The following is a 72,089-nucleotide window of genomic DNA, read 5'->3' on the forward strand; positions in this document are numbered from 1 at the left end:
AGGCGTTCCATCAACCCGGTTCATTATTTTTCTCGGTCCATCTATGAATATAAAAAGATTAATTAAGAGAGTGAGTGAATTCACTTCATCAGGTGTTCGGTAATCAGTGTATATTAATGAGGGCGATCTTGTAGTCTTCCTTCTCCCTGTCTCTCTCTCTCCCTCACACACACACACACACACACACACACACACACACACACACACACACACAGCCGAGCGGACAGCCTTCTGCGGTCATATTCCTAAGGACCTGGGTTAGATTACCGGACGAGACGGAAACATATGGGCAGTTTCTTTCACCTGATGCCTCCTTTTCACCTAGCAGTAAATAGGTACCGGGGAGATAAACGGCTTCTATGGGCTGTTTCCTGTGGATGTGTGTGTGTGTGTTAGAGAGAAGTATATGTAGTAGACATAAAGGAAAAACAATTCAGTTAGAAAGGCTGGATTCAAGACTTAATAGTTCGATTACACAGCCTCAAATAGCAAAATCACACAAATTCAATCAAATCGACATCACTTGACTCAAGTGATGTCGACTGACGAAAGTGTGTTGATTGTTGACGAAAGCGTATTTACCGTCCAGATCCAGTCCTCAGGATAACATTGCAAAATACTTGTTTAAAAAACACACAAAATAAACACCACACCACGACAAGCAATCCGTTTTTCCGATGCCTTAATTGCGAGTAGCAGCTTTGCCCAGATGGAAAGTTATGCAAATGATAATTAAGTGGTTATAATGGGTCCATCGTTCATATTATTATCTTTGGAATGAACGTCTATATCACCGTCAGCAACATGGCATGCAATAATCGCCGAAATTATGCATTATCCTCGGTGAATACTTACTAATGGCACACTGCTATTGAAAGTAATGCAACGTTTTCTTCCTCTCAGATTGTTAATTACTATCAGAATTTTATTCAGGAAAAGTGTATAACGAAACTGGCATCATCTTGTTGTGAAAAGCATAACGAACTTGAAAAATCAAGTTACAGTGCAGAAATATATTTGTTATATATTCGCTTGTGTGAGTATAGGTCAATATGTATAATGTTTTCACTTTTGCCATTATCTTGCTATGATATTATTATCCATCTTTATTTCTTATATTTTTGTATAAATATGTATTTAGCTACATACAGGTACAAGTGTGTGGGTGTATAAATGCATATTATCACCTTTGTGATAACATACATTTATACACAGATCGAAAGAGAATTATATTTACTTATTGATACTAAACATTAATACTATTCAAAATTTAAGTAATAGATGTAAAATATCAGTTGTAAGACTTTAATAAGAGTCGCATGTGCTTTGCAAAATAAGCTTAGTTTAGTGATATTGACATCTGCTAAATCTGTATTGTTAGGTTAAAATGTTGCTCGTTGTTACAAACTAGAAATATAAATTAAAATTTTAGCGGATGTCATAGAAACATACTACAGCTCAAATTTATTATTATTTTATCTGTTTTGTCTGTTTTATTTCCTAAAGCTGTGAAGATATTCCACATTATAAATTGTTAAACAGTTACAAATTCTGTTGCACTATATTATAATATTCTTTATCTATCTTAGATAATGTTAGCAAACATTAGGAAGAAGAACACATTACGATAGTGTTGAAACCTTCTATTTCTTTTAATAAATCGTTCTAAAATGTGATTTTTAGTAAGATTATAATTTAGTATATCTGTTTCTAACAATCAGCCTTCATATCTCACAGCTCTCTTCTCAATCTTATCTCTCTCACTCTTGCATCTTTTCTGTTTGCTCCTCCGAAGCTTCTTGTTTCTGTTGGACCCATTTTTATATGTTCTGGTAAATATACAAACCTAGCAATGTGTAATTAGGAAACATTCAATAAGTAGCAATGAAAATTAGCAGTTATTTATGCATTTTAACATTAAAACAGAAAATGGCTTTGAAAGAACCGTGATTACAAATGAGTTTGGAGCTTGTTAGAAGTTCTGTTTGAAATGTTCAGTTGTATACCCACTCAGGTACATATTTGTGTGTGTGTGTGTATGTGTGTGTGTGTGTGTGTGTGTGTGTGTGTGTGTGTGTGTGTGTGTGTGTGTGTGTGTGTGTGTGTGTGTACTCACCTAGTTGTACTCACCTAGTTGTGTTTGCGGGGGTTGAGCTCTGGCTCTTTGGTCCCGCCTCTCAACCGTCAATCAACAGGTGTACAGATTCCTGAGCCTATCGGGCTCTGTCATATCTACACTTGAAACTGTGTATGGAGTCAGCCTCCACCACATCACCCCCTAATGCATTCCATTTGTCAACCACTCTGACACTAAAAAAGTTCTTTCTAATATCTCTGTGGCTCATTTGGGCACTCAGTTTCCACCTGTGTCCCCTTGTGCGTGTTCCCCTTGTGTTAAATAGACTGTCTTTATCTACCCTATCAATCCCCTTCAGAATCTTGAATGTGGTGATCATGTCCCCCCTAACTCTTCTGTCTTCCAGCGAAGTGAGGTTTAATTCCCGTAGTCTCTCCTCGTAGCTCATACCTCTCAGCTCGGGTACTAGTCTGGTGGCAAACCTTTGAACCTTTTCCAGTTTAGTCTTATCCTTGACTAGATATGGACTCCATGCTGGGGCTGCATACTCCAGGATTGGCCTGACATATGTGGTATACAAAGTTCTGAATGATTCTTTACACAAGTTTCTGAATGCCGTTCGTATGTTGGCCAGCCTGGCATATGCCGCTGATGTTATCCGCTTGATATGTGCTGCAGGAGACAGGTCTGGCGTGATATCAACCCCCAAGTCTTTTTCCTTCTCTGACTCCTGAAGAATTTCCTCTCCCAGATGATACCTTGTATCTGGCCTCCTGCTCCCTACACCTATCTTCATTACATTACATTTGGTTGGGTTAAACTCTAACAACCATTTGTTCGACCATTCCTTCAGCTTGTCTAAGTCTTCTTGAAGCCTCAAACAGTCCTCTTCTGTTTTAATCCTTCTCATAATATTAGCATCGTCCGCAAACATTGAGAGAAATGAATCGATACCCTCCGGGAGATCATTTACATATATCAGAAACAAGATAGGACCGAGTACAGAGCCCTGTGGGACTCCACTGGTGACTTCACGCCAATCGGAGGTCTCACCCCTCACCGTAACTCTCTGCTTCCTATTGCTTAGATACTCCCTTATCCACTGGAGCACCTTACCAGCTACACCTGCCTGTCTCTCCAGCTTATGTACCAGCCTCTTATGCGGTACTGTGTCAAAGGCTTTCCGACAATCCAAGAAAATGCAGTCCGCCCAGCCCTCTCTTTCTTGCTTAATCTGTGTCACCTGATCGTAGAATTCTATCAAGCCTGTAAGGCAAGATTTACCCTCCCTGAATCCATGTTGGCGATTTGTCACGAAGTCCCTTCTCTCCAGATGTGTTACCAGGTTTTTTCTCACGATCTTCTTCATCACCTTGCATGGTATACAAGTCAAGGACACTGGCCTGTAGTTCAGTGCCTCTTGTCTGTCGCCCTTTTTGTATATTGGGACCACATTCGCCGTCTTCCATATTTCTGGTAGGTCTCCCGTCTCTAGTGATTTACTATACACTATGGAGAGTGGCAAGCAAAGTGCCTCTGCACACTCTTTCAGTACCCATGGTGAGATCCCATCTGGACCAACCGCCTTTCTAACATCCAGATCCAGCAGGTGTCTCTTGACCTCCTCTCTCGTAATTTCGAACTCCTCCAAGGCCGCCTGGTTTACCTCCCTTTCTCCTAGCACAGTGACCTCACCCTGTTCCATTGTGAAGACCTCCTGGAACCTCTTGTTGAGTTCCTCACACACCTCTCTGTCATTCTCTGTATACCTGTCCTCGCCTGTTCTAAGTTTCAATACCTGTTCTTTCACTGTTGTTTTCCTTCTGATGTGACTGTGGAGTAGCTTTGGTTCGGTCTTGGCTTTGTTTGCTATATCATTTTCAAAAATTTTCTCTGCTTCTCTTCTCACCCTGACGTACTCATTCCTGGTTCTCTGGTATCTCTCCCTGCTTTCTGGTGTTCTGTTATTCCGGAAGTTCCTCCACGCCTTCTTGTTCAGTTTCTTCGCTTCCATACACGCCCTATTATACCATGGATTCTTTTGTTGCTTCTCGGATTTTTCCCTTTGGGCCGGGATGTGTGTGTGTGTGTGTGTGTGTGTGTGTGTGTGTGTGTGTGTGTGTGTGTGTGTGTGTGTGTGTGTGTGTGTGTGTGTGTGTGTGTGTGTGTGTGTGTGTGTGTGTGTGTGTGTGTGTGTGTGTGTGTGTGTGTGTGTGTTTGTGGTTTGAGTGCTAACCTTCAAATGCTGGGGATGATTTTGATAACGTTTCTTAACCTATAAATCAACTTGAATTGTGTGTTTGCTGTCTCCTGGTCATGCTTCTGACTTCTAAGAAGCTGACAGTGTTCATCATTTTTGCAACGTAAGTCATATATGTTTGTGGTACGTAATGCATATTTAATTTGTATCATAATTACAGCTGAAGTCGTGTGAAATAAGAGATTCACCAGATCAGACAATAAGTTAGAGGTTTCCTTAAGCAGTATCCGAGCAAGATGGTAAGTAGGTTGGGTGGTTCTTGAAATGCATTAACGTTGCTCTAATACTGTAATTTTTCCCATCTGATGCGTGAGATGCTCGCTCAGGAAGATGAGGCCGGCCGCGGACATCCCTGCGGATGATTTGTAATGGCGGATGATTATGAGATGGCAACATATAAAATATACTCAAAACAAAAATATCACAATAAATTTATCTACCTCGCAGTTTAAAGATACAGTTCAAATTTCCAAAAACATTATCATGTGAAAAATGCAAAAGACTGGATTGCCAGTAATGATTCATATCTCATAATATATATATATATATATATATATATATATATATATATATATATATATATATATATATATATATATATATATATATATATATATATATATATATATATATATATTATGAGATGTGAATCATAGTAGGCTTGCATAGTAGGCTGAGAAGTGCGTTCTGGCTACTAGGTACGACATATATATATATATATTATATATATATATATATATATATATATATATATATATATATATATATATATTATATATATATATATATATATATATATATATATATATATATATATATATATATATATATATATATATATATATATATATATATATATACCTCTGGCTGGAAGAAGGGGGACCCATAGCCTCGGAGGAAACCACACATAACGCATTGGAGGGAATGTAGGTCCCCTCCAATACAGTTTCTGTGTGCTTTTCTCCTACCACCCCCTTCCCCCTTTTTTTTTTTCCTTTATTGTGTATTTAAAGGTTACAAAACATACAAGACAAATGCCTAAAGGTTATGGATCTATATATATATATATATATATATATATATATATATATATATATATATATATATATATATATATATAAATACATATATATATACATATATATATATATATATATATATATATATATATATATATATATATATATATATATATATATATATATATATATATATATATATATATGTAGAACCAACTTAACAAACAAATACTTCAAGCATAATACATAATTTGTAAGCCGAAAATATTATATGGAATTCTGGAAGCATTATACCAGAAACCATTAAATAAAACTTGGAGTGAAAAATAAATATTACAGGACACCTAAAACGAAATATGTAAATAAAAGCATCTAAAGGACCATATAATCACAATCGAGAAAAGGAAAATACTAATATATATAAATTCCTCGCCTGCAGCCAGGAGGATGAAGGGACCAGAAAAGGCCTGGATGCTGAGGGGTGAGATTCCACCTACACCATCGGCGCTGGGGGGCCGGAGACACACCGTAGTGTTAGTGTACTGCTCCGCCAACCACTTGTCGAACAGCCCCGCCTCCTTCAGGTGTTGGATTCTACCTCGGGAGAAGGTAAATGTAGTATTAGTGCTCCATTTAAGGTAAATAGAGGTAAATGTTTAACAGTACAAACAGAGATCGCAGTATTATTATTTGATAATTGTCCAAGATGGACCGAAGCGTCGCTAATACCTTCATTTTCATATTGGTATGTTGGGTGTCTAACTTTCAGCCACGTTATTGTGTTTTTTTGTATTTCTATTTCTATTGCAATTGTGTTTTATTGTATTTTTATTTCTACTGTTATTATTATTATTATTATTATTATTAACATTATTATTGCATTATTATTAAAGTTAATTTTATTTTATTATTATTATTGAAATAGCAATTTCAATTGTATACCTGCAAGACGTGTGATGTCGTACTCTTGATTTTCAAAAAATTTAAAGAAGTTCTTTCATGAAATTTAAAGAATAACATTTGGAGTCATTAACCAATCTTTTAAAATGTGTTTGAATTATGGGATTTACAGTATGTATGATTGTCAGCCTCTTACCAAACCAAGTACAGTGAGTTTGCATATTTCGGATGATCCAAATGTCTCAACATACAAAACATCAAAAAATGGTATTATTATTATTATTAATATTCTCATTATTATTTGTTCTTCGTGATACCATTTTAATATAATTATACAGAGAGTATTTGTTATCCAATTTAATTAATATATTCCTGCTCATGAATTGTGATCTATAAGTTTTTACAGCTGCAAAATCACTATTGCAGTGAATTGTATAAATCACTCAGTAATAGAGTTTATAAATTTAAATTTAAAGTCTCTACTGACTCGAACAATCTACATGTCACATACTGAAACTCGACAGCAGTCAATACAAATATTTTCCACCGACTAACTTTTTATTTTTTTTATTTTTTTTATTTTTACATGCAAGCATGCAAGTGAAATACAATAAATACAATAAAAGAACATAGGAAACAAAACAAACAAAACAAGAAACCACCGGCCAGAAGGACCAGCAGCACAGGACAACAATTAGCAAAACTGGATAAACGCATGAGAAACACAGCATACATCAAGACACAATAATAACAAACAAGCAATCCATGCAATCTAGAAAATAAAACATAGTAACATATAAAACACACAAACAAGCACCGGCCGGAAGTACCGAGAACAAAACACATCACAAGGGACAACATGAAATAAAACAAGAAAATTGCACAGCACACAACAAGCTAGCAATAACAACAAAGGAAAACAAAATAAAAATAAAAAACAAAATAAAAACAAAAAACAACACAACATAGCAATGCATAAGTAGAACACACAGGGCAAAGTAACAACACAAAAGCAAATACAGGAATAAAAACACTGTCACCAAAACACCGGTCCCACAACAAATAAGGGAGGGGCACGGGCACATAATACATTAGGGCAAACAAAACGCCATAGGGACACACAACACTACATTTAGCAAAAAAACATGAAATCAGCTGACATATTTGCCCGGGAACAAGACCCGGGGGAACCGCACATTGAATGCCTCCCAACGCAGCCAACTCCAAGGGTCTTGACCACCCACCGGGGACGCCATTTCATCCAGAACCCTGGCAACAAAAACCCGCAAACAGGGGACCCAGATGGTATCACTCCGGAGGCGAGTAACTGCCACTCTACCCCTCACGCAGGGAACCTGCCCACTATGAAAGTCCTCCGGCCTTTCTGACAGAATGAACTCGGCAATCACTGCCCAGTGACCCGGTGGCATCACAGACGCCGGCAACACGTTCTGCAGGTCCCCAACGCGCATCCTCACAAGAGGGGGCCGGGCATAGGGCACCACCACAGGGGCACCAGCGCCCACGGGCACACCACCAGACGACTGCAGGGAACCAGGGCGGCGAGTATCCTTTCTCAAAGTCACTACAAAGCCACGCCCAGCACCAGCATCCACACTATCCCTGGCAGCGAAGCCACCACACCACACTGCGGAGAGTCCCCTGGCGGTGAAGGAACAGAAGGCACTCCCAAGACACGGGCACCAGCACCAGCAGGCACATGGACCTCCGCCACCACCAGCCGTGGAGACATCGACGCATCCGGATCCACACCGTCAACACCCAAAGACCCACAGTCACTGAAGTCCCCAACATCGGCCCAGGCAGAAGACGAAAGCCGGGAACGTTTGGGCTCCGACCAGATATCGTCAGAGCCGGAAGCTGACCCAGAAACACGGGCACCACTAGCCGGACGAACAGACGCCCGACACAGAACTGCAGCAGCATCTACCACAGGGGGAACCGGGCCACACACAGCAGGATGCTCCGCAGCCATCCTAATACCCAGCACATCTGGGACCTGAGGCGAGGACACAGGGCCAGGCACGACGAGGGAGAAGACTGCGACGCCCCACAGGGAGCACCAGGAAGGCCCACGGGAGCATCGGGTACATCGACAGGAGCAGGTAGATCATCCGACGGCACCGCAATACCCGGAGGAGGGTCAGCAACAACCGGAGGAACGTCAGGCGACGCAGAGGGAGCCGCATCAGCTAACCGGATGCTCACCTTCTCATCTCCGGATACTTCCTCTCGAGGGAGCGGCCGGAAATCCTCTTCACGGAATAAATTTACGGAAGCAACTGGATCAGCAGTGCACCCGGCAGCCTGATGCCCCAACATGCCACACCGGAAACAAGTACGGTGTTGCTGGGCATAAAACACCCGCACGTAGTACCCTAAAAGTCGGACAGAGGATGGAATGTCCGACCTCAGTCGCATCCCGAGGGTACGAATGTTGGTCTTCACACCCGAATATTTCCCAGAAGACAGCGAGTGCATCCACACACTGACGACGGGGCCATACCTCTGGAAGAAACGCCGGAGGAGGGTGTCAGGAAACTCCATGGGGGCGCCATGGACACTCACATACGTCACTGCACCGCTGCGGTCCAAAATGGTCACAGACCCATTGCCGTCCTGCAGCTGCAAAGTATGCCCCTCGTACCGTCGGAGAAAGTCACGGTACAATGCCTCTCCCACAAACTTGATGATCACACGGCGAGCAGTGACCAGCTCAACACCGTAGACGTCCACGACCGGGACCTTGAGCATGTCACTCATGACCAACTCCACGAGAGGGTATCCCGCACAGCCAGTAAACTCCAAACCTATGGAGTTGACCCTCATGACAGGGGGAAGATGGCCGCTCATCGCAAAAGCGCCACGTTCACACCACCAGGAACAGCAGAGAGGGTAGAGACACCCACACCCCCTGCCGACGAAAACGGCAAACACCCCAAACTACCGGAGCGGTCAGGCGACACCACCTCACCGCACGGCAGCTCAGGTGAGACCCCCACCGACTAACTTGATACATAGTGATGAATACATATTTCTTCACAAGCAAATTTATGAAAACACAAAAGAACTGAGGAAATTCTGGTTTGGAAAATAGACGTGTTGATTTATGAATGAAATTAGAGGTTAAAAAAATAGGTATGGGACTGCAAGATTGCTTGAATCACAGGTTAAAAATATATGAGTGATTTAATTTGAATTTCAACAGGAGCTGCCTCTCATGGATCAGTATTTTTCAATCTACTATTTTCCTGCTTTTCCTAAATACGAACAGCTAGAAAAAATAAATAACAACAAATCTAAAGTGAGTCAAATTAATTGGAGAGAATGATATCACTACGAGAATAATCAGTAACAAATCAACTGTCATACAGCTGATTGGCTCCCGGCAAGTAAGTAGAGTTGGTCTTGAAGGCTAAAGTGAGGACCCCGCTGCTGTACACCTTCTCCCGCGAGATGTAGTAGTGACACTGGCCGCTCTTGCTGTGCCCAAAAGGATAATTATGGTATAACAGTAATAACAATAATAATATTGATAATAATATCAATAATCGCAATAAAATTATATCAACAAGCACAATAAAAATGATGAAATTATATCAACAATCACAATAAAAATGATAAAATTATATCAATAAGCACAATAAAAATTATATCATTAATCACAAAAATTATAAAATTATATCAATAATCACAATAAGAAATATAAAATTATATCAATAATGCCTAACAATAATAGCCTCAAATATCAATACAAATTAATATTATCACTAAATAAATATAAATTACTCTCACAATAAAACATTACCAAAAATAATAATGATGATAACCATAATGCTACTACCACTATAATAATATAATGCAATCTAGGGGTAGAAATGTCCTAAGCTACTTTATCTCTTTGAGATGTATTTTCTTGTCTCAATAAACGTACTTAAACTTGAACTTGAATACAATCGTAGCATCGCCTCACCTGAAGTCCCAGGACATGATCTTGGTCATAGAGGCGATGTCGCACACGGCAGCGAACTTCCCATCAGCGATGTCCTGGCGGGACCTCCAGCAACTGAGGAAGGTGCCAGCGATCCCAGCGAAGATCTTCCGTTTCACTTCGTCCTCCGACTCCTGCGGGAAAGAGGAAGCCCAGTGGGTAATATACGCACTTGTAACGTTAATTCGACGTTGAATGAGCGTTACTTAGGCGTATTTTGCCTCCTTCGGGGCTGCTCAGAACTGCACCTCATTGCGTCACACTGAGTTACAATTCTCAATTTTGAAATTAAATACTTTTTTGCTATCAAATATATTAATATTTAAGAAAAATACTATACCAGATCAGCCTCAGGGTCGTATATATATTTTTTTGTTACGTCAGTAACTCTTTGCTTCATTCAATAAATCAGTTATACATGTTAATTATAGACAAACTTTGTTACTTTTAGATAATTTTGTAGCAGTGTTCCGGTCTCAATCTTCCAGGGTAGAGCAGACTGTGCCAGAAGGTCTGCAAGAGTGTCGATAGGAATGTATACCCGAGGCACCGTCAGCATGGCCGTGAGGATGCCACTGTAGCAGGACATGAACACAAAGGACGCCAGAAGCCACGTGGTCGCTATCAGGCGACCGGCGTCCTTCCTGGGCAGCCACCTAGGGCCTGTGGTAAGAACAGAGCAGCGATCATCATAACACTGAAAATATATAAATATATATATATATATATATATATATATATATATATATATATATATATAATATATATATATATATATATATATATATTGATACATCACAATGGCATGATGAATCAATGAGAAAATAATTTTGAGGCAAAGGAGTGACTCGAGCCGGCGTCCTGATGATTCCCAGACACCTTTCTTAACCCACTCGCCCACAACAGGACAAAAACCGACCAACCCGGTACTCTTCTGAATTAACTAGGAGGTTCAGGAGGCTCTAAACTGGAACCAAACATGGATTTTTATAGTCGGCCGACCTACACTCTGGCCTGCAAGCAGTGCTGTTCACATCCTTCAGAACACAAAGAAATCACAATGGCTTGATATGTCAATGAGAAGTGAGCTAAGCGGGGCTAAGTGAAAATATATAGTGTGAATTATAAAACAACACATAGAAGATAACCCAGAGGTTTACTCACCCTGTTGGGATAAGGTCTGAACAACCCACACGCTGGCTCTAGACCAGTAGCCGTTCTCAGTTTCCAACTTAAAGACCTTATCCTCGGTGAACCCCATAAATCCCGTGACCATCCACACACACACCACACTCGCCAGGATCAGTAACCACACCTGCGAGGGAAGACAACCCAGGAGTTTGACAGCTGTGTTATTATATACTCTCGTCACTGTAACTGGGAAAGTGTCTGATTAGTGGTATCGTGAAAAACGAATTTGTGCTTGAAAATGGGCTATTTTCATGTATAATAATAATAATATTAATAATAATAATAATAATTATTATTATTATTATTATTATTATTATAATGTTACAAATACAAATATAAACAGAGCTAATGGTAAGAGTACTATAATTATTATTAATAGTAGAATCAGAATTTATTATTATTATTATTAATACTATCATTATTTACACTATTTGTATTATTCATTATTAATAATACAATATTGCTGACCAGAGGGGTGAAGGGCTTGATGAAGCCTGAGACGTCGCTAGACAACTTAGGTCTTATCATGAAGATAGAGTAGTAGGCGTCGTAGAAGGGAACGGTCAGGTCTACCACCGACTCCCTCTCATCTGTGGCGAAGAACGGTCCCAGAGAGAACTCCACTTCCTGATGGGTTGAGGCGATGGTGGCGTATTTCACGGTTGTGGTGAAGCAACGATGCAACCAAGCACATGAACAGGATAAAATTGATAACAGTAAAAGTCATACTCCTATAAAAGTATATATTAAGAAAAGATTATTTGAGATTCAATCATTCGGTGGAGGACGAGAGAGTAAAAGATACTCATCTCCTATTCCAGCATCCGTATTAAGTGTGTAATTACGAGAGAATCTCACCTCTCTCATCAGCATCCCAACCATCCCCATGTAGGATCCGTTGGGGAAGCGGTCAGACCAGATGCCGTCGGGAGGTCGTACAATCAGGTAGCTGTATGAGGAAATAGATGAGATTTAATAATATTATTAATCAAAACAAAATGACATAGGCTCGAAATATTTTAAGCTATTTCATCATCTGTGTGTGGATCACAAGAAGGAAAATTATTTAGATTGGAGTCCAAGAACGTCTAAAAATATTATTTTGTTCAAAATCAAAACAGCAAAGAAACTCATGAATCAAAGAAGGAACTTGAAATCTTCAGTTTTTAAAATGAATGACAGTGTTCTCATTATGACCGATATTTATGAAAAGATTTGTATAGCTTTTTACTGATTTCTCTGACTAATTTTATATATTAATAACATGTATAAAAATACGAATACTAGAAAAAAAAATTGCATAAACCAACTTCAACTTACTCGAAGCCCATCATTTTGGAAAACAGGTGAAGAAAGATTCCCATGGGCCCTTCAATAATAATGGTGTTGTTCTCGCCAATCCGTAGGTTTGTGTAGGGCACCCACTGAGAGAATGAGGGAGAGTGATAATAGAATAAAGAAGCAAGTCTTGATATTTTGTTTTTAATCCTGAAGTAAAAATATCTAGTGTAATAGAGACACATAATATGTTAATAAATGTATTTATTCTTTATTATCTTTAGTGATCAGAAAGTCTAAGTTCTTATACTGATACAAACACAAAACCTACCTCTTCAGCAGCAATCTTGATGAAGGGTTTAGAAGAATTCATCGCTGCTGCCGATAACAGATAGTTTTGCAGACGTCCCAAAAGTAGTGGACGAACTAAACAGGCTTCCAGCAAGAGGAAAACGTTTGAACTCCTCACAGTGTTCCTGAAACTTTAACACAGGTCCTTCATATATGTCTGAATGAGGAGTTTGTTAATTTGATTGGAAAATTTTTGAATGCATTTCCTTTTATCTATGTTTTCAAGTACCTTAGTTAACACACTCCTGGCCTAACCAATCGGCATCTGAAACTCTAGTGAGGAACAAAATGTCACAGAAGACGTTATATATACACATACTGGTACTCTCCTTCCTCTTGAAATAATATTTTATTTATGTTGGCAGCAAGCACGCCAATTAAAGTAGATAAGCTATTGACCCCTGGCCAGCCAGCTGCATGTTGCTCTTTGTTTGGACGTGCATGGCTGAGTATTTACCACGACGGACCTGAGATGGTTCAGAAGACATGGCCTGAGTCTTCCTAATAGCGTTTACATCAATGAATATTTCATACTGTGTAGTTATTTCTTGACCTCCAACCAATGATTATCTGCTAAAAAATTTTGTAAATATATATATATATATATATATATATATATATATATATATATATATATATATATATATATATATATATATATATATATATATATATATATATGTCGTACCTAGTAGCCAGAACGCACTTTTCAGCCTACTATGCTAGGCCCAATTTGCCTAATAAGCCAAGCTTTCATGAATTAATTGTTTTTCGACTACCTAACCTAACCTAACCTAATTTTTTCGGCTACCTAACCTAACCTAACCTATAAAGATAGGTTAGGTAAGGTTGGTTAGGTTTGGTCATATATCTACGTTAATTTTAACTCCAATAAAAAAAATTGACCTCATACATAATGAAATAGGTAGCTGTATCATTTCATAAGAAAAAAATTAGAGAAAATATATTAATTCAGGAAAACTTGGCTTATCAGGCAAATCGGGCCTTGCATAGTATATCGAGTACGATGTTCTGGCTACTAGGTACAACATATATAAATAAATAAATATATATATATATATATATAGAGAGAGAGAGAGAGAGAGAGAGAGAGAGAGAGAGAGAGAGAGAGAGAGAGAGAGAGAGAGAGAGAGAGAGAGAGAGAGAGAGAGAGAGAGAGAGAGAGAGAGAGAGAGAGAGAGAGAGGGAGAGAGAGAGAGAGAGAGAGACTTACATAAGTTAATATATGATAGTTCCCATTGTGTTAGTTTCAAAGTATACTCTTATGTAATAAATCAGTTTCTAGGTGTAGGCTTCAGATGAGCTGAGGTAGGATAACAGCTCTTGCTTGCAGTTTCACTAGGTATGTTATTAGGCATCCCTTATGAATCCTAGTCTTAGTTTAAAAAAAAAAAAAAAAAAAAAAAAAAAAAAAAAAAAAAAAGAGAGAGAGAGAGAGAGAGAGAGAGAGAGAGAGAGAGAGAGAGAGAGAGAGAGAGAGAGAGAGGGGGGGGAGAGAGAGAGAGAGAGAGAGAGAGAGAGAGAGAGAGAGAGAGAGAGAGAGAGAGAGAGAGAGAGAGAGAGAGAGAGAGAGAGAGAGAGAGAGAGAGAGAGAGAGAGGGGGAGAGAGAGAGAGAGAGAGAGAGAGAGAGAGAGAGAGAGAGAGAGAGAGAGAGAGAGAGAGAGAGAGAGAGGGGGGGGGGGGAGAGAGAGAGAGAGAGAGAGAGAGAGAGAGAGAGAGAGAGAGAGAGAGAGAGAGAGAGAGAGAGAGAGAGAGAGAGAGAGAGAGAGAGAGAGAGAGAGAGAGAGAGAGAGGATGGGGAGAGAGAGAGAGAGAGAGAGAGAGAGAGAGAGAGAGAGAGAGGGGGGGGAGAGAGAGAGAGAGAGAGGGGGGGGAGAGAGAGAGAGAGAGAGAGAGAGAGAGAGAGAGAGAGAGAGAGAGGGAGAGAGAGAGAGAGAGAGAGAGAGAGAGAGAGAGAGAGAGAGAGAGAGAGAGAGAGAGAGAGAGAGAGAGAGAGAGAGAGAGAGAGAGAGAGAGAGAGAGAGAGAGAGAGAGAGAGAGGGGGGGGAGAGAGAGAGAGAGAGAGAGAGAGAGAGAGAGAGAGAGAGAGAGAGAGAGAGAGAGAGAGAGAGAGAGAGAGAGAGAGAGAGAGAGAGAGAGAGAGAGAGAGAGAGAGAGAGAGAGAGAGAGAGAGAGAGGATGGGGAGAGAGAGAGAGAGAGAGAGAGAGAGAGAGAGATAGAGGGGGGAGAGAGAGAGAGAGAGAGAGAGAGAGAGAGAGAGAGAGAGAGAGAGAGAGAGAGAGAGAGAGAGAGAGAGAGAGAGAGAGAGAGAGAGAGAGAGAGAGAAACTCTATTCACGTGGCTTCATTCAAAGCAGTGGGTAAGCGCTCGACGAATATAAGCATTGAGAACACTGGCTTTGTATCTTATGGGGGCACTCACTTCTACCGTTCTGGCATAATCCTATGTTGGTGGGCTTAGTGTATACGTTGATGCTTAAAGAGGGTTCCTATTTTTGTTATTAGTACATTCAAGAATGACAGACTTTTATTTTCACTATTTTCATGTTTAAATCGGAGTACTGACTCTCTCTAGATGGCTTTTTAGATCAATTAGTTCATCTGAGTCTTTTACTATTACGAATATGTCATCTACATAACTGCAATATACAGTTGGTTTTTGTCTGCTACTGAAGACTCTCTCCTCGATGGTTCCCATATAAAAATTAGCAAATAAAACTCCTAAGGGGGAGCCCAATGCTACTCCGTCTATTTGTAGATACATGTCTCCTTGTGGACTGATGAAAGGAGCTTCCTTTGTACATGCTTCGAGAAGCTTCGAGAAGTGTGGCTCAGGTATGTCTAATTTGGGAGTGCTCTCGTCTCTGTATACTTTGTCCAGTATCATTCCTATGGTTGAGTCGACTGGGACGTTGGTAGATAGGGATTCGACGTCAGGGGAAACAATGATTCCATCGGGCTGAGTAGATTTTATTAATTCTAGGAAAATCTGCTCATGATTGTAGACTATACTTGCTTGGAATGTGTGGAGTTAGGAGTTCGGACCAACTCCAACCTATCACCTGGCAAAAAAACTTAACGAACTCCTAACTCCATACACTCCAAGCAAGTATACCAACGACGTATACGACGACGTATATAACGACGACGTATTACCAGGTGTAATACCAATTACACCTGATTAATCTTTGAATGTAGATAGGAGCTGCCTCGTATGGGCCAATAGGCCTTCCGCAGTTACCTTTATTCTTATGTTCATATGTGTTTCATCCCCCATTTATCCCTTATGTATCCCCCATGTTTTTACCTTTATTGTCTTATCACCTGACTCAGTGCGGGTATAAATCAACCTGTTCTGTAAATTCTTTTCACTTGAGAATAAACCATGGAGGTTCGAAACGTTGTGCAAATTGTATAAATAAGTGTAATACATTCTATAGTAATTCACTTTTTTCTTCACCTTGAAATTACGAAAATGAGTTTTGGAGAACTTCTCTTTCAGCTAAGCCCTGATGCTAAGAAAATAGTTTGAGGGATAGAAGCCCTAAATCAGAAGATAGTAAATACAGAATATGCGGTCATATTCAATGAGACATATATATATATATATATATATATATATATATATATATATATATATATATATATATATATATATATATATATATATATATATATATATATATATATATGTCGTACCTAGTAGCCAGAACGCACTTCTCAGCCTACTATGCAAGGCCCAATTTGCCTAATAAGCCAAGTTTTCATGAATTAATTGTTTTTCGACTACCTAACCTAACTTAACCTAACTTTTTCGGCTACCTAACCTAACCTAACCTATAAAGATAGGTTAGGTTAGGTTAGGTAGGGTTGGTTAGGTTCGGTCATATATCTATGTTAATTCTAACTCCAATAAAAAAAATTGACCTCATACATAATGAAATGGGTAGCTTTATCATTTCATAAGAAAATAATTAGAGAAAATATATTAATTCAGGAAAACTTGGCTTATTAGGCAAATCGGGCCTTGCATAGTAGGCTGAGAAGTGCGTTCTGGCTACTAGGTACGACATATATATATATATATATATATATATATATATATATATATATATATATATATATATATATATATATATATATATATATTAGTTGAATCATATCTTGAGATGATTTCGGGGCTTTTTTTTTTAAGTGTCCCCGCGGCCCGGTCCTCGACCAGGCCTCCACACCCAGGAAGCAGCCCGTGACAGCTGACTAACATCCAGGTACCTATTTTACTGCTAGGTAACAGGGGCATAGGGTGAAAGAAACTCTGCCCATTGTTTCTCGCCGGCGCCTGGGATCGAACCCAGGACCACAGGATCACAAGTCCAGCGTGCTGTCCGCTCGGCCGACCGGCTCCCGTTCATTTTAACAGGAATTTTTCTTGTAGTCATCAAGGTTAAAAAATTATAGATATTTTGCTATGGGTAGCCAGTTAAAGTTATATATTTATTTTTGTAAAGTAATGATATAGGTTTAAACTAGCAATTTTGTAATATGCTTATACACATACAGCTTTGTAATTATTTATGCTTACACTGTTCAATGATATATATATATCTATGCGTGGTTAAATATATATAAATAAGTATATTCAATATATATGCAACTAAGTATATATGTAAGTTAACAGATAAATACACACACACACACACGCTCTTATATTTTTAAGATTGATTACATATAATGCAATAAGTTTTGGAGCCAGATTGAATACACAGGTTCAAATGGTAATATAATTAGAACGCAATTTACACGAGAATCTAGTCGATTGTAAGTTGAAAAATAGAATACAAAACTGAAGCTCATTCCCCTGAACCTCAGGTAAGTGAGTGAAAATTAGGCGAGTACCCAGGGAAAAAAACACACTTCAATTGCCACTACGACTGTCAAGATGTTGGGTGATTGGCCGGAGGAAGGGATGCTGGCCGTTCACTGGGTCATCCACGTTATGCGCCAGATGAAATGTTCTCCTACGAATGTCAACGCACCAAGAATCATTCCTGTAAGAAATTGTTATATCGTATTCACTAAGGAGGGATCTTCATCATATCTTACATATATTTAATTGTACGTCACCACTAGACTTTTAGCATTATTTAATGGAATTCTACATGAGGGATTCAACATACCTCTAGTTTAAATGGTTTATGTATTTACTGATGGTACCAGAAATACTAAAGATTCCCCATGTATACTTGATACAAGACTCCACAGCCATCTTGAAAATTTCCACATGTCTTACTTTTCAGTGGCTCAAAATATCCTGATTAGATCAAACCTAGAATCTCCACCTCTCTCTTTCATCGATTCCCAACCTATCTCCGTGGGCTTCCTTATATTCTAATATTTCCCTAATAAATTTTTCCCCTGTCTACCCCTCCCCCGTCTTATCCCAAATCCTGATCACTTCCAAGTGCTATATAGTCGAAATGCCTAGGCTCTTTTCCCTGATAATTCCCTCCCTCCCTCCCTCATCTGTTTATAAAAGTCTGTAAATCATCCTAATATTATCAAAGGCTTCCTTTATGCAGGCTTCATTAATGTCTGCAGACAACATCTCCGAAGTTTCCTGCAAACATTAAAGAATACCCAGACGCTTAAGTTTCCAGTCTCTCTAACATATGCACTCATGTTATCCTTCACACTGTTTACAGCTATATGCCAACTCTTAACGCACCGTGGAAAGTTTTAAACTTGTCTGCATACACTTTAATACTTCTGACAAACATTCCATTGCTTCCTGAGGCTACTTGCGTGGACTTCGGTTTAGACACCCAGCCAACAAATCTGAATCTAAAGGAACTTTACTTGATAATGGTCCGGGAAAGACCGAAAAATCGCCAGCTCATTTATTTTCAGATTTGTAAGTTGGGTGTCTAATTTTCAGCCATGTTACTAGGACTAATTGTCTGTACTTCGTTTTACCTCCGAAGAGGACAAGGAGCGGCCCGACGAAGGCATCAAGGTTGAGAGGAGAGATGCCGTCACGTCTGTCAGCAGAGGGAGGTCGAAGACACTGTGAGGTGTTGGTGATCTGCTCTCCCAGCCACTTAGCCACCAGCCCCGCCTCTTTCACTACCAGGAGACTGTGTGATAGTTTAGTTAGTTAAATATGTGTTCCATACCAATCCTGTGAGTTGTAGAGTAGACAGGCACATAATGGAATCAGAAATTGAGTCCTAATATTCATTTAGCTAATCAAGTTAAAGCACAATCAGCTAGTTACTGAGATTATTAACATATACATCAAAGGACTAATAATAGGTGCATGAGAAAACCATTTACAGATAAATTGGGTCGTACTGAAGAGTTATAAACCAAAGAAAAGTTTTCTCATTATTTTCACCACTTATTGTTTTTTTCTGCTGTAAATAATTTTGGCTACACTTTATCTCCATAAAGTTTGTTTTATCATGGAGGCAATTTACGTATTCTTAACGTTCTAGTAATTTTTAAGATGTAGTAGAGGCACTCACATCTTGTTGACCCCAGACAGGAAAGTAGAGTTCTTCTTGAACGCCAAGGCCATCATGAGGTTTGTGAGTACCTTGTCTCTGGCGATGTATAGATGACACTTACCGCTTGTACTGTCGGTAGGAGACGATACTCATACATTCACAATATCATTACATAAGAAATTTATAATGTATATATATAGCCAGTTAAGATATTGACAATGACCTGAGAAGGACGAAAATGCCTCAGCTATTCTATTTTCTATTTCAATTGTGGTTATACATGACCCTATATATATATATATATATATATATATATATATATATATATATATATATATATATATATATATATATATATATATACATATATATATATATATATATCTATATATATATATATATATATATATATATATATATATATATATATATATATATATATATATATATATATATATATATATATATATATACACCTTCTGAAGATGTATTTAATATACGAAAGTACTTAAGGAAATTTCCTGTTTCATTTTTCCTTCGTGGTCTGACATTGTCATATATATATAAATCACCTAAAATCCCAGGACATGGTTTTCTTCATGGTAGTCTCGTCGCAGATGGCAGCATAGTGACCTTGGACAAGCGCCTGACGCGCCGCCCAGCAGTCAGAGATGGAGCCTGACATGGCGGTCACCGCCTTCTGACGCACAGGATCTCCGGACTCCTACAAGTTAAAAAAAAATACCCAAATATTTTAATTGTTCTACAGGTTATCAATGGCAGAATAAATATATGTATTGATTCTTATATGTGAAGAATGGACAACAGTAAAAAAAAATCTTTGCGACTAACAGTTCAGATAATTTCTAAAGAAAGATATTTTGTATTTATGTTTTATATTTGAACCGAAAATGCATACCATAAGGAATGCCGTTATCATTGAGCCAGCCTCCAGTCGCCAAGGCAGTTTAGACTGGGCCACCAGGTCCGCCAGGGAGTCTATGGGGGTAGAGACCCGAGGCACAGTCATCATGGCCGTAAGGATACCGCTGTAGCAAGACATAAAGACTATGGCAGCCAGGAGCCATGTGGTCGCTATGAGACGACCACCGTCCCGTTTAGGCAGCCACTTTGGACCTGTAGGGATATTGGTAGTAACGAAGTCACTGTAAACTGAACACTATGGACGCTAGGAGTCTGATAGTCAACAAGAAACGATACTCCTGGTAAGTTATTCAAAATCTTTTTTTAATTTCATTCCTAACAATGCTCTTACTGTTAAGCAGCGGTAACAGGTGCAAGGAAACGTGCTCAAACGTCTCTGTCCAGCTGCGGGAATCAAACACGGTACCTTATGGCTGCGTACCAGCTGCACTGATCATTGAACTACATGACCCTATTAACCGCTATTAAAAACACTGGCCTGAAGCTGCCACCACTTAGTTGTGTTGTTATTCATGTTAAATACACAAAAAGATAAACGAGAGCTGATTTACAAAATAAAATAACCAAAAGAGGAACGTTTAGCAACACATCTACCAATCAGACTTACTTTGCTCAGTGACCGTTTGAAAAACCCAGGCGGAGATTTTAGATGGCGTGTTTCTAGTGCGTAAGTCAAATAATTTCTCCTCAGTGGTCACCAGCCACACCATGACTCTCTCCACACACACTACACTGGCAAGAAATAACAGCCACACCTGGGGACAAGAACCTACAAATAATTACTTAGCCCTAATGAATAATGAGTGAGGTATATCTTCATGATATAAGCTGATAATGTTTGTTTAAAGTTTAAAGTGTTATACTTTCTTGGCTCAGAGAACATATTGAAAAAGTTTCCAAATTATGCCTTATTTATATATTTTAGTTTGTTTAGGAATTCAGGGAAAAAAGTTTAGTGATTACCAAATTCACTATTCTTAAGTATGTAAACAAGAATTCAAAGGTATAAGATTGTATTCTAAAACATATCACCATTTTCTCTCTCTAACTATCTTTGTGAGGACTTACCTCTAAGGTGAAGGGCTTGAGAAATCCTGTGATGTCGTTCTGGAGGCCGGGTCTGACCGTAATGATGGCCTTGTTGTCGTTGTGTAGTGGGTGAGATAATTGGGTGACTGATCCTCTCTCTGGTGTCATGGTAAAGGGACCTAGGGCAAATTCCACCTCCTGAATGACAAAATAGTAAACGGACAAAATTCATTATTGAGCATACATACATACATATATATGTATGTATGTTCATACATATATATATATATATATGTCGTACCTAGTAGCCAGAACTCACTTCTCAGCCTACTATTCAAGGCCCGATTTGCCTAATAAGCCAAGTTTTCCTGAATTAATATATTTACTATAATTTTTTTCTTATGAAATGATAAAGCAACCCTTTTCTCTATGTATGAGGTCAATTTTTTTTTATTGGAGTTAAAATTAACGTAGATATATGACCGAACCTAACCAACCCTACCTAACCTAACCTAACCTATATTTATAGGTAAGGTTAGGTTAGGTAGCCAAAAAAAGCTAGGTTAGGTTAGGTTAGGTAGGTTAGGTAGACGAAAAAACATTAATTCATGAAAACTTGGCTTATTAGGCAAATCGGGCCTTGAATAGTAGGCTGAGAAGTGCGTTCTGGCTATTAGGTACGACATATATATATATATATATATATATATATATATATATATATATATATATATATATATATATATATACATATATATATATATATATATATATATATATATATATATATATATATATATATATATATATATATATATATATATATATATGCAATTGACGATCACAAAACACTGATCATTTTATGCGGAAAATCCACAGAGAAATATGAAATGAGGTGAACGTTTCGGCTTTGTTAAAGCCTTTGTCAACACCAGACTAAGGAGAAGGGAGAAGGGGGATTGGACATCCCTAGGGTTGGACACCTGACCAACCCTAGGGATGGGTTGGTCAGGTGTCGGCCTATATATCCTCCCCCTTCTCCCTTCTCCTTAGTCAGTCTGGTGTTGACAAAGGCTTTAACAAAGCCGAAACGTTCACCTCATTTCATATTTCTCTGTGGATTTTCCGCATATATATATATATATATATATATATAGTATAATCAAAAGCTCTTCTTCATCTTGAGGTTGTCACCTTAACATCATCTCCTCACCAGCGAATATCTTTATTATCTTGAAAGTTTCAGATCGTTATGTATTTTTGCTAAAGAATTCGTTAGGCAGTGAGAACAAGTTCCCAACTATAAATATTTGACTGCAACATATACATATAGAACACTCCGGACAACAGTCCACTTACCCCTCTATGAACCATGCCAATCATGCCATTCCAGGAACCGTTCTGTGTCTCACTGCCCCAGTACCCATCAGGTGGCCGAACTAATTCGTAACTAAGAGAGAGAGAGAGAGAGAGAGAGAGAGAGAGAGAGAGAGAGAGAGAGAGAGAGAGAGAGAGAGAGAGAGAGAGAGAGAGAGAGAGAGAGAGAGAGAGAGAGAGAGAGAGAGAGAGAGAGAGAGAGAGAGAGGGAGAGAGGGAGAGAGAGAGAGAGAGAAAGAGAGAGAGAGAGAGATAGATTATAGTAGCTAAGTTAACAATTAATAAATTTCATATAAAATAAATACATATTTTAGTGTACTTAATAGCAAACTTGCATCGCACTCTTTCAAAAATACTGTACATGATTTCCACACAATATAAAATATCTCTAGTAATTCAATGTATACATTCTAATGGTAACATGAATATATATATATAATCAATTCGCCATATATATATATATATATATATATATATATATATATATATATATATATATATATATATATACTAGCTTCGTAGCCATATGTACAACTGATTAACAAACGCATTTAGAGCCAAAGAAAAATCACTATAAGATGCGAAGTTGCTCACTCAAAGTGAAGGCAATGAGCTAGGATATGGAGGAGGTTGGCTGTGGGCCCGGTGATGGTGATGGGTCCACCCAGGTCATCCTTCACCTTGGTCCAGGGCACCCACTATTCTGCCGCCACCGTCACCATACACCACAATAAGAGAGACGGAGAAATCATTATATATATAAATAGTGACATAGATGCAAATGGCAAAGAAGTACCATTTATCTCGGATTTTATCACATACTCCCACACATGAACATTATGAGTTACTTTAGAACATATCTTATATCTTTGTACTAACTTGGTTTTGCAGTTACGACAATGTGACAGTTTGGTTGATATATATTCATTTATACCAATACTCACTTCTTCAGCGGCAATTTTGATAAATGGTCTGTTGGTGGACATGTTGGTGGTGGCAAAATTGGTAGTGGGGAGTATTCTCTTGTGACTGCGAGTCAGTTGATGTTTAAAACATAGAACCACATTACAATTTTAAAAGGCAAGCGTACAAATATTATTCAGTGGCAATCATATCATTAATTATATTTCATTATTTTTAATCTGTATCCAAATTTTTTTTTATTTTCAGAAGGTCTTATTAGTGATGGAAAAGCATATCTATAGACAATTTGAAACTCTGAAGAATCAGCTTTGTATTAGTGTGGGTTATAAAATCATAAAACAAAGATCGACAAATGCAGCAATAGAACAATGAAAAAGTACATTGAGAACAATAGTTGACTCCTAAGGTCTTGATCACCGTGATTACCAACCATACAATCTTCAGGTCTTCCCAGGATCCCAAACACATGCCTCTCAGGTCATAGGTCAACCCCAGCCACACAACCTTCAGGTCTTCCCAGGATCCCAAACACATGCCTCTCAGGTCATAGCTCAACCCCAGCAACACAACCTTCAGGTCTTCCCAGGATCCCAAACACGTGCCTCTCAGGTCATAGGTCAACCCCAGCCACACAACCTTCAGGTCTTCCCAGGATCCCAAACACATGCCTCTCAGGTCATAGCTCAACCCCAGCAACACAACCTTCAGGTCTTCCCAGGATCCCAAACACGTGCCTCTCAGGTCATAGGTCAACCCCAGCCACACAACCTTCAGGTCTTCCTCTAACATTCATATCATGAAGCGAGTGAGATAAAGTGGAGATTTGTACTACTTTCAATCCCAAATATGAGATTTCCCTTCATTCCCATTGATCATCTGTCACATGAGGCACGACGAATTTGTAAATCCATTGAAAAAAACAAGTGAATAACTTCCTCACTTGGAGTTGAAGGCTCGTATCGCCAACTCTCACCTTCTTGCGTCTGTCACTGTTGCAACACTAGTGGAACTCTGAAAGTCTGCTGGTACATATACTGTGTATATCTTAAAATTTCATTTTAAAATTAATTTTAATAAATAAGGAGCTTCTTGTCTCTTAAGCTTGCTGCAGAGACGAGCTATTTCATGAATTTTGCAGTCAGGTGCAAATGAATATTTGCAAATCAGTAAATAGGTAATCAGAGAGTATCCCTGATATTTTATTGTTGTGTATTTTGCTTTAAAGTTAGCGCAAAGTATTATATATTAATTTTGAGCCACATTTTATATACTTAAACGTACACACACACACATACACACGAGAAACTAGAAAAGGTCCAAAAATATACAACGAAATTCGTTCGGGAGCTGAGGGGACTGAGGTATGAGAAAAGATGAAGATCATGGTACACATCCAAGCTGGATAAAATATATTTCCTCCAGCGTGAGGAAATATAAGACAAAACTCGAATAAGACCAAACTCACTGATCATTAGCCGTGGCAAGGTAGGGCGAAGTCATCTTGCAGGTGAGACGCTTCATATCGTGATCAATATCGTCTCCTTCGTCATGTACAGTTGGCACTCAACACTTTCTTGTAGACGTGTGTTATTCAATATGACAGAAAGGGGAAAATTAATGATTCTAGCACGAATCTTCTCTGTTTTTTCAAATGTTTTCCTTTACTTGAAAAAGAAGTTGAGAAGCTAACTCTACAAAGTTCATTTTACAGTCTTATTTTACATTGCCTGACGCAGTGAGAAGTGTTTCGTTAACCCTTGTTTACATTTTCAAAGTACTAGTGAATACAATATGGTTGGAGCAGCCGAATAAGTAACGTAAAGTGAGATGAACCGCCTCCTTAAGGACCATGAGGCTCATTACAAGTTACATGTCTTCGATATGATGGTTGGGGTTGAATAATGGGTGTTTCGTCTTGGTCTCGAAGATGGCCAAGTGTAACTAGGTGTTAGGTAGCTATTGATTATTGGCTGGGTTTATATGATGTGAAGTGCCTCGGCAATGTTCAATAGTCTATTGTCAATGTATGTGTCGATTATTTAAGTGTTGTTTTTCATGATATTGCCTGTGACTATCTGGTCGTGTGAAGAGACCATACGATCCTTGAGACTTACAGTCTTCAAGTGGGTATATGAAGGCAAAGACGACATTCGTCTTTGTCAAGGCTTTACGTTTGGTGTCAGGAGAGTGTTGCTTGAGGAAGTTATCGGTCTTTTAGCTCTTTTGGTAAAGTATTAATTCAATCTTGTGGTTGGTGTCAGTTGGGAAAAGGGTTACGTTTCTATCAATAATGTCTTTCAGGACTCTTTCTTCTGTTTTGTGATCCGTGGAAAATATATCCTATTAAAATATTCTAGAGGAACTTCTTTTCCACATAGACAAAACGGAGGAAGCAGTCCTGAAAGATATTACAGATAGAAATGTGACCCCCTACCGACACCAACTATAAGGTATTATATATATAATATTACATATATATATATACACACACACATATATATATATATATATATATATATATATATATATATATATATATATTTATATATATATATATATATATATATATATATATATATATTTATATATATATGTATATATTTATAAATATATATATATATATATATATGTATATATTTATAAATATATATATATATATATATATATAGAGAGAGAGAGAGAGAGAGAGAGAGAGAGAGAGAGAGAGAGAGAGAGAGAGAGAGAGAGAGAGAGAGAGAGAGAGAGAGAGAGAGAGAGAGAGAGAGAGAGAGAGAGAGAGAGAGAGAGAGAGAGAGAGAGAGGGGGGGGGGGAGAGGGGGGGAGAGTGTGTGTGTGTGTGTGTGTGTGAGTATAACATTGAGTCATACACGAACTAGTCACCAGTAATTGGTGCCTGGACTCCTCCCTAGCCTCATCCCTGGCGTGTGGAGACCGGAGTGCTAAAGTGCCACAGTCTGTGATACATCAGTTCGCTCACCAGCGACACCAGCCCAACACTCACACCTGTAACGTAACCAAAATTTCACCAAACACGTTAGTAACAATAAGGAAATGAGTTTAAGCTTTTGCAAATCTTCAAATTAAACTATTTTTTTAAGCCATTCAATATAAATATATTGAACTGTTTCCATAATAATAATTAGCAAACACAGCTTTACTTATATCTCTTTCTTTACTTCTATCTTACTTCTAAGAGAGAAGTAAGGAAAAACTAAAATCATTCATATATCCGAAATGTTTTCACTACTTCTTGAAAATGTGATGTAAACAGTACAAATTTTAAAAATAATAATAATAAAGACAGACAGCAAAATGATAGTGGTAAATACTAATAATAAAGGACTAACCAAAGCCGAGGACGATGAAGGGACCTGAAAGCGCCTGCAGACTGAAGGCTGAGAAGCCGTCCCTCTTGTCTGAGGTGGGCGGCCGCAGGCACTGGCTGGTGTTGGTGATCTCTGTCCCCATCCACCGCTCCAGCAGCCCAGCCTCTTTAACCATCATGATACTGGAGGCCAGAGATGGGGTTAAGGGTCAGAAAATCAAATTGAGTTCTCTGGTAACAGTCTTCGTTCCGGGGTCCTGATGGTGAAGAAGGTCGAGGTGATGAGTGAGTGGTGGGCCCTTATGGTGAAGATTATTTGCGGTGATGAGCAAGTACTGAGTACTGATGATGGAGGTCAGGTTAATGAAGGATGCAGTGACCTGACATGCAATTGTTTGTCATGACATGCTCTTTACTGATACTGAGGATTGCTCTTTTCTTATAGACATGTAGCTGCATTCTAATGTATACTCGTAATGTATTATTCCTCTGTCCTTCTACATATGTTTTTCTATATTTCGTCTGGTTACGAGTCCTAGCTAGAAAGAATTGGCTGGATTCCAGTTCTTAACTGTTCATCACAGCAGCAGCTGAGTACTTGTTTTTAACGGATTACCGGGTCGTGTCCCAGGGAAATTAGTAGAGTGCGGTTTACCGTGAGGTAGGAGAAAATAGAGCTCTGAGCCTGCCTACAGGTGTCAGAAGTCCTGTTAAACTGGTGTTAAAAAAAATAGTGCATAATTAGAACTTATTGCTAAACTCTTCTTACACATCTGCAACCGGCACATTGGCCTAACTCTACATATTCGTGGATATATCAGTTCAGGATATGTTAGGATAATCTTGAACGTTGGATATTTACTATCATCAATATCATCGTTAAAAATATGGCAAAAACTATAATAATAATAATTAATGTATTTTCTATGCTTGACTACATATAGTCAGACCAGAATATAATAAAACTTGGAGAGGTTTCTTAATAAGAAATTACCTAAATACCTAAGTTCATAAAACTGAACAAATATGTGAAAATACAATTTACATTTCGTCAGCTCTGGAGCGGAAGGTGGAATTGTTCTTGAAAGCCATCGCCATCATGGCGTTTGAATACACCTTCTGACGGGCGATGTACAAGTGACACTTCCCAGTTGTGCTGCAGGAGTAAAGAAGGCTCCGTATTGATATTTGTTACAAACATAATGCTACTTCAAGATTTTCATAAGAATAACTCAGTAACACATCTCAAACACGATATAAACCTTTGAATAAAACACCAGCCAAGATGCGTGGCTTTTCATAACTGTGTTGAGTACTGAACCTAAAGTCCCAGGACATGGATTTCTTCATAGAGGTTACGTCGCACAGTGCAGCGTATTCGCCATTGGCGACCGCTTGACGCGCCGTCCAACAGTCAGGAAACGTGCCGGATACCTTGCTAGCCACCTTCTGTCGCACAGGATCTCCAGACTCCTGATGAGAGCGGGTTCATCTTTACAGCTCGCGTGTACTATAATGCACTCCTGATAATCAAGGTCTGGTGTCTCTTTACACATATGAGGAGAATGCTTTTAGTTAACATATGTATAAAAGAGGAAATATAAGAAACTGCTATATATTTAGAGATTAAACAAGCAGACTCCTAAATAATGCCCTCTTTATTTTTTACACATTCAGAAAGAGGCTACCAGACCACGTATTAGAGCAAAACTGTAGGAATAAATATTTTTTACTTAGTAAAAATTCAGAACACTATTGGAACTCTTTTAAGGAAATATATATGAAACGGGAATAAATGTCTTACCATCAGGAATGGAATCATCATGGAGCCGGCCTCCAGCCGCCAGGGCAGGTGAGTCTGGGCCACCAGGTCTTCCAGGGAGTCTATGGGGATGGTGACCCGAGGCACCGTGAGCATGGCCGTGAGGATGCCACTGTAGCAGGACGTGAACACAAAGGACGCCAGAAGCCACGTGGTCGCTATAAGGCGGCCGGCGTCTTTCTTGGGCATCCATTTAGAGCCTGTGGAGAAAATGGATATAAATATCAGAATTTCCCTAATGCTTGAATAACTGCCTATTTGCTGGCCCATTGAGCGCATTTTCTCTCCTTATAAAAAACGTAAAATATCCCCCCTGCTCTCATTGACTAAAAAAATAATTATAAATGCAACACTACTATTGTAGAAAACAAAATTGTAAAGTTTTTTGGTGTTTTTGATTACTTACGATCGATTTAAGTATTCATTCCCGATAAACAGCTTAAATAAAGATTTATTTTTAAATTATAGTAAATAGCAATATAATTGCAACCAGTCATCAATCATCACACAGTCATCAATAACGAGATAATCACCCATTACAGATATAATCATCAAAGTAAAGCATTCCAGGTTGCCTGAGTGGGCTGCGTTGTGCTGGTGTCAGACATTATAGTGGATTTATTGCCTTGGGAATACATTCATGTCTCGTTAAGACCTGTTCAATACCGCCTGGTGATTACCGTCCAGCTCCTCAGTCACTCAACCAGAATGATTCACTAATATTTGTTCCATTACAAAAATAAAATGTGAGAGTTGAGTAAGTGAGAGTGTTAGGTATATGAAAGAGATAGTTTATGCGAGTACTAATATAAAATACTGTCAATAATTATGTGTCATTTTTAATATCTGGATTTTTTTCCAATACCACTACACTCCTATACTTATACTCATCATATCTAGTGAAAGTGGGAAACAGTGTAGTGACGATAGCGATGAATGTCCAATATATTATTTTCGTGTATATAACATTAATTCTTACCTTCAGTAGCAGCACCATTATATATCAGTAAGACATAAGAACATCAACTCCAAATACTAAGACTTTTTAACTATTACTATAATAATTCAAGCTTTCTAAAATGACTTTCTGCAACACTCACCCTGTTGCATGATCGTCTGGATGATGTTAATGGACACTTTGTCAATGAGTTTGTTGATAGATGTGCCAAACACATTTCCCTCCGCCCACACTACCCCAGCCAAGACTGCTGCAACACTTACTATGCTGCACAGAACCAACAGCCACACCTGCAGGAAAGTTACCAGGTGTGTCACGTGTCATACTTTCCACCATAGTCAGGTTGGCAACATTAAACGAAATTTAAGGAATATTAAACTCGTCATGACTGGGGATATTTGCAATAAAATATTGCATGTGACATCAGAGGATGAGCTGTTCAACATTACTTGTTCTGTATTAGTATATGGTTTCTATATATCACTATACATATATTGTATATGGATTCGAATTCTATTGTGAATTTATATTTTTAGCACCGTCTATCTATTTTCCATTATTATCTGATATGTTCACCTTAACCATATCCGCTATTAAAATACGATTTGTTAGAAAATTTCAGTAATTTTCCCTAAATTGCTCTTCATAATGAAGTATCCAAATGCTGTAACAACTGTAACGTGTCTCACTAGCCAATAAGTGTGTGGCCTCACCAGAGGGTTGAAGGGCTTGAGGAAGCCGCTGATGTCGTTGGTGAGTCCCGGTCTGATCACCAGGAGGGCCAGGTCGTCGGTGTGAACGGCCGCTGAGAAGTCACACACAGTCTCCCTCTCAGGCGTGATGGTGAACGGACCCACGGCGAACTCCACCTCCTGCTGGTGCATACAGGAAGTCACTGTATCTTTGGTGTTGTAATGTAGAGCATGCACGTAAAACACGTACAAATGTGCATTTACATTAAGCAAGAAACAATCGACTTGAGAATTGTCCAGGACGGACCGAAACGTCGTCGTCCCTTCACATTCTAGTGTGTGGTTTGGTCAACATATTTCAGCCACGTTATTGTGGCTCCTCGCCTGCACAAGCAAGAAACAGATATACAAGAACAGGGAAATATTTGTTTACAAAGTAACCCCTCCAGGACCCACCTTCCTGTCAACCATTCCCATCATCCCTGACCAAGATCCATTCGGTAGCTTGTTTCCCCAGAGTCCATCTGGAGGCCGAACTAATTCGAAACTGTAAAAACAAAAAAATAAATAAAAGAATTAACAGAATTGTTGAACAACTTTTTTTTATCACAATGATCAATATTATTATTATGATTATAATGCTCAGTATTGTTATTATCTATAATGATGCTATTATGCTCGTAAATATCAGAGTTGTCTTAGACGGACAAACAACCGAGATCAGACTTACTCGAAGCCAATAGTGTCGGATAAGACTTGAACCAGGTTGCCTATAGGACCCTCCACCCCAAGGCGGCCGTCTGACATGGTGTAGACTCGAATGTATGGCACCCACTGATGAGGCAGAGCAGGCAACGTCGAGAGAGAGAGAGACAGTTATACCAGGGTAAAGTGAAAAGACAAGGAGAAGGAAAAACGAAAAAAGGCAATAGATAGAAAGATAATTATATATAGATGAATATATATATATATATATATATATATATATATATATATATATATATATATATATATATATATATATTCATACATACTCACGGTTTCAGCAGCGATTCTCAAGAACGGGCGATATAAGGTCATGTTTATCTCTCTTGTTTTCGGGTTTTTATTTGTAGTCCTCATCTGTCTTCATTTCTTGTCTTCATTTGTCTTGATCACTTTACAATTTATATATTAGTTCCGCTTGTACTTTGATTACTTTTCTTGACATTTCTGTTTAATTGGGAGACATTTTACTTAATGCTGTTGTGTTTTTTCAGACATGAATATAAAAAATCTTATATATTGTATTCACTATATCTTCGCTGCAATTGGCGAGTGGAGAGGTCGAGATAACGACAGAAACAAGAAGCACGTGGCTTAACCACCAATGATCCTGTTGAAGAAATAAAAGATATAAAGTTATAAGAAGTATCAATACAATGTTCGAAAGTCATTCGTCGGTATACAAGTTAAATAATGGTTAAATGGTTAATATATGGACCAAAAAGAATTTGTGCGTTGTATATTATTTATAAAAACAAACACTTAAATTCTGTTGAACGATAATCTGTAAAACATTAGTTATGAAAAGGATAATTTGCCAAGTGCAAAATTTTTTGTATAATAATTAACAAAGCACAAATTACAGGAAAGGTAATTGATAGAACTCTATGTAAACGATAATGCACTTAGCACTAATTATTTAGAAGATAATCTGCAGCTCACTAAGTGGAAGAATACTCTGAAAAACCTTCGTTTATGTAAAATGACAAAAAAAGTATATAATTCTGTGTCATTGTCTCAGCATAATGAATACTTCAGCGTTTATCGTGTCTTTGTCCCAGCATCCAGCATGCTTGTTTGTTTGTTTGGTCTTTGTCTCAGCATCCACCATCTTTAATACTCCCGCTGTTGTATTTGCAAAACTGGCTCTCGATATGAGAAAAGAACAATGTAGATATCTCAGTCTAAGTAAATTCATTCTTTTTTAATTGAGAAAAGAAACTTAGGATGTTTGGAAGTACCATAATATCAAGAAGTGACAACGGGCTCTGTGAGAAAGTGTTCTACCAAGATTGTTTTGCAAATTCATATGAAAAACTCTTTCGAGAAATTTAAATACGCTAAAAAAATATTTCGAAAGAATGGAAAATAAAAAATATCAAATTAAAACGAGATCATATTATGAACGCTGAATGATTAAATGGTAAAGTATAAGAAACATTTGGTAACATACGTTGTTTTTAATAAATGTATTGAAATATGATTACCTGAGGAAGGAGAGCATGTGTGAAGTGAGGTTGAGAGCCACTGTAGGGGTGATGCCGCTCCGTACCGACGCCTCAGCCTGACTGGACCCTACTGGCATCCTGGGCTCTGGTGTGGCTGTGTAACCCTGTGTCTTCCCAGTCTTCTCTACACTTCTCCTTCTCTCCCTACATATCACACACACACACACACACACACACACACACACACACACACACACACACACACACACACACACACACACACACACACACACACACACACACACACACACACACACATACACACACACACACACACACACACACACACACACACACACACACACACACACACACACACACACACACACACACACGCACAGGCACACAATGACAGGGTAGATAATGACGGATTATTTAACACGTACCACACACAAGGGGACACAGGTGGAAACTGAGTACCCAAATGAGCCACAGAGACATTATAAAAAAACTTTTTCAGTGTCAGTTGTTAATAAGTGGAATGCATTAGGCAGTGATATGGTGAAGGCTGACTCCATACACAGTTTCAAGTGTAGATATGAAACCCCAATAGGTTCAGGAATCTGTACACCTATAGATTGAAAGTTGAGTGTTTGGACCAAAGAGCCGAAGCTCAACACCCGGAAGCACAACTAGATGAGTACAACTAGGTGAGTATACACTTAAATATTCTCTTAGTACGTGAAGGAATGTTCCTACATTTAATAATTCATCATTCTTTGTTGATGAACAGCAGTCACTGAGAGAAGAAATACTGATGATAAGTTCAATACTCACACCATTCATTATTTTGAGTTTTTTTTTGAGTTTTGAGTGACGAATTTCTGTCATCACCTCTGAGAAACGCTAAAGAAGCAAGCGTCATATGTAATATACATCTTGTGTATTTTTGTAATAATATACATTTTGTGTATATATTGCACACAGTCATATCTAAAGTGGTTAGAGAAAGCTACCCAGTCATACATCTTATGATGAACAAATTTAATACATAGACATCAATGCCAGATATCCAAAGTCTCTAACTCAGGTGAGATGCTGGATTATGTGCATTGTATAGGTCGCAAAACGGCATATCTTCCACTACATTCGTTTAGTTTCACTACAACTTCCTCAAGAGTAATCTAGCGAACATGCGGTGTCACATGAGCCTAACACAAAAACGTTCTTTTTGCTAAAGAGCAACATGGAACCTCCTATCACCCATAATACATAAAATGATCATGAACAAAATTCAAGTAGATTAACACTGTTATAGATTTCTACTGAAAAATAGCAGTTGTTAACATGCTAAATACACATAAAGCAAACACAGTAATAATTCTCAACAATTACAATTTTAGATGAAAAAAAAATATTTGTTTACAATAATGATAATAATTTTATATATACAATAGTAAAAATAATAAGAAGAATAAATATGGTACTAATGTCTATAATAATCAATAAATAGTCATTCTTTGCTGTTTACTTCTATATGGTGTTGTTCCTACAGACACAGCTGAGCCAGCATGAGGGGCGGAGTCTTGTTCATCATGGGAAGGGTAATCTGTAATGTCAAAATTGTGTACTATGAAAGAATTAGGTTTTAGATATATTCCATAGCAAAATACATATCGAATAAATTATTCAGAATATACAGAATGCATTTGAGTAAAAACAGATTTTTTTAATGAAGCAACATGTGTATATAAGCACATATGGAGGCACATATATGTAGATGAGAGAGTATGGTGTTTGTATGATAGAACTCAACTTGAATACCGGAACATCTCAAGCGCAGTGATTTAGGTATGCTTGTATGCAAATACATTCTGTGTAAGTATATATATGCATGTTTGCACGTATATATGTATGAATGTATGTATATTTAGTTCATACATAAAGTATTTACCGGTAACGGGTGCGCCTCGATTCCTCAACTAGAAGTGTGTAGAGCCCGGAGCACCAGACCCACACAGTCTCTCATACACCAACTCGCTCACAAACGACGCCAGCGACACACTCACACCTGCACAGTAACCAAACTTTATCAAACCTGTTAGCAGCTAGGAGACATCATGCTTCTCTCATAAATTTCAGGTGTAAAACATTTTTCCTGGACCCCTCTGAACTCCTTAATATAAAGATATTTCATATATTATATAATTTAAGGCACATTCGGCGACTTCGAATATATATATATATATATATATATATATATATATATATATATATATATATATATATATATATATATATATATATATATATATATATATATAACTTTAGAACACTTTCCCACCAGGAGACTCGAACCCTAGCCAGCACAGAAGCCTTCCAGCAACTGGCATAACAGGTACGCCTTAACCCACTCCACCACCTGCTCAGACCCTTAAAAGAGATGGTAATTTCGGAGTATTTATACACTCCAAAGACCACCATCTCCCAAGAGCACTAGAGCAAGTGAGGGGTCATTTTTACGTTTTTTTCATCAATATATACATATATATATATATATATATATATATATATATATATATATATATATATATATATATATATATATATATATATATATATATATATATATATATATATATATATAAACATAAACAATATGAGTGAAATTTTAATGTACAGACCCAAATACTAAATTTTACTGGATAATTGAGTGAAATCAAATAGTATTAATAAAACTAAATTTTTTTTATCACGTTACGAAGTTACTATTGCCACTGAAGAAAATTCAGATTTTTATATCATTGTTACACCAAAAATATCAACGTTTTATACACCACAATATTGAGAAATATATAAATAATTCTTTTACTAATATATTAAGTGCAGAGATTGATGAAAATCGGTCCTTTAGTTAACACGTGAAAGATGTTGAACGAAAATACTCTTGAAAAAGAGTTACAAGTCTGCAGATGTTTCTCATTTTCTAAATGAAAGTGTACACAAAATTTAACAACTTACAATTTAAATCTGTTATAGAATAATGACTAGTTTGATTCATATCAACTGTCTTTGCTAGTAACTGATTAGAGGAAAGCTAATCAGTTACTAAGCTTGCATCCAACTCACTTCTCTGCAACTAGATTCTTCAACAGATATGATATGTGGCTGATTTTAATGCATTTTACAGCATTTACAATATACCTATATCCGACTTCATTTATTCAGCTCCACCCAAAAAAAAAAAACTTCCACACAAAGTCAGATTCAAACAGAATTACGAAACTAAAAGTCGTGTTTAGAAATACTCCATAAATATATTTCCAATAATCTATGAAAATTAGTTTTCTCATAGGTAGTATTAATTTTGATGACCACTATTAACTTGTTTAAAACATTTAATAATTTAATTAAGATTCAAATTAATTCACGATGTTACTACTACTACTACTCATAATAATAATAATAATAATAATAATAATAATAATAATAATAATAATAATAATAATAATAATAATAATAATAATAATAATAATAATAATAATAATAATAATAATAATAATAATAATAATAATAATAATAATATACTAGTAGGGAACAGCTTACCGAAAGCCAGGACAAGGAAAGGGCCTGAAAAAGCTTGCACACTGAGTGCTGAAAAGGTATCCCTCTTGTCTGAGGTGGGCGGCCGCAGGCACTGGCTGGTGTTGGTGATTTCTGTACCCATCCACCGCTCCAGCAGCCCCGACTCCTTCACCATCATGATACTGGAGGCGAGGGTTGAGAACGAATATAGGTTAAAAATGACATATGGTGTTGGATAAAGAGATCATGTTGGATCAGTATTATATAGACTCGTCAATAGGTTTACACGTTCTTCCCGCAACCCAAAACTTGGCAACTGTTATTCAGTGATCAGTTCAGGTCTACCTTGCATTCTGAGACTTCATGACAAGTGCTTTTTTAACTCGTACATGTTTTCAGTATTATGAAGTTTTTAACTTCATTTATTACTATTGATTCTCCTCATTCATATTTACTACGGAACAGCTGATACTAAATAGGACCCGGCAGGGAGCTTTTTGCCTTGAACCTTTTGTCTCGTAAGTCGTAAATATTCTGTCATCTGCAATGTCGCCATTAACAATAAGTGGAATACAAATTCTAATTTGATATCTTTATAATTCTAATATACAAACATCGATATGTCTTTTGCATGACTAAACTAATTATGGTGTAACAACAATTTGCTAAATATCTAATTAAAGATTAATCCAAAAGTTTGTATGAACAGTTGGGATGTTGTTTTGGAGGACATCTGGTGATATGGTTATGCTTCTCTACCCATAATGGCATACAATGTGGAAGCTGCAGTATGTTTCGCTAAGAGAAGTTCCAGACTAGACCCAACAAGATAACCTTCTATTTACTATTACCCAGCATATATCTCCGGACTGATGCCTCCCCGTTCTGCAGCAGTGATAGTATATGTATGTTTGTTACATACAATGATAGTATATGTATGTTTGTTACATACAATGATAGTATATGTATGTTTGTTACATACAATGATAGTACATGTATGTTTGTTACATACAATGATAGTATATGTATGTTTGTTACATACAATGATAGTATATGTATGTTTGTTACATACAATGATAGTATATGTATGTTTGTTACATACAATGATAGTATATGTATGTTTGTTACATACAATGATAGTATATGTATGTTTGTTACATACAATGATAGTCTTTGTATGTTTGTTACATACAATGATAGTACATGTATGTTTGTTACATACAATGATAGTATATGTATGTTTGTTACATACAATGATAGTATATGTATGTTTGTTAATCCTAGACATGAAAGAAATCATGAAAATACTAATTACATTTCGTCGGCTTTGGAGCGGAAGGTGGAATTGACCTTGAAAGCCACTGCCATCATGGCGTTTGAATACACCTTCTGACGGGCGATGTACAAGTGACACTTCCCAGTTGTGCTGCAGAAGTAAAAAAAAAAGTTGAGTGTTGATATTGGTGATATATGTAAAGCTGTATCAACTTTTATATGAATGTCTCGGTAGTACAACTGAATATCTCGATAGCACATCTGAATGTGTGAAATACATTGATCTTGAATAAAACTTCGAGCAAAATACAGGGCCTTTCATAAATATTCCTGAGTACCTTACCTATAGTCCCAGGACATAGATTTCTTCATGGAGGTTTCGTCACAGACAGCAGCATATTCCCCGTTAGCGACGGCCTGACGAGCTGTCCAGCAGTCCGGAATAAAGCCGGCCATCCTGCTTACAACTTTCTGTCGTACAGGATCTCCAGACTCCTGCAGATCACATCATCAGTGCTTAAGAGTACAATTATTTAGGGCCTGGTATCTAGATCTTATGCCCCATTAGAAGTAAAAGAATAGAGCATGTTGTTAGTAAATATATTAATAAATGGGCGAAAATATATTTGTGTTCTTTGAGATATATTAAAGTTAAAGAAAATTAATTAGTGAGTCTCATGATGTTTCTGAATGTGTATGGCTTTAAGTTGTAGGCACTGGGACGCACTTATCCCAAAATGCTCCAAAACCTGTAGATTACTAACCAGTTATTCCAGAATTTACCCTGATGCTATACTTTTAGCTTGCTTCAGTTGGCCCTCCGCATGAGAAACTGGTAATCGTGATGAATATACTTTTGTGTATTTTATATCCGACACTGAGAAAAAATAGTAAATACTTAAAGTCCAGCTTTCTGTGGACAATGCTTATCCTTTTGTAACATATAATAGAGAGGTAGTTCTTAGAACCCGCCAACTTTATTCTAATAACATCTAAATAGTTCAATCGGACGTGTTAGTTGCTGGTGTCGTGGGTGAGCTGCATTTAATATGAAGTGGTGAGAACATGCACGCTCTCAGGCCAGGTAATGTGAGCACACTCACCAGGGTGTTGCATCTAACACTGCAGAACTAATCACTCGTAATTGCCCACACACACATGAATATTTTATTTAAAAATTCTTTGACAGTCCTGCATGCTGTTTGAGGATGATTTGGACTCTCAAAGAAAGCATAGTTGTTATAATGGTCGGCAAACATGCAGGACTAATCACCATAGTTGGTATTATCACGAAACTCTGCACAAAAACACATTTTCACCTAAGAAAAAATTGAAAAGCTAAAAACTGTCTTAATGATGTTCCACTGGTACCTTTAAACATTATGTTTACCATTAAAAATTTGTTGATGAAGGAGCCGGCCTCCACTCGCCAGGGCAGGTGAGTCTGAGCCACCAGGTCCGCCAGGGAGTCTATGGGGATGGTGACCCGAGGCACCGTCAGCATGGCCGTGAGGATGCCACTGAAGGAGGACATGAACACAAAGGATGATAGTATCCACGTTATCACTACAAAGCGGCCTCCGTCCGCTGTCGGCACCCAATTAGTCCCTGCGGAAGAAATGGTTTAAAAATCCAACTATTTCCTTCGATTTTAAAATTTGCTTATTTGCTTATTTGCTAAAATATAACAATCTTGCCAAAGATTGTTATATTTGCGTATTTATTTCCCTTTTCAAAATCGATCCAAATACGATGGAAATACGCTAAACTTCATCCACCTGAGTAAAAATATTACCAGTCACACTGATATACTTCACTAGCACCTTCAGATCCCAAGACAATATCCACCATGGTTTTTAATGGCAATATTTTTGAATGGCAAGATATAACGCTGTGAGAATCGGAGTACATATATTGCATTTATTGCGGAGTACAATTTATTGCAGAAAGTACTGCGACAAAGAAAATTAAATCAACAATGCGAGATGTTAATCACACGAGGCATACAGACTCTAAAATCTGTGGGCCACGGTTGTAGGTTAGCATATGTTTGGATGCTGTTTCAAGCTATAGACATTTAAATATGTAGATGAAAATGAAAATATTGAAGATTTACAAATAAATAAGGATCTCATCACACCTTTCTAAAGGCTTCATTCACGTACCACGAATACAATTACGAACAGATCCAAAACTCTTAAACTTTACCTATCTTACGCCAAATTATACACAAAATTACATTTTTTTATATTAATTTATAATGGAGCAAACATAATTTTATTTGCACTGTATATTACTTATTTTTTAAATTTGGTCTTTGAAGCCGTCCGCAGTTTAAACGAGCACAGGCTGAGTATGGGTCGTCTTTCGTATATATATAGCATTAGCTAAACTTACACCAATATATTTAAAAAATATATTTGAACACGTTAGCAATATTGTTAACTCAATCTTCACACAATTGCACTCTAGTATGATGTTCCGTGATATTTACCCTGTTGTGTGATAATTTGGATGACGCTGAGAGCCACTTTGTCCAGGAGTTTGTTGATGCATAAGGCAAACACCTTGTCCTCAGCCCACACCACACCAGCCAAGGCCACTATCACGCCTACGAAACTACACAGAATCAGCAGCCATACCTGCAGGCAATCACAAAGTTATATGGCATTTCGAGTCATAGCTTCAAATGTATTCCAGTTGACATATCTCCAAAACAAAACTACTATTCCCAACTAAATAGCCCGATCTCGTAAGCTTCTAAAAAAATGTATTGAAACAGTCACGAAAGCGCTAATTTCATGTATAAAGGCATGAATGTGATGCTAGATAATCTCCAAGACTTTCGTTGGCACCTCTCCTGAGTATGTAATCACTTTGTTAGTACTTCTCAATATTAAATGAAGCAGATACGGAATCACTCAAGTATTTCATGATTAATTTTAATTCTTGGTCATACGCTTTCAAAATATTCATCACGTGTTAAATTATTTGTGAAATTACCACGTGATGAATTAATGTAGTTTAGGTATTTTTATCCATAAAATCGTATTTGCAAATCATATCAAATAACCACTAATTTATTAATAAAGCATGTTATGTTATAAAGATTTGTCTCTGGCCTGACCAAGGGAGTGAAGGTTCGGAGGAAGCTGCTCATGTCATTGGTGAGTCCCGGTCTGATCACCATGATGGCAAAGTCGTCAGTGTGAACCACCGCCGAGAAGTCACACACAGTCTCCCTCTCTGGCGTGATGGTGAACGGACCCACGGCCAGCTCCACCTCCTACTGGTGCACAGAATTAGACCTGCTTACCAGAAAATCATTGAAGCAGGACATGGATTGAAAAAAAACTTGAATAAGAAGACCTACTTAGTCATGATAGTCAGAGGCAACACCAGCCATGAAAACCCATGAGCATGCACCGCTCATTAGCACATTAAGTAAAAGAAGAGATAGGTATATAAACACAATCAAACCTTTTATCATCATAAAACCATTTTTCCGGGACTCACCCTCCTGTCTATCATACCCATCATCCCTGACCAAGATCCGTTAGGCAGCTGGTTTCCCCACAGGCCATCATTAGGTCGGACCACTTCGAAACTGTAAATAATAAATAGAATAACCATATGTATCTCTGGAAGATTAGATAAAGCTCTTAATTAATGTCCCTATTATTATTATTATTATTATTATTATTATTATTATTATTATTATTATTATTATTATTATTATTATTATTATATTATTATTATTACTAATATTTCAATAAGATTATTATTATTATTATTATTATCATCTTATCTTCTGTTATAATTATTTAAGTGTTGCTATAATCAGCATTATGATTATTACATACATGACAATAATTGTTCATAAAGTCTCATTGACAGTAAAAGAAATTCATACTCAAAACCAATAATTTTAGAAATGAGGTGAACCAGGTTGCCTATTGGACCGTCGACTCCAAGGCGACCGTCAGACCTGGTGAAGACCCTAGTGTATGGCACCCACTGTGGAGGAGAGAAAATTAGCAGCAAAATTTAGAGATACAGAGAATTAGATATTTTAAGTTTAAATTTGGAACATCACATTAAATATTTCTATATATATTGTCAATCTTCGCAATCAGCAGTGCTGCTAAACTCCCGTTTTTTCAGAAGACATTTCAGTAGTGTTATCACAAAATAATTCTAGTGAGCTATATTGGGTCTTTTAAAATATGGACATACTTGAAGCAAGAGTTGAAATATCTACTTAAAGTTAGTGGTTTTTTGAGGTGTAGAGATAGTTATAAAGATATTAAGTGAATATGAGGGAGAAAAAGGACACAAATGCAAAAAACATATAAATATATATTTCAAAGTATATGTATGACAAGAAAAATATTGGCCTAGCTGACTGGAGTTTCAAGATACCGGCCCACTTAGAAAATTCATTATGTGTGTATGAAATTCATTATGCAAATTCGAAAAAAATGCGTCTTCTACTCCACTAATCATGGAAGCACAATTCATAAACATGGACACATACTATAAATGTCTAAATAATATTTATACCTGGAAAAATCGTATGACAAAAAAAGATAGCAATAGCCACGTTGCAAATAACAAAGGAATTCAACAGTTCATCACTGAGGGAATGCATTAGAAAACCTGACTAAAACATTTCGTAAGAAAATTATATTTAAGATTTTCAGAACCGCTAATTACCTTCCGCTTTTCTTCATCCCTGCTTACGTGACTTAAAGTAAGAAACTTACTTCTTAACATACTTTTAAGAGTGTTTGCCATTACTTTTACTTTTAAACCAACGTAATTAATTTTTAAACAACGTCAACGTGCTTCCTAAAAAAAAGAAAGAGTTAAAAAGTTCTCCAATATATTAACGGACGTTACCAGGCTATTACTTACAGTCTCGGCAGCAATCCGGAGAAATGGGCGAGGCGCTTTCATGCTTGTAGATGCTTATCTATATTGATTGCTTTAACTTCACCCTAACTCATTCTGTGCTATTTACATTGCATTTTCGTTGTTTTATCTGACCTGATAACTGGAAATGATATTTAGTCTATTCGTTACTTATTTTAGTATGTAGCAAATTGTGTTGCTTTACATTACATACAAATTTAGTACTTATGTCTATCTCTCTTGATTACTTTTCTTTATAACTTGATTACTTTTGTTTATCCTCTTGACCGCCTGAGTATATTTATCTTGCTGTTTTACGATTATCTGTCTTGATTACTAGAGTTTACCTATCAGGGTGCTTTTGTTTGTTTAATGTTTAGTTTCCCTTGCCTATGAACTTTTTTGCATAAAGTCTTCTTTACGTGTCCAAGCGCTTTGTTTGATGTCACCTTTAATTGTTAGTTCATTTACTTGCTGGTTCTATGCTCTTTGCCTTTCTTTGTACTATATTTATCAGTCTTGTTTCTGGGTTGTTCATCAGTCTTGTTTATGCCTGTGGTCCTGGGTTCGATCCCGGGCGCCGGCGAGAATCAATGGGCAGACTTTCTTTCACCCTATGCCCCTGTTACCTAGCAGTAAAATAGGTACCTGGGTGTTAGTCAGCTGTCACGGGCTGCTTCCTGGGGGTGGAGGCCTGGTCGAGGACCGGCCGCGGGGACACTAAAAAGCCCCGAAATCATCTCAAGATAACCTCAAGATCTCAAGATATGCCTCAGTTCTTGACTATAATTAAGTATCTCTCGCGATGCGGTGGTGATGTTCAGAAGTCGAGATAACAACAGGAACCAAAACCACCTGGTTCGAGCACAAATACATCTGTTAGAGGGAGAGATAAAACTTCGTCAAGAACTTCTCTGTAAAGAACATATTATATGAAGGACAGTCCATAAACAATTATGAACAAATCTGTAAAGGACTAATTATGCAGAAAATAATCAGTAAACCAGTAAATTATTCATTTATGATGCTTAACGTACTTAAAGAGTAATAATAACCTATAAAACTCTACATATGTGTTGTACAATCCGTATAGATCATTTCATTGGAACAACAATGAGAAATCGAACAGCCATCAGTATGTGAGCAGAAATCCGTTAATCAATAATTATGTGGAATACAATTTTTAAAGCACTAATCAATAAGGCACTACTTTTATTAACAGGTAATTATTAGAGCATTATTTTAGTAAGATAATTTTTTAATCAACTCTAATTTGTGAATGAATAAATACAAAATACAAATGATGTGAAAAATAGCAAGAAATACTTTTGTTCAATAAACTTAATGAACGTTTGACTTGTAATCAACAAAATGCCTCAGAGAGTCGAATGTATTTCTTTTGTTTCTGCTCCTTTTGTGTTTATGCTGTTGTTTCACAACAAAAGGAAAGCATAAAGTAAACAAAAATGACAGTGATTCATTAGACCTCATTGAGAAAGGATGAATGTTGGACCCATTGTGGTATTAGTGACCGGGGTTGTCATGAATGTTGGACCCATTGTGGTATTAGTGACCGGGGTTGTCATGAATGTTGGACCCATTGTGGTATTAGTGACCGGGGTTGTCATGAATGTTGGACCCATTGTGGTATTAGTGACCAGGGTTGTCATGAATGTTGGACCCATTGTGGCATAAGTGACCAGGGTTGTCATGAATGTTGGACCCATTGTGGTATTAGTGACCAGGGTTGTCATGAATGTTGGACCCATTGTGGTATTAGTGACCAGGGTTGTCATGAATGTTGGACCCATTGTGGTATTAGTGACCAGGGTTGTCATGAATGTTGGACCCATTGTGGTATTAGTGACCAGGGTTGTCATGAATGTTGGACCCATTGTGGTATTAGTGACCAGGGTTGTCATGAATGTTGGACCCATTGTGGTATTAGTGACCAGGGTTGTCATGAATGTTGGACCCATTGTGGTATTAGTGACCAGGGTTGTCATGAATGTTGGACCCATTGTGGTATTAGTGACCAGGGTTGTCATGAATGTTGGACCCATTGTGGTATTAGTGACCAGGGTTGTCATGAATGTTGGACCCATTGTGGTATTAGTGACCAGGGTTGTCATGAATGTTGGACCCATTGTGGTATTAGTGACCAGGGTTGTCATGAATGGCGCTGCACAAAGAATTTTCATGATGTGACTTTTAACAATTATGGAAAATATTTAAGCGAATGTACAACAGATTAAAACCAGGAAAATAAAATAAAATGACACAGCCATAACGAAATACAGAATGATCTACATTATTATTGGTATTATAAATTGTTAATTTAAGGTGAAATATTAGGTAGTTACCTAAGCTAGGACAGGTCCTGATGTCACAGTGGCAGCTACTGTAGACGAGGCCGACCCGTGCAGACGACACACTTTGACTGGACCCACCTGCTGTCCCTGACCATGCTATTGCCTATTGCTTGCATTGCGTGACTGTCAATTTCATTTTGCTAACCCACTTTTTCATTAACTCTCTCCTTCAACTACCTCCCGCCAACTCCACCTCACACACACAAACACACACACACACAAAACACACACATGAACACACTATAATCAGAACACTTCTGACAATTACATATTTTTTGCTTGTAAATATGAGGAGCTTCTCACACACGCTAGGGCCACCACACTGAAGGAACGCTAAAGAAGTTATGAAAATAACTATGTTTACCTCCCCAGTTTACTAGGTAAGCAACATTTTGTAAAATTTTCAGGCAACAATACAATCAAATCAAATAAAATGTTTATTCAGGTAAAAGTACATACATGCAGGATGAGTTATAAACATAATGTTGGAGTTCTTGAAAAGGCCAGTACATACAATGCCTAAAGCCACTAATACGGACAGCGTTTCAGGCAACGATTGATTGTTCCATTTATGTAACTTCTTCAAGAATGAGGTAGAGCAGAAGAGACGCTTCACGAGAGGAGTGGCGGGGTCCTGGACCAGCAGAGGTGAATGAGGTGCTCACCAACAAAGATATGAAGAGCCACTGACAAACCTGATATGGAGAAAAACACTTATTTGGCTATTATTCTTATTATTCTTCTTATTTTTTTTTAATCAATAATAATGATGAATTATTACTATTTATTATTAATCCTTATTGAGGATAATTATGATTAATTATTAATTTTTATAAGACATTGATGATTATTATGATTAATTAGTAATATATATATATTAATTGATGATTATTATGATTAATTAATAATTATTAATTAGCAATCCCAATATTATCATTAATGGTATTATCATTATTGATATTAACGTTAATGATATAACTATTGTTGTCTTTATTATTGTTGCTGATAAAAAGGCTTTTTTATACATATAACTTGTGTTAATTATTTTAGTTGTTGCATGGTTGAACTGCACTTTGTGTGAACAGCTAACTATAGCTGTCTTGGCATACATGAAATTATTTAGCAACTTATGTTGTGTTATTAGCTATTCATTGATTAGATAATTGGGTAAATAATAATTTTGTAAGCAGTTTTACGATGTTGCTTTTTAATAAGGAGTAATATAAACATACTGACACCAACTGAAAGTAAGATCAATAGTTCTATTAACGCTTTACTTCTCTGTTTGTGGAGGCTGGCGTCTCGTATGTGTGACCATGTTCCATAGAACAGGGCAATAAGTGGGCGTAACTCAGTTTTAATGATTCAGAACTTTCTCATTAATAATTTGGACTTTGTTAGCATCTGTGTCGAGTAGAGTTTTTCAATGGTTTTTCAACCGTTTGATTATTAGTATATGCATTTTATTTACTGATTATATTAGTTATAAGTATTAATATTTTGTAGAACCTTAATTTTTACCATTATAATGATCAAATTTATTAACTTTTGTTTTTATTATTAAGGGCTTAAATCACATCACCGTAACCCAGTAGCAGAACCAAATTAACTCAACTCTCCCTTACAAGCCACAACACTTCATCACATTTCTTAAACACTTCACTAAAGGGATAACTTCTCCCACTATCAGTCCAGTATCTCACCTGTGCTTCCGACACTTCGGTAGCACGTGGCGAGATCCTGGCAGTATACCTTCCTTCAGATCCTTCGTAGCCACCTCTAATCACTTCAAAAGCCCACAGAACACCCCAGACAGAGCACCCAATGTAGCACTCCCATCAGAAGCACCTACAGCCTCACCAGTAACGCTTACCACCAAACAGGAGGATCAGGGGCCCGAGGAAGGAGTCGATGCTGAGCGGCTGCATGCTAATTCTGCGGTCAGAGGTCGGGGGTCGGAGACACTGGCTGGTGTTAGTGATCTCATTCCCCAGCCACTTGGCCAGCACTCCTGTGTCTCGCAGCATCTCAATACTAAAAAAATATTATAAATGTAAAAATATTTACAAACATGTTTATTGCAGCTTATTAAAACCACTATGTAGTGTGGACTACGTAAACTTGTAAACTCAGAGAACAGTAACAAAAAATTTCAAGAATTTCTTAAAATTCAGAAGAAAGCTTGATATATCTTATTTTATTGTGAGTTTAAGTACCACTAGTAGTAAACTTTACAGTAAGAGTTATAATGCTATAAATAACGTAAATAATGCAATCTTAATTGATATTACAGTAGTTGCATTCTATAAAAAAATAGAAACAATGCAGTATCTGTAATTTTTGGGGTAAAAACATCATTATTTGTTGCAGTTAAAATGGAGAAACAAGTAATAACAGTTGTATTCACAGTAGAAAAAGTGTCCGTAGTAGGAAACTATAAAAGAAGAAGTTGCAAAAATATGAATGCAAATACATATAACTGAAGGAAAATTATGAAAGAAAAGGAAACCTCAGAGTTCATAACGCACTTGAACGTGAACGAGAGATAAAGAACGATACTAGACGCGGATATTCTCCTCACATTTTGTTTGCCCTCACGAGATAAGAAGAGTTGACCTTGAAGGCTAAACACATCATCAAGTTGGAGTAAACTCTCTCTCGGGCAATGTAAAGGTGACACTGGCCGCTCGTGCTGTCAACAGGTCAAGTGATCATCATGTTAGTTATTCATCTCTGCTCAGCAGGTAAAGTGATCAACACATAAGGGACAGCTACAGTTCATCAATTATGATGTATTAAAACATAAGCTTTAATAGTGTCTTTTGATTATATATTAAAAGCTTTTGTTTAAATTTCACCAATAATGTGTACTTTTAAGCTTTTTTGAGGCTATCTTTGCAGCATCATAATATAATAAGTGTCCAAAATGTACCAGAGTTTGTTACATGCTGGTCACGACTTTATAATGTTTATTAACTATTTATAATGCTTTGCTGATAATCAATCAAGCGTTCATTACAGTTATAACAAAGAATATATTCTTGGTTTACCTGAAATCCCACGATATGGCCTTCTTCATGGAGGTCTCGTCACAGATGGCAGCGAACTTTCCTCTGGCGATTGCCTGTCGCCCAGACCAGCAGTCTGGAATGGTCCCGGACATCCCAATGAAAGCCTTCCGACGCACCTTATCTTCGGACTCCTGCACGTTGAAAGACAACGACAGGAAGGGTGTAACACTCACTTAACTAAATAGCAACACCATATTACACTGTGACTCTACTTAGCTCTTAGTAAATTTATATCGATCAGTAAATTTATATAAATTTATATATTTATTTATAGTATTATTCAGAAGATAACACACACACACACACACACACACACACACACACACACACACACACACACGCACACACACACACACACACACACACACACACACACACACACACACACACACACACACACACACACACACACACACACACACACACACACACACACACACACACACACACACACACACACACACACACACACACACACACACACACACACACACACACACACACACACACACACACACACACACACACACACACACACACACACACACACACACACACACACACACACATACACACACACACACACACACACACACACACACACACACACACACACACACACACACACACACAGAGGCTTCGTTGCCTGGTGGATAGCGCGCAGGAATCGTAATTCTGTGGCGCGGGTTCGATTCCCGCACGAGGCAGAAACAAATGGGCAAAGTTTCTTTCACCCTGAATGCCCCTGTTACCGAGCAGTAAATAGGTACCTGGGAGTTATTAAGCTGTCACAGGGTGCTTCCTGGTGTGTGTGTGTGTGTGTGTGTGTGTGTGTGTGTGTGTGTGTGTGTGTGTGTGTGTGTGTGTGTGTGTGTGTGTGTGTGTGTGTGTGTGTGTGTGTGTGTGTGTGTGTGTGTGGAAAAAAAGTAGTTAGTAAACAGTTGATTGACAGTTGAGAGGCGGGCCGAAAGAGCAAAGCTCAACCCCCGCAAACACAACTAGGTGAACTAGGTGAACACACACACGAAACACTCATCAATGGGGTCCCAGAAACTTCAAACAATTATGTAATATTCGATGCTAAGTCTAGATCAAGTACAGTCAGTGTGTTCCATATTCGTTCTACCTGAAGATACGTAAGCATCATAGCACCCGATTCCAGCCTCCAGGGCAGGTGAGTCTGGGTCACCAGGTCTTCAAGGGAGTCTACGGGGATGGTGACCCGAGGCACCGTCAGCATGGCCGTGAGGATGGCGCTGTAGCAGGATATGAAGACTATAGAAGCCAGAACCCACGTGGTCACTATGAGACGGGCGCCATCTTGTTTTGGTGTCCACCTCGGATCTATTAGAGAGACGAACAAACGTCAGCCTGGTCGCACTGATTACATGAACTAAGCAGAGTAGTTGGAATGAGAAATGAAAAAAAATATCTAAAAGGAAGCTGAACAGCATCAACTGTCATACAAAATCTCTAATAATAGGGAGAAAAGAACCAATTAACTTGTAGATAAATGAGATCAATATCAGCAAGGCAGAGAGTATGGATCCTGGTATTAAAGGACGCCACAGAACACACTGGACTCACTCTGCTGGAGCAGAGTCTGCAGCATCCACATGAAGACCTTGGAGACTACCCTCCAGGTGCTGAAGCCCAAGATTCGTCCCTCAACCACCACCACAAACACCAGAGTCATGACGATGCTCAACACACTTAAAATGATCAACAACCACACCTGAAAGCAAAATTAATAGAAAGTATTTCTTACTGTAATTGATCTTGTTTGATTTTTCCATCCATATAGTGATAATGAATGCTTTTACATAATTGAACTCTCTCTCTCCCTCTCCCTCTCTCCCTCTCTCTCTCTCTCTCTCTCTCTCTCTCTCTCTCTCTCTCTCTCTCTCTCTCTCTCTCTCTCTCTCTCTCTCTCTCTCTCTCTCTCTCTCTCTCTCTCTCTCTCTCTCTCTCTCTCTCTCTCTCTCTCTCTCTCTCTCTCTCTCTTTCTCTATACCTCACCTCCAAAGCGAAAGGCTTGAGGAAGCCCGAGATATCGTTCTGGAGACCGGGCCTGATCATAATAATCGCCTGGTTGTCAGTGTGAACAGCCAAAGAGAAGTCAATCGCTTCTTCCCTCTGAGGAGTTACAGCGAAGGGTCCAAGAGCGAACTCCACCTCCTGCAGAGGTTATTCTTCATTACTGGACACCGTGGTAAGGCTTGTGGGTTATGCAGTATGGTAAAATATAATTATATCTTTGTTATTATTAACATTTATACAGCTAAGGGATTCACATAAAATATAATACTAATGACAGTAATACCATTATTAATTTAAATAATAATAATCATATTTATCATACTAATAATTGTAATAATAATTTTATAATTGTTCAAACAATATTACAAAATTTAATTTAATTTAATGAAATATTTAATCCAATTCATAGTTTACATCTTATGTTATTATTAGCATCTGTTTTACCTACGAGAGAGAGGGGCCGAGTGCAGGTACTCACGTTCCTGTACACTTGACCCATCATACCGTTCCAGGACCCGTCGGCCAGTCTGATGCCCCACAGAGAGTCTGGCGGACGAACCAACTCGTATCTGCGAATTGGTTCGCAGATACTGTGATGATTGTTGATAAATTTGTATGTCTCTTTCTGTCTGTCTTTTACAATTTCTCTGTCTGTCTGTGTGTGTCTGTCTGTCTGTCTGTCTGTCTGTCTGTCTGTCTGTCTGTCTGTCTGTCTGTCTGTCTGTCTGTCTGTCTCTCTCTCTCTCTCTCTCTCTCTCTCTCTCTCTCTCTCTCTCTCTCTCTCTCTCTCTCTCTCTCTCTCTCTCTCTCTCTCTCTCTCTCTCTCTCTCTCTCACACTTAAACTCAATCAAGTACATTAGTATTTCCTCCCTTTAGAGTTTTATGGTTCATTAAAATATATAGTATTTGTGTATATATATTTTCTTTACCTCTCCCACTATATGTTCGAATGTAAACCTAACTCTGAACGTTTATTCTACCGACACAAAAATATTATAAACTTACTCAAAGTTCATTTTCTCAGCAAAAATGTCCAGTAGGTTGCCCATGGGTCCAGTGATCTTAATGACTCCATTCTCTCCGAGTGTAAATTTGGTCCAGGGGATCCACTGGTAAAGTCATGAGGGATAATTACGTTTATTACTAAAACAAATTAATAACTGTAAGCTATAAGAATTAGACATTTAAACTATTTAACGAGTTTTTTAAACTCTAGTGAGGAATTATTTCCTCTTCTTGTCTCATGACTAGAAGAAAATGCACCAAGACATTTTCATACCTTTCATCATGTTCTTTCCTAAAGAGTATTCAGGAATTTGGCTCCAGCTCCTGGACTCTCGTTTAATAATTTTTGCCTTTTCATGTAATCAACACAAAATTCTTTGTTTATTGAATCATTTGAATATAATTTATTTCCCTTGATATCTTTAAAATAAATTAAGGGCAATTTACAAATCGTTTGCATGTCAGGCCACTAGAACCTAAACATGTTTGTGCTGTATTCTGCACCATTACCATACGGGCTCACCATAGCCCGTGCTACTTGGAACTTTTTGTTCCGGGTAGCGAAACTTAAACAACAACAACAACCTGGACCCATTTATGCAAAAGGTGCTTATGCATAAACGCTGATTAAAAACATGTATAATATCTGCTGTAGCAACTTGCAACCTCATAAAATACATGTTTAAATCTATTATTTGTACCTTGTCTTCGGTCCTGTGTGGCAATGAGTATAAGCAGAATTCTCACAGTAATACGACCTAAGTTAATTACACCGATTAGGCAAAATTTTATTTTAATTTTATTACCAATGTTAATAATTAGGGTAATGTGTATACTTTATACTAGACTTCAATTAAAGAAAATATTTTAAGAATGTTTATTCGTACTAATGAAATATACTATTTTCCCTCTAAATAATAAAATAAATAAATCCTTCAATTCCTCTCCACATTGGCTTGTGTATAAATATGGACATGGAAAAACCTGTTTATATTTACACCATAAAGAACCAGAGGAGATCGTACTCACTTCCTCAGCAGCAATCTTAACTCTCGTCTTAAGTGGTGGTACAAACATCGCACAGACCTGAACTTGTCCTTCCACACTGCTGGCTCTGTAAAGACAAGAGCGGAGCTTTGCCATGTTGAAACATGGTATATATATACATATATATACATATATATATATATATATATATATATATATATATATATATATATATATATATATATATATATATAAATATATATATATATATATATATATATATATATATATATATATATATATATATATACATATATATATATATATATATATATATATATATATATGCGAACAAGCCTGAATGGTCCCCAGGACAATATGCAACTGAAAACTCACACCCCAGAAGTGACTCGAACCCATACTCCCAGGAGCAACGCAACTGGTATGTACAAGACGCCTTAATCCACTTCTTCTTAATCCACTAATCCGCCTTAATGAGGTGATAGCCTCGGCTATCACCTCATTATGTCCGGTCGTGATGGTCAAGTGGATTAAGGCGTCTTGTACATACCAGTTGCGTTGCTCCTGGGAGTATGGGTTCGAGTCACTTCTGGGGTGTGAGTTTTCAGTTGCATATTGTCCTGGGGACCATTCAGGCTTGTTCGCATTTGTGTTCCTCACGTGTGCCCCAAAGAATGAGGTGATTTGGTAAAATGCTATGCCCAAGATTACTATCCGAGTGCCGGCGGTGGGGTGGTTCAAATAGCCTCGGCTATCACCTCATTATGTCCGGTCGTGATGGTCAAGTGGATTAAGGCGTCTTGTACATACCAGTTGCGTTGCTCCTGGGAGTATGGGTTCGAGTCACTTCTGGGGTGTGAGTTTTTAGTTATATATATATATATATATATATATATATATATATATATATATATATATATATATATATATATATATATATATATATATATATATATATATATATATATATATTATATATTTATAACATATAAATTGTAATATACACGGAATGAACGTTGTTCTTAATAATGGAGCCTATGAGACTTCTCTGTAACGTTTATGGAATGGCTAAACTATTTTAAACATATTACTCTCTTAAAAAAGATGCTTAGTTTACTGTTAAGTATTTTACCGGGTAATATTGGGAATATATTATTATAGTCAATAGTGTAAATGCCTTTCTTTTTATTTTATCCTTTAGAAACACAATCTATAAATTTATCTTGAAGATGTTGATAATAGCAGTTTGACTGCACAATATAATGATCACTACTGTAAGGTTGCAACTACTGCATTATTGCTTAGATGGGTTTTGTCTTAATTATGCTCATGTTTTTTTCTTATTTGCTTCTGTTCGATATTAAATGTAGTAAACTTAGTCTTCCCATACTTTATCTTCGTGGCTCACTCTGCTCTGGAAATGAATTCCGTTTGCGTTTTAGACTTATGTCACCGAGCCTCATCCTGTAGGAGTGTCTTTTTTAGCCTAACCCGCCTCCACCTGTACTGCGGATGTTTCTTCCTTTAACACTCTTGCCTCGTTCCGTCCATCCTCGTCGTTAGTTTAATCTGCCTCGTACCATATTACAATCCGCCCGTTATCCTACCACAATAAACACCAGTCCTTAAAATCCCACATGTAGGGAATATATCCCAGCCGGCGAGCAGGTATCACTGTTACATCATCGTGGTGTCATCTGGGTACAATAGTGTGGAATAAATAATCCTAAATCCCAACATAGCGTAATATTCCTGCGCCCGTCGTCACGCCCTGCCGTCACCTCACCTTGTGTGGACCTTCCCGGAGCTGGGTAACATGTGAGCCTCAAGCCTTCTTCACTCAGTCTTATTTATACGGCATCAAACCCTCTAAACCCAGACTTTAAGAAGATTCCTTTAACACTGCGACTGTATCATGCAGCGTGTCATTTATACAACATTCAGAGATCCCTTCGCTGTCAATTGACAATAAATATTTGGAGGAGAATTTACTGAGCATCAAAACTATTACATATTTCACGGATGAGGTTGGCTCAGTCACCATTATTTTCCCTGTATTAACCATTAAATATTTAGAAAATGTGTCACGCTTTGTGCATGTTCGCGAATGAATGAGCGATGAACCTTTGTTACCTGGTTGTCACTTTGTATGCAAGAAAATTAAAATCTCCCCAACCATGCACGATGAGGTGCAAAATCGTATTCATTTTCACGAATGAATAAGCGCCTAAACAGTGCAATGATGATGAACATTTATTACAGAGGATATTTCACGGACAGTTAAAACTCAGTTTTCAACTCCCCGATAACACTAACATTAAACACTGAAGTAAATTTTCTGTTTTTGTATCAACATCATTAAATGATGAAGCTATGGCGATGTTTCCTTTCTAAGAACGATGGGTGGGGCTAAATCTCTGGCTTGATAATTACATCACAATGAACACCAATGAACACACTCACACATTAAATATATATATATATATATATATATATATATATATATATATATATATATATATATATATATATATATATATATATATATATATATATATAGTATTTATTAATACGGTATATTAAAATAAGAGTGGACAGATTTAGTATCATGTAATTTATTTGAAGTTCAAAGCTATTATAAATAAGCTGAGAACAAGATACATGAACACGAATAAATATAGATAGAAAATAGTTTTGGACATATTTTGCCAGCTCTCTGAAACTTATACAGTAAATTTTCACTGACAAAATATATTGAGGTAAAATATAATATATATAAATATTCCACTATCGACTAGTTAGCTTCACGCATGTCCACGATTATATCATTTGTCATGGTGGGTTGGTATCAGCGGGTTTGGCTAGCAGGAAGTGAAGTTGGTGACCTGAAAATGTTGAATACTTTTGAAAAAGTAGTGGATTAGTGATATAGGTTTTGTTTTTATATGTGTATATATAGTGCATTCAATTGGTATACATTTCCTAACACAGTTCTACAATGTTTTCAGCAAGGCAACTTATAACAAAATATGAACATATAACAGCCTCCTGTTAAGACATTTTATAAAACGAAAATAGAGCTTAAGTAAAAACAGAGGATTGTTAAGGAAACTCTAAGAACATACAATTTCTCCAGATTGTTATATCTAAAACTGTAAAACAGAAAGTTTATAACCAAATTTGATCTAATCTAGGACTAATATTGTTCACGATAGTGAATAATATGATATAAATCCTCAACACTAGGATTATTTATATACTGTAAAATGTTCTTTCGAATTATGATTATTATTAAATATTTGCACACTTTGCTTAATTAATTTATTTTAAATAACGAAACAAAAGCACTTATGTATATGTTAACTATAATGCAAACACAAAAAACGTATCCTCAACACAAAATTTGTGTTGTTCTTCTTGCAAGTGGTATCTTTCAGAGACATGTGTCCTTGGGTTCACCTTTACGTATCACAGCGTAGACGGCTGGGGACCCAAGACCTTGTGATTACTTGGTGGGAGTGAGCTTCTAATCGAGCGTACACACGGTAACCCAAAATCTCAATCAGCAGCACCGGAATTCCTGCTGCTAACCCTATAATCACATAAAATACCGTTTTAGTTCACTGAACCAGTCATGTGATAGGTTTTACGAATAATAATTAATGACAAAACGTGAAGGCCATTGGTATTAATCCAGTCTTCATTCACCCATTGATATTAATCCAGTCTTCATTCACCCATTGGTATTAATCCAGTCTTTATTCACCCATTGGTATTAATTCAGTCTTCATTCTTATTGGAATTAATCCAGACTTAATTCACCCATTGGTATTAATCCAGTCTTCATTCACTTCTCTGTGGCTCAGACTTTCCAATGGAAAAGTTTGCCCTTGACTTACCAACAGCTAGGACAAAAAATGGGCCCGAGAGAGCCTCAAGGTTGAGGGCCAAAATGCCGTCCCTCTTGTCTGAGGTGGGCGGCCGCAGGCACTGGCTGGTGTTGGTGATCTCTGTCCCCATCCACCGCTCCAGCAGCCCAGCCTCCTTTGCCATCATGATACTACAGAGAAAAAAGAGGCAAGAGTTATTTTTGCCGCCAGACAGGTTCTGAAACAGGCGGTGAAGCACAAAAGGAGAAAAAATGATATTATTAGAATGTGGCTTAGAATGAATGACAAATATAAGGGGGAAAATGCTAAGCTAGAATGTATACTTCGTACTTGAAAGGAATAGCAGGACGATTTGGAGTTTGAGGATAGAGTGAAGGAACAGTGCTCAAGCACTTGGACCTCGATCCCCAGTGGCCCAAGTGGTTAGGCACCGTTCCAACACGATCCTCACGCCTCAACTCGTTGTCCTCATGTATGTTGCGTGTGTCGTTCAGTCACTCTGGCTATTAGCTTCCAAGTTATAATTACCTCACCTTTGCTTTGTAGTGCCGATCACGGTGAAAGGTAGAACGAATCAAGAACTCTTTTTTAGTACGACAATGAGAGATTTAATATTGAAATTTGAGGAAATTGTGCGACAAGATGTCCAGAATTAATCAAAGTGTTAATTTGCAGTCTGGTATTGCTTGGCAGGGATAATGAGAACATTTGAAATTTTTCCAACGAATATGGCTGACTAGGATGATTTTTAACGTTGAATATAGTCAAGGAACAATATGTAATGAATGTGTCCTCTTAATGGGATGAAACTTGATTTCGAAGGGATACCTTATTCTGATGAGATGATGGTGATGGGAACTGCATTAACCGTGATGATCTGATACTGATAGTAATGTGGTTAATGTAGTCAAAGCTCTTAGAACTGCTTTCGTGGACTATCTTAAACGATGCTACAGAAGGAGGTACAAACATGGATGATCATAGAGCAAGATTTATTCTCGAGATGATGAGAAGAATAACCGATAGTGATGCTGAAGAACTGAATAAAAGTGATTGTGTCATCTAAATATTAGAACTGATAGTTCACATACCCTTATAAGTTATTGATGTAACTGATATATATCTACAAAAAATATGAATCTTACTTATGAATTTTTTTTTTAACTTTACTGTTTCTCCCAAAACATTTTCAAACATAATACATTTGAGAAGTAACTTTACATTTGGTCAGCTGTCGAGCGATAGGAAGAGTTAGCCTTGAACGCCAGAGCCATCATAGCGTTTGTGTAAACTTTCTGGCTGGCAATGTACAGGTGACACTTCCCAGTTGTGCTGTAAAGAACCAAGTATTATTGTGTGGTAGTGGAGCTGCGAACGTGTTCTAATAATGCAGCTGCAAAGATCTATATAAAATAGTCACTAATAAAGCTTCTGGGTGTGAATATTTATGCAAACTCTCTAACATCATGTTAGTATATATTTTTACAAATAAAATATAATACTTGTCATTAACATTATCGTTATTATTCAATGTATAAATAACCAAAGACACACATTTGAAAATAAAGATGAATGACCCTCTATCAATCACGTGAATACAGAATAATAAATAAAAATAATTTGAATTAACCTGCTGGGCATATATCAATATATTTAAAAATTTTCAAGAATCTGCAACACATTTTTTTGATATTTTACCTGAAGTCCCATGACATGGACTTCTTCATGGAGGTCTGGTCGCAGAGGGCGGCGTACTGGCCGGAGGCGACGGCTTGACGCGCCTCCCAGCAGTCAGGGAAGGTGCCGGACATCGCCGTCACCACCTTCTGCCTCACCGGGTCTCCAGAATCCTGTACTCCAACCAGAGCTGTAGACTCATGCATGCTGATTCATTTAACATTAATCCTAAGAAACCAGGAAATGTCTGAAAATTCGGTATGACAGTGTGGACGAGATTAAGCAATTAAAACTACGGTAAGCAACGGTGAACAGGTATCTTTTAAAATTAGCGTTTACCATCAAGTACTTTGGCATCATGGAGCCAGCCTCCAGCCGCCAGGGCAGGTGAGTCTGGGCCACCAGGTCCGCCAGGGAGTCTATGGGGATGGTGACCCGAGGCACCGTCAACATGGCCGTGAGGATGCCGCTGTAGCAGGACGTGAACACAAAGGACGCCAGAAGCCACGTGGTCGCTATCAGGCGGCCGGCGTCCCTTCTAGGCAGCCACTTTGGGCCTGTGAGAGGGATATTAGAACGAAGCGAGAAGAATGAGAGTTAGAAAGACCAAGAGTACTTAAGAACTACTATAATAGTGCCTATACTGAATATTAAAGTATTTAAATATTGTCAAAAGGTTTTAATTTTGTTATATTTTTGTTAAATACAGATTTAAAACAATTTTTATTATCACTGCGACTGACATACATTTGTCTTATTCATTAAACTTTCTCATACAGTTGTACTGTAGAACATCAGAAGAATGTTCAGTTGATTGCATTTCTTTGCTTATCTCACGTATATATGTCAATATTGTGTCAGAACACAGACACAACCAATGCAACATCTTCTGCACTCGTAGCAAGTTAAGATTTAAGACGATGGCGACTTGTCGTAGGCGATAATGGAGACATATTCCAGAGTAAAGCTCTAATGTATGTGAAGATCTTTCCCTTAAGTTCTGATGATACAACGAACGTTGAACTTGAAGTGGTTTAATTTAACCAGAAGCTTTAAAACCTTTTTACCTACTTAACTTATCAAACCAATGCACATTAGTCCAAATATGCTTCAATATTACTGTGCTTTAAAATTCACTAAAGTATCCGTATTTTGACGATATTGTCATAGCGTAAAATCTGAGGTGCAGTAAGTGTGAGGACAGGTTGGATATTCAGAGTATACAGATGGTTAAGTTGGATCTATAGGGTATCCATATGGTGAAATTGGGTCTACAGGGTATACAGATGGTGAAGTTGGATCTATTGGGTATATAGATTGTAAAGTTGGATCTACAGAGTATACTGATGGTGAAGTTGGATCTACAGGGTATACTGATGGTGAAGTTGGATCTATAGGGTATACAGATGGTGAAGTTGGATCTACAGGGTATACAGACGGTGAAGTTGGATCTACAGGGTATACAGATGGTGAAGTTGGATCTATAGGGTATACTGATTGTGAAGTTGGATCTATAGGGTATAAAGATGGTGAAGTTGGTTCTATAGGGTATACAGATGGTGAAGTTGGATCTATAGGGCATACTGATTGTGAAGTTGGATCTATAGGGTATACAGATGGTGAAGTTGGATTTACAGGGTACACAGATGGTGAAGTTGGATCTACAGGGTATACAGATGATGAAGTTGGATCTATAGGGTATACAGATGGTGAAGTTGGATCTACAGGGTATACAGATGATGAAGTTGGATCAATAGGGTATACAGATGGTGAAGTTGTATCTACAGGGTATACAGATGGTAAATACCGTCGAGGAACATCATCTCGAGATTTCAATACACTTTCTTGACCTCTCGTTACATCATCTGTACTAACTAGAATCATGCTAGAGCATTCTAAGGACGATATAACAGTACAGCAGTTCCTGCAGGGAGTCCTGCTACACTCACTATCCTGTGTGATGGTCTGAAGGATCCACGTGGGCATCTTGTCTATGAGGTTGCTGGTTGAGCAGCCAAACACCTTCCCCTCTGCCTTCACCACCAATGTCATGGTAATTCCGATGCTCACTGCACTACACAGAATCAACAGCCACACCTACATGCCGACCAGCAGGAATTAAGGCAGGAACACGACATGTTAGATGCAGTCTTTTGACACAAATATCAGACAGTTGAGTGTGGACGCATTTTAACATACAAAATAGAGACATAGTTTCATTGTTCGGTTTTAATGCTTTAAGAACGTCTTATAGTGCTTATATGTTAATTATTATCAACCCTATCATCAGCATCACCAAAAATCCATTATACAGATGCTTGTTAAAAATGATTGAAAGAAAACACATTCAATCCCAATATTATCCATACTAAACAGTCTCACAGAAATTTGTATCACTACGCTCCAGCAACTCGTTCATTTTGTGCTCAGTTTCACATTATTAGTTGTAAAGTTATTATAATATGGGATAGAATAAATGGGACAATTAAGAGGCAGACTTTTCTTACCATATGCTCTCTAAAAAGGTCTTTAAAAATCTACCTCCTAATTCTACGATATTATTTGCTTCATAAAATCATAATATCGCTTCATAATATCCTCACTGATGAAGATTAAGCGACCCAAGAGGCGCATGGGCATGAATAGCCCGTAAATTATCCCCTCACTATTCGAATGTCTTATTGTAAAGTGTCAATAATTGTCTCGCCTCACCAGAGGGTTGAAGGGCTTGAGGAAGCCGCTGATGTCGTTGGTGAGTCCCGGTCTGATCACCAAGAGGGCCAGGTCGTCGGTGTGAACGGCCGCTGAGAAGTCGCACACAGTCTCCCTCTCAGGTGTGATGGTGAACGGACCCACGGCGAACTCCACCTCCTGCTGGTGCATACAGGAAGCCACTCACAAATAGGACTTTTTAGAACATAAGAACATAAGAACAAAGGTAACTGCAGAAGGCCTATTAGCCCATACGAGGCAGCTCCTAGTCTATAACCACCCAATCCCACTCATATACTTGTCCAACCCGCGCTTGAAACAATCGAGGGACACCACCTCCACCACGTTACGCGGCAATTGGTTCCACAAATCAACAACCCTGTTACTGAACCAGTATTTACCCATAGATGTTTCTGTTAAACCATCGAAGAAAAGAGGCAAGAACCACGTAACAGAGTGTCGAGAGAAGATGTGTCAACAACTTGAGGCACTTGGCGTGACGAAGGTGGAATATATTTAATGATTATATATGACAAACTGTTCTAAAGGAGCTGCAGAAAGGCAATCCAAACCATTAACCACTGACGAGGATGAGCACTTCCACGCCTGAGGGAACCCAACTACCACGATGATGTGATTACCGGTGCTCAAGACAGTGTACATATGTGAGGCCCAGAAGGCAAGGTGAAATAATTATCAGGAGAGAGCAATAAGCCAATTCGGCCACATACCACTTGAAAGAGATGAGGGTAACGATTTGGGATAGGACAGGGGAAAAGAATGGTGTCCAACCACTTGGACGGTCGGGGATTGAACGCCGACTTGTAAGAAGCGAGACCCTCGCTCTTGTAGCATATAAATTTAATTAATCATTGATATCTACAAACAAGCAATAAAGACTTAAACAAAAACATGCCTAATAAACTTGCCTGATTTTTTAAAAGGAAATTATATTGATCAGAAATGAAAAGGATGGGATAATAGCATTTTTCTTTACTGTCCATTCTCCACGCTACCCGCCTCTCTATCCACCCTCCCACTTCTTGATCCATCGCTGTATCCACCCTGCAACTCTTTAACCCACACATCTATCCACCATGATACACCTTGACCCACCTCCCTGTGCACCATGCCCATCATACCAGACCAGGATCCATCTGGCTGTTCGGCTCCCCACAGTCCATCTGGAGGTCGAACCAAAATATACCTGAAAATGTTTAATAAAAGTAAATACTTATTATATATATTTGTACCCATTGTTACGACTACTTACAGAACAAAATATAGAAAAAATTATTAATTAAATATTTGCAAATTTCTACTTAACTCTTAAAACACTGGACATTCAAGTTAAGGAAGTAGTTAGCAGTACCACTACTTACTCAAAGTTTATGATCTTGGCGAACAATTTCAGCAGGTTGCCCATGGGTCCATCTATGTTCAAACTCCCGTCATCACAAGTGGTGACCTTGGTGTATGGTACCCACTGCCAGAGAGAGAGAGAGAGAGAGAGAGAGAGAGAGAGAGAGAGAGAGAGAGAGAGAGAGAGAGAGAGAGAGAGAGAGAGAGAGAGAGAGAGAGAGAGAGAGAGAGAGAGAGAGAGAGAGAGAGAGAGAGAGAGAGAGAGAGAGAGAGAGAGAGAGAGAGAGAGAGAGAGAGAGAGAGAGAGAGAGAGAGAGAGAGAGAGAGAGAGAGAGAGAGAGAGAGAGAGAGAGAGAGAGAGAGAGAGAGAGAGAGAGAGAGAGAGAGAGAGAGAGAGAGAGAGAGAGAGAGAGAGAGAGAGAGAGAGAGAGAGAGAGAGAGAGAGAGAGAGAGAGAGAGAGAGAGAGAGAGAGAGAGAGAGAGAGAGGAGGGGAAACAGAGACGCGGAATAAGATGAACAGTATAACAAATACAACCCCATACATCCAAACCTAAACACACAATAATTCAAGTAAATAAATCAGTACAGTGTTGTAATGAAGTTTAATTTAAATAGAAAATTGGATATAAAGGATTTCAATTTCAGAATTAGGAATTTATATATATATATATATATATATATATATATATATATATATATATATATATATATATATATATATATATACGTATATATATATATAATAAGTAGCTATTTCGCAAACAAACAGGAACAACAAGACGTATACTGACTGTTTCAACAGCGATCCTGATAACTTTTCGTGTTAAGTTCATTACGGCTGCGTTGGCGCTCCAAGATGTTGTGTCCCGTCTTTGTCTGTTTGATATGGATGAAAATTAGAATGTTGTTGAGTTGTGTGCAGTTATGGCGTGAATGTCTGAATCGTGTGAGATTTTGTCATGAAGATATGTGGGCGATTTGCAAATGTCGTATGGTCTTCGTAAATGTTTGAGATAAGGGTGGCAAGTTGTGAGAATATATATCTAAAAGTGTTTGCTTACAATGAAATGTTATTCACAACTTGCAATATGCGGTTCATTTAACTAAAAGTCGTCCAGTATGAGGGAGCAGGACTTAAGTACATAATAGTGCTCAAAATACCATCCTTAAATAGAATACGAACTGAAGATTTATATCGTAAAAGTTTTAATTTAGAAAATATTTAAAATATATTTTTTTTAATAAGGTTGCAGATGCATGGAAAAGTTACCACGTAATATTATGGAAATGAACACACTGGGTAAGATGGCCGCATATCATACAATAGAGTTGACCAGACCACACACTAGAAAGTGAAGGGACGACGACGTTTCGGTCCGTCCTGGACCATTATTAAGTCGATTGTCGACTTGAGAATGGTCCAGGACGGACCGAAACGTCGTCGTCTCTTCAGTCACGTTACTGTGACGTTATTTCTGCACACTCGGTAACGTTTAACATGGGAATAGGACAAACAAATGAGCGGAAGTGGTTGGGCAGACATATGATTGAAAATTGTTAGACAAACATTGTTCTGACATTCCCAGATCGAGATATTAAATGGAAAAATAATATATAGTTATACATTATTAAAATTAATCTGGTAATTTAGTTAAATGATTGAAAGTTTCTCTTTTATTCATGTTGATATTCATTTGTTTTCTTTCTTTTAATTCCACCGCACTTTTGCATATACAAGTTTATAAATAACATTTATGTTACTTATCAGAACAAATAATTATAATTTGTTTTATCTCTTTCGTCTTAGACACTTAAACACTTCTACTATTCTTATTTTGGTGCAAATTGTGGATACAAACAGATTTCACTTTTAAAGATAAAAATTATACTGCCACAGATATAAATTTTGTTATCACAGACGTCAAGAGTCTGTTTGTAATCTCTCAGTGTAGGTCGCCTGACCGTGGTCTCTCAGTGTAGGTCGCCTGACCGTGGTCTCTCAGTGTAGGTCACCTGACCGTGGTCTCTCAGTGTAGGTCACCTGACCAGGGTCTCTCAGTGTAGGTCGCCTGACCGTGGTCTCTCAGTGTAGGTCGCCTGACCGTGGTCTCTCAGTGTAGGTCGCCTGACCGTGGTCTCTCAGTGTAGGCCGCCTGACCGTGGTCTCCCAGTGTAGGTCACCTGACCGTGGTCTCTCAGTGTAGGTCGCCTGACCGTGGTCTCTCAGTGTAGGTCGCCTGACCGTGGTCTCTCAGTGTAGACCGTCTTTTCCTGGTCATTTCACGTGCACGCAGCGCCTTTGTAATGTATCAAAAAACCAGCGGTGGTTCAGTGTTTCCTCAGACACGTCACTTTGCAACTCATCTCAATTGAAATTATAGCTTCGTTTCCCTCATGTTCGCTTCCTCATCCGAAACGGTTTTCCTTTATTTAAATTTTTGTCTTGAAGTCCCAGTCGTAGATGTAGATATATTTTTGTGGCTATATCTTAGTATTAGCCAACTTATATACGACTTTACCTACTATCCCAAAATTTTCACTTCTATCTCCTTATTATTATTTGAAAACATTTCCATTCTTACTTTGCCTATCTTAAAAGCACAATTTTTTTTATACTTTCCTCGCACATTGAAAGTATCGATATTATTTCAGGCTTTAACCACGGACACATCTTTGCATTCTTGCATCTCGCTTTCTAAGACCATTGGCTGGTAGAGAAGCTCTTCCACTCCGCCTCCACTGTTGTTGGATTACCTCTGCTTCCAATTTTAGCGGAGGATAGGCAATGCCCTGGTCCTGCCTTGCCCCTTATATACACACACACACGGGATGTGAAACTCCTCTATTGATTCGTTACTACTCAACAATGTAGAGGGATCATCTCGACCCGTTGATTATGCAGGCGCCCCGTCAACCCTGGTCGTCATCTGTCAATAAATATTTGACAGCCAGTGCATCTGTGAGATAAACACACACACACACACACACACACACACACACACACACACACACACACACACACACACACACACACACACACACACACACACACACACACACGCACACACACACACACACACACACACACACACACACACACACACACACACACGCACACACACACCTGTAAATGCTATACATTCACTGCTGAAAGGTGTTTCTTTTTGACAACGTCAAACTTATATTCATAATTCACAGCCTGATCTAAAAATGACAGTAGTGGTAATTAAAGTCAATCAATGCTTCAAACATTTATTACAAACAGATTCGAATTCAGTGTAACAATTGTTTCTGTTAATATCCTTAGAAGTAAAAATATCAAAATCATAATTAAAACCTAATTAATGTTTCAGTTGGGAACATAAACTGAAGGAACCTACAGAGGTGTTACCAAAATAACTCCATTATAATGTCGTTGTGGTAGAATGACAGTAGGATTTGGTACTATTCACTTAATAGAGTACGAAAAAAACTAAATATCAAACTTTAATATTCCCAGGCCTAATATATCGCATACATGTACTTTAATAGGCCTCAGATAGCGTGTATTAGGCCATGGATGGTTACATTAGGTTATGTTTGATTTGCAACATAATACAAATCCTTTTCCGATCTGTTCTACTTCAAAATTACCAAATTCTACTCTCTATTTGTCCATTACGTCAATACATGTAAAATTGTCGACATCGTTACTATCAGTACTATCTAAGCACGAGGACAGGCTGAAATTAGAATAGTTCTACAATGATAATAATAATACCTATAACCATTATGAAGTGTAGTAGACTTCAGTGTGATCAGGTCTAGTTCATCATTAATTATTAAATTAACGTAACACGATTTCCCTTTGCTTTTATATAATATTGAAAGACTTTTTGTTTACTGCTACCTACCTACATACTTTGTACAACCCTTCCCTTTTAAATATCTATGGTACCTTACTAGTGACCTATACTAAACTCAGCAATAAAATTTAATGTAAATCTCGCTATTAAAGGAATCTGTCTTCTAGGATTTTGGTCGGCAAGACCCATCCTGAGTCAAATGTCATTATGCCTAGTAAAAATACTCCCTTTAGGATGAGTTATGCATATAGAGGTATAAGGCTTCTGATTGTTGATTAGCCTTTGCTCAGATAATCCCTATTAATATTGATTACGTCTTGCTGAATAGTACGAGGTAACGTGGGAAACATATGATCAAAACCGGTGGCTGTGTAGCCGCCGGGATAATTATCACGTTTATAATCGAAGAAAAGCAGTATAGTTAAATACTATAAAGGTATACTCTATAAAGGTAGATACTATAAAGCTACAGAAATAGGTAGCAGTTACTATTTTCTCTCTCAGCGCGTTCCACGTGCTTGCTGCCTATACATCTTGAGATCTTCTTGAGATGATTTCGGGGCTTTTTAGTGTCCCCGCGGCCCGGTCCTCGACCAGGCCTCCATTAAAGAAGAGTTTTTATACATATCTCCACATTGTTGAGACTTTTCTGTGCGTGTAGCTTCCGTGCATAACCTTTGGTAAACATTATGTTAAGGTGTGTGTGTGTGTGTGTGTGTGTGTGTGTGTGTGTGTGTGTGTGTGTGTGTGTGTGTGTGTGTGTGTGTGTGTGTGTGTGTGTCTGTGTGTGTGTGTGTAATTACCTAAGTGTAGTTACAGGATGAGAGCTACGCTCGTGGTGTCCCGTCTTCCCAGCACTCTTTGTCATATAACGCTTTGAAACTACTGACGGTCTTGGCCTCCACCTTCTCACCTAACTTGTTCCAACCGTCTACCACTCTGTGTGTGTGTGTGTGTGTGTGTGTGTGTGTGTGTGTGTGTGTGTGTGTGTGTGTGTGTGTGTGTGTGTGTGTGTGTGTGTGTGTGTGTGTGTGTGTGTGTGTGTGTGTGTGTGTGTGTGTGTGTGTGTGTGTGTGTGTGTGTGTGTGTGTGTGTGTAAACCATCACTCTCGCACTAATTCTTGATCAGAAGCTCAGCAAGAAAGACAAGAAAAGCCAAGCCCCACCCTGGAAATATTACATTGTTACTGTTATTATTAGCATAAGATGAGGAAAGTACAGAAGTAGTCTAGTTATGATAATTATTAATATGATAATTAGCAAAATAATTAATATAATAGCAATTATTTGTTAGATCATTATCAATATTTTTTTTATTATAAATATTTGTTTATAGGTATAACATATTTAGCATATTTTTATCAATATTTGTATTTAGTTTACTTCATTGTTATTTATTAAAGACATAATTGTTTTGTTTACAATAACTATATTATTTTTAACCTTATTTTTAATGAAGACAAAACCCGTATTGGTGCAGATAACAGCAGAAATTACACATGTTATGAACAGTTATCCATATCATTGGGGGATTCTATAATTGTATTTAATTCTAATGTTCATTATTTGCCATTCATCTAAAAGATTATTGTAATTTTTGTTATAGTTGCTGTAATTTGCGATACAATTTTTTTGCTTAAATACGTATAAACTAAAATACAGGTTTTTTGTAAAGAATTGAATCGAAGAAAAAAGTTTGTATTATAGTGAAAGGAGCCTGAACAGTTAATAAGGAGGTGGAGCTGCACAGGCGCGCTGCTGGGCTTCACAACTCTTTAGTACTTAAAGGAAAGGCTGAAAATTCTCCTAATATTCGTTTCAAAATCCTTCATAGGCTGTGAGTTTCGAACGTCATGTTACTTGACGTTTTGGTCTGTATCTGAGACTATTACGTTTGTTTGTGAACCAAAACGTTTGTGGAGAGAATGAAGCCCTATAAAGTCTGCTTATGATTAGAAGGACAACTGATGAATCAGTTAACAATACGGTATCTGCTCTCTGTATGCACCATGAGTATTAATATTTATATATATATATATATATATAGAAAAAAAGAGTTAACGAAATACTTCGTTGTCACAGTCTTACCCGACGCGAGCAGCAGGAATGAACCAGAGAAGGCTTCGAAACCCAAAGCTGAGATTCCACCCTTTATATCCGCAGTTGGAGGCTTGAGGCAGAGGCTTGTGTTGGTAATCTGATCCCCCAGCCACTTGTTCATGATCCCAGACTCCTTCAGGAAGGACAGACTGTGGAAACAAAGATGGTATCCTAAATATAGTTTTCCTGCAGGTAATGACAAAATACAATCGTTGATTTGTGTCTGTAATCTCCTTACAGAACCTAAGGAGTGTTACTGGTGGCTGAATAATAAATCAAACGCAGTTCATTCTATTCTAGTGGTTTCGTGCAAGTATATACGACGATTCACACACACGTTCATAGAGAAAAATTCTTAATGGTCTAAATAGTATACATAATTTAACTACCTCTGTCAGTTCACTTTACGTAAACTTGCTTACCCAGCAGCAGCAATACAGATTTTTCTTTGTAACTATAAACCTGGAAATGTCAAGTTTACTAAAGCAGTGCATTAAGGAGTTATCAAGAAAGTATCCTGTGAGATATATATTGGATAATATATCTTACTGGATATACCTCACACTAATATATAATGTTCGGTATCTCGGTGTTTGGGACCAAGAAATCTAAATTACGTGCGGTACTTACATTTTATTTGCCCTGGGAAGATACTTGGATTTAGTCTTGAATGCAATACCCAGAATTCCACTGCTATAGGCCTTCTCCCGCGAGATGTATAGATGACACTTTCCAGTTGTGCTGCAACATAGGTCTACAGATTAACTTATTGTACTCCAAAATAATAATTTATTAAATAAACATTATCTTACTTTCTATAATACCAGGCTATCTATCCAACACATATTTTGTTCCATTTTTTCCAGTATGTGCTATATTGTGGGCGGATCTCTCGTGTGTAGTTGTGTCGTATGTGCTTGAGTTGTTGGTGTTTTTCCCCGTGTGTGATTGGGGGTTATGTGTAGTTGTGTGCTGCTCGTATATTTGTGTGTCATATGTAGCATGTAGCATGTTGGCTATGTTCTGTGAACCGCATATTGCGTGATAAGTATGCCACATGTCCAAAGTGTCGTGTGCGTGTTATATGTCAACTCCTGCTATATCATTTTCTAAGTTAGGTTGTAAATTGAAGCATAATTTTTGTTAAGCATATTATAGCTGTAATGAGGGAGGGAGTAATGAGGAGAAAGCACCAAACCAATATGACTATATAGCTCTAATGAGGAGAAACCTATAATTTTATAATAAAGAGCATTGTACGAGTTATACTTCCATGTCATGCTCGTTAAGTTTAAACATGTTCGTACACTCCATCGTCATTGTTTGAAAATGAGTCACAACTCATTTTCAATTACTATTGAGCAACTAAGAGTTTCTGAATAGTAATAGTGTAACTGGTTGCCTGGAAATATAACTTTAATACTAAAACGAAAATCGATTTAATTCTATATACATAATATCTTTATTAGAAATATTGATGAATCGAGGTACTTATGTTAAGAGGAGCAATATTACAGCACCCTGGTCTTAAGAGGATCAATATTACAGCACCCTTGTCTTAAGAGGAGCAATATTACAGCACCCTGGTCTTAAGAGGAGCTATATTACAGCACCCTGGCTTAAGATTAGCAATATTACAGCACCCTGGTGTTAAGAGGAGCAATATTACAGCACCCTGGTCTTAAGAGGAGCAATATTACAGCACCCTGGTCTTAAAAGGAGCAATATTACAGCACCCTGGTCTTAAGAGGAGCAATATTACAGCACCCTGGTCTTAAGAGGAGCAATATTACAGCACCCAGGTCTTAACAGGAGCAATATTACAGCACCCTGGTCTTAAAAGGAGCAATATTACAGCACCCTGGTGTTAGGTGAATTAAAGTAGCCTTGTGTTAAGAGGAATAATATTACCAGAGTCGTGGTGCTTGGCGCGTGGTCTCACCTGAAGTCCCAGGACATGGCCTTCATCATGGTGGTGCGGTCACATATGGCAGCGAAGTGGCCTTGGGCGACGTCCTGACGAGCCGCCCAGCAGTCCTGGAAGGTGCCGGCCTTCTTGGCGAAAACCTTCCTGCCCAAGACATCCTGAGCCTCCTGTGGATTATAAAGCACTCTAATGGAAATTTATATATACTTGCATATATGGTAGGCTTAAAACAAAGGGTTACATTACCGAAAAAAATGTACATAATATGTATAAACATATTTCAAAACATCTGTTTCGACACATGAGGTCTCCCGTTATCAGGAATTATTTTGTTGTGTTGAACGTTACCTCAAAAAAGGCATACATCATGGAGCCGGCCTCCAGCCGCCAGGGTAAGCGAGTCTGGGCCACCAGGTCAGGTAGAGAGTCTATGGGGATGGTGACCCGAGGCACCGTCAGCATGGCCGTGAGGATGCCACTGTAGCAGGACGTGAACACAAGTGAAGCCAGAAGCCACGTGGTCACTAAGAGTCTACCGCTATCCTTCTTCGGCAGCCACTTAGGGCCTGTGGGAGGCAGAAAGGAAGGAACAGTTGGATGACTCTGTAATTTGAGGCGATCCACAGGGATAATGCCCACTGCAATCTCCTAATAAATCTACACTCTCTATAAAAAAATATTGATGTTCCTGTTTTGTAACCAATTCATTTTCTAACATTGTAACAATACAGCTGAATAAAGTGAGGCTTATAGGTCCAAAAATAGATATCTCGAATTTCATTTAGTCTCTTTTCCGAGGCCTGGATCTCCTCAAATGCACCAGAGGTGGTACCACTCTCTCTCTCTCTCTCTCTCTCTCTCTTTCTCTCTAATAAGGCTAATCTAATAAAATGTCCAAACTGGCCTGGATAATAGAGCGACGGCTTATTGCATTACAGGATTAGTTCAATGTTCCGATGATCATTACTGTTCATATAAACTGTAATCTGCACTTTAATTTGTAATAGCATTAAATTTACATGTATCATTGAGGACTGAGCTTTGATTTGTAAGATATGATCCCACGGTCACATCCACCAGGCTATATACAATACTATACACGGCTAGAATGGCCGTGGATATTAAAATACATTATTTTATAGCTTTATGAGAAAAATACAACTTACCAGCTGCTCTGAAGTAAAGTTTATGACAAAAAATAACCAAAGATTTTAGGCAAATTTTTCATAAAAAGTTAATATAAACAGGTACTGACTAGTTATGGCATTAATATCTTAGATATTAACATCACAAATAATTAATATCTTAGACACTAATGTCTCAAAGTAATAATTGGTATTACATGTATATTATATATATAAAGATGGAGGTGAATCCTTGTAAACAACCTGAGAGACTCACTCTCATTCAGGAGCGACTGAACAGCCCACATGGTAGCCCTGGACCAGCTGGTGCGAGCAGTGTAGTGGGTGACCACCTGGGCCTCCCTCCTGTCTAGGGCCTCCCACCTGTCTAGGCCCTCCCACCTGTCTAGGGCCTCCCACCTGTCTAGGCCCTCCCGAGCGAGTACGACCAGTCCTAGGCTCAGCACCGCCAGCAGCCACACCTGCAGGTAGTGCTTGGTAAAAACTATTATTACGATAATCATACAATGTGAAATTATTAGTTTTCTAATACGCATTTCTCAGATCATTCTGCATTTGCAATGCAACATGTTCCATGTAATAACTGAGAAGGAAATGTATGTTTGTAGATAAAAAGACATTGCAAATTTTGGCAAATTTCCCAAAACTATGTTAATTGTTGAAGGGAAATCACACTCCATCTTACTATTTTATAAAAAAATTATTTACCAGCATCATAGACAAAAATATACTACTATAAAAAAAATATACTTACTAGAAGTGTGAATGGTTTTAAAAAGCCGGTAACGTCGCTCTGGACCTCGGGACGGACCATAAGTATGGCTTGACTGTCGCTGTAGACAGGGTCCGTGAAGTCACTGACGCTGGCTCTGTCAGGTGTTACGAAGAAAGGGGCAATAGCAAACTCAACCACCTGGCGACCAAGATGGAAGGAACATCGTGAGACACTTTTAATCAGATCTAAATTTCATGAAGTATCTCCACATACTAGAAAGTGAAGGGACGACGACGTTTCGGTCCGTCCTGGACCATTGAGAATGGTCCAGGACGGACCGAAACGTCGTCGTCCCTTCACTTTCTAGTGTGTGGTTTGGTCAACATATTTCAGCCACGTTATCGTGACTCCTCGTCGACATAAAGTATCTCGTTTCTCGGTGTGTATTCACCTAAGGATTACTTTAGTTCTGAGCTGTGTTAATGACTTAAGTTATGCTGATGCTTGGATAGTGAACTTTTAGTGTGTCCTTAACTGTTTGAT

At 37.9% G+C, this 72,089-nt stretch overlaps 8 protein-coding genes and 1 long non-coding RNA gene across 9 annotated transcripts in view; all 9 read right to left on the reverse strand.

The window, feature by feature from the left end:
• Positions 1-13,330, reverse strand: part of LOC123750468 (glutamate receptor ionotropic, kainate glr-3-like) — a 13,544-nt gene extending 214 nt beyond the window's left edge. Inside the window, exons 1-10 of the mRNA XM_069316228.1 lie at positions 13,069-13,330; positions 12,780-12,883; positions 12,318-12,408; positions 11,928-12,086; positions 11,433-11,583; positions 10,714-10,931; positions 10,251-10,402; positions 9,650-9,760; positions 5,790-5,950; positions 1,765-1,829 (exon numbers count right to left, since the gene is read on the reverse strand). Of these exons, the coding sequence (XP_069172329.1) occupies positions 1,765-1,829; positions 5,790-5,950; positions 9,650-9,760; positions 10,251-10,402; positions 10,714-10,931; positions 11,433-11,583; positions 11,928-12,086; positions 12,318-12,408; positions 12,780-12,883; positions 13,069-13,110 (1,254 nt within the window). The 5' untranslated portion in view covers positions 13,111-13,330. The remainder of the gene's footprint in view (positions 1-1,764; positions 1,830-5,789; positions 5,951-9,649; positions 9,761-10,250; positions 10,403-10,713; positions 10,932-11,432; positions 11,584-11,927; positions 12,087-12,317; positions 12,409-12,779; positions 12,884-13,068) is intronic.
• Positions 13,331-17,697: 4,367 nt separating this feature from the next.
• LOC138358329 (glutamate receptor 1-like) lies at positions 17,698-21,305 on the reverse strand. Its single transcript, XM_069316168.1, has 6 exons — positions 21,169-21,305; positions 20,536-20,753; positions 20,189-20,340; positions 19,635-19,745; positions 19,084-19,244; positions 17,698-18,158 (listed from the first exon to the last, which is right to left on the reverse strand). Exons 1-6 carry the CDS (start codon positions 21,269-21,271, stop codon positions 18,088-18,090), a joined length of 816 nt encoding a protein of 271 aa, XP_069172269.1. The 5' UTR covers positions 21,272-21,305; the 3' UTR covers positions 17,698-18,087.
• A 351-nt stretch (positions 21,306-21,656) lies between these two features.
• On the reverse strand, positions 21,657-23,998 carry LOC138358330 (uncharacterized). Its single transcript, XR_011225331.1, has 4 exons — positions 23,912-23,998; positions 23,562-23,665; positions 22,950-23,040; positions 21,657-21,788 (listed from the first exon to the last, which is right to left on the reverse strand). It is a non-coding gene; the product is annotated as an uncharacterized lncRNA (long non-coding RNA).
• Positions 23,999-26,802: 2,804 nt separating this feature from the next.
• LOC123751609 (glutamate receptor-like) lies at positions 26,803-31,495 on the reverse strand. The gene is made up of 9 exons (XM_045733703.2): positions 31,419-31,495; positions 31,145-31,235; positions 30,710-30,868; positions 30,139-30,286; positions 29,021-29,238; positions 28,538-28,689; positions 28,262-28,372; positions 27,239-27,399; positions 26,803-26,894 (listed from the first exon to the last, which is right to left on the reverse strand). Exons 1-9 carry the CDS (start codon positions 31,493-31,495, stop codon positions 26,803-26,805), a joined length of 1,209 nt encoding a protein of 402 aa, XP_045589659.2.
• Positions 31,496-34,403: 2,908 nt separating this feature from the next.
• Positions 34,404-42,720, reverse strand: LOC123751603 (glutamate receptor ionotropic, kainate 2-like). Its single transcript, XM_069316229.1, has 8 exons — positions 42,679-42,720; positions 40,889-41,047; positions 40,256-40,403; positions 39,152-39,369; positions 38,105-38,256; positions 37,802-37,912; positions 36,508-36,668; positions 34,404-34,510 (listed from the first exon to the last, which is right to left on the reverse strand). Exons 1-8 carry the CDS (start codon positions 42,718-42,720, stop codon positions 34,404-34,406), a joined length of 1,098 nt encoding a protein of 365 aa, XP_069172330.1.
• Positions 42,721-44,162: 1,442 nt separating this feature from the next.
• Positions 44,163-44,822, reverse strand: LOC138358390 (hepatitis A virus cellular receptor 1-like). Its single transcript, XM_069316230.1, has one exon. The coding sequence runs from the start codon at positions 44,820-44,822 to the stop codon at positions 44,163-44,165; it is 660 nt and encodes a 219-aa protein (XP_069172331.1).
• A 649-nt stretch (positions 44,823-45,471) lies between these two features.
• Positions 45,472-50,660, reverse strand: LOC123751608 (glutamate receptor-like). The gene is made up of 8 exons (XM_045733702.2): positions 50,637-50,660; positions 50,138-50,296; positions 49,706-49,853; positions 49,245-49,462; positions 48,098-48,249; positions 47,629-47,739; positions 46,921-47,081; positions 45,472-45,742 (listed from the first exon to the last, which is right to left on the reverse strand). Exons 1-8 carry the CDS (start codon positions 50,658-50,660, stop codon positions 45,660-45,662), a joined length of 1,056 nt encoding a protein of 351 aa, XP_045589658.2. The 3' UTR covers positions 45,472-45,659.
• Positions 50,661-55,633: 4,973 nt separating this feature from the next.
• Positions 55,634-61,877, reverse strand: LOC123751604 (glutamate receptor 2-like). Its single transcript, XM_045733696.2, has 9 exons — positions 61,834-61,877; positions 61,568-61,658; positions 60,452-60,610; positions 59,689-59,836; positions 58,079-58,296; positions 57,761-57,912; positions 57,284-57,394; positions 56,072-56,232; positions 55,634-55,764 (listed from the first exon to the last, which is right to left on the reverse strand). The coding sequence occupies exons 1-9, from the start codon at positions 61,875-61,877 to the stop codon at positions 55,634-55,636; spliced, it is 1,215 nt and encodes a 404-aa protein (XP_045589652.2).
• A 3,070-nt stretch (positions 61,878-64,947) lies between these two features.
• The window catches only part of LOC123751605 (glutamate receptor ionotropic, kainate glr-3-like), a 9,843-nt gene continuing 2,701 nt past the window's right edge, over positions 64,948-72,089 (reverse strand). The window contains exons 4-10 of the mRNA XM_069316231.1: positions 71,586-71,744; positions 71,088-71,292; positions 70,035-70,252; positions 69,702-69,853; positions 68,390-68,500; positions 67,748-67,908; positions 64,948-65,018 (exon numbers count right to left, since the gene is read on the reverse strand). Of these exons, the coding sequence (XP_069172332.1) occupies positions 64,948-65,018; positions 67,748-67,908; positions 68,390-68,500; positions 69,702-69,853; positions 70,035-70,252; positions 71,088-71,292; positions 71,586-71,744 (1,077 nt within the window). The remainder of the gene's footprint in view (positions 65,019-67,747; positions 67,909-68,389; positions 68,501-69,701; positions 69,854-70,034; positions 70,253-71,087; positions 71,293-71,585; positions 71,745-72,089) is intronic.

This window comes from Procambarus clarkii, chromosome 83 (assembly GCF_040958095.1).
Source record: "Procambarus clarkii isolate CNS0578487 chromosome 83, FALCON_Pclarkii_2.0, whole genome shotgun sequence".
NCBI lineage: Eukaryota > Metazoa > Arthropoda > Malacostraca > Decapoda > Cambaridae > Procambarus > Procambarus clarkii.

Coding starts and splice junctions, on each gene's coding strand:
- LOC123751608 (XM_045733702.2), bottom strand. CDS start 50,660: ATGATGGGTCAAGTGTACAGGAAC. Junction 49,854..50,137: donor TCAAGCCTTTCGCTTTGGAG/GTGAGGTATAGA, acceptor TTTTGCTTTCAG/GTGTGGTTGTTGATCATTTT. Junction 45,743..46,920: donor CCTGATCCTCCTGTTTGGTG/GTAAGCGTTACT, acceptor TCTCCATATCAG/GTTTGTCAGTGGCTCTTCAT.
- LOC138358390 (XM_069316230.1), bottom strand. CDS start 44,822: ATGGGTCCAACATTCATGACAACCCTGGTCACTAATACCACAATGGGT.
- LOC123751604 (XM_045733696.2), bottom strand. CDS start 61,877: ATGGGCAACCTGCTGAAATTGTTCGCCAAGATCATAAACTTTGA. Junction 58,297..59,688: donor TCAGACCATCACACAGGATA/GTGAGTGTAGCA, acceptor TCCCTCTCACAG/GCCCAAAGTGGCTGCCTAGA. Junction 55,765..56,071: donor ATTTTTTGTCCTAGCTGTTG/GTAAGTCAAGGG, acceptor ATGTGATTATAG/GGTTAGCAGCAGGAATTCCG.
- LOC123751609 (XM_045733703.2), bottom strand. CDS start 31,495: ATGTCAGACGGCCGCCTTGGGGTGGAGGGTCCTATAGGCAACCTGGTT. Junction 28,690..29,020: donor TGATGATTCCATTCCTGATG/GTAAGACATTTA, acceptor CGCTCTCATCAG/GAGTCTGGAGATCCTGTGCG. Junction 27,400..28,261: donor CGCTCCAGAGCTGACGAAAT/GTAAATTGTATT, acceptor TCTGGCCTCCAG/TATCATGATGGTTAAAGAGG.
- LOC138358329 (XM_069316168.1), bottom strand. CDS start 21,271: ATGGTGTGGCTGGTGACCACTGAGGAGAAATTATTTGACTTACGCACT. Junction 20,341..20,535: donor TGATAACGGCATTCCTTATG/GTATGCATTTTC, acceptor TTTAACTTGTAG/GAGTCCGGAGATCCTGTGCG. Junction 18,159..19,083: donor GCTCCTTGTCCTCTTCGGAG/GTAAAACGAAGT, acceptor AATTTCTTACAG/GAATGATTCTTGGTGCGTTG.
- LOC123751603 (XM_069316229.1), bottom strand. CDS start 42,720: ATGAAAGCGCCTCGCCCATTTCTCCGGATTGCTGCCGAGACT. Junction 40,404..40,888: donor TCCGAACCTTCACTCCCTTG/GTCAGGCCAGAG, acceptor GATTGCCTGCAG/GTATGGCTGCTGATTCTGTG. Junction 37,913..38,104: donor TCTATGTCCTGGGACTATAG/GTAAGGTACTCA, acceptor TTACTTCTGCAG/CACAACTGGGAAGTGTCACT.